This window comes from Suncus etruscus, chromosome 15 (genome assembly GCF_024139225.1).
Source record: "Suncus etruscus isolate mSunEtr1 chromosome 15, mSunEtr1.pri.cur, whole genome shotgun sequence".
NCBI classification, from domain to species: Eukaryota; Metazoa; Chordata; class Mammalia; order Eulipotyphla; family Soricidae; genus Suncus; species Suncus etruscus.
Window position 1 is genome coordinate 74,663,885 of NC_064862.1, and position 56,665 is coordinate 74,720,549.

General features: G+C 47.8%; 3 protein-coding genes and 4 pseudogenes across 3 annotated transcripts; all 7 read left to right on the top strand.

Annotated features, from left to right (window-relative positions):
- Positions 1-1,631: 1,631 nt before the first annotated feature.
- Positions 1,632-4,661, top strand: LOC126029932 (2-acylglycerol O-acyltransferase 3-like). The gene is made up of 7 exons (XM_049788166.1): positions 1,632-1,737; positions 1,863-1,970; positions 2,194-2,264; positions 2,741-2,945; positions 3,017-3,191; positions 4,225-4,427; positions 4,507-4,661. Exons 1-7 carry the CDS (start codon positions 1,632-1,634, stop codon positions 4,659-4,661), a joined length of 1,023 nt encoding a protein of 340 aa, XP_049644123.1.
- Positions 4,662-5,853: 1,192 nt separating this feature from the next.
- Positions 5,854-13,497, top strand: LOC126029933 (2-acylglycerol O-acyltransferase 3-like; annotated as a pseudogene).
- A 2,671-nt stretch (positions 13,498-16,168) lies between these two features.
- Positions 16,169-24,574, top strand: LOC126029934 (2-acylglycerol O-acyltransferase 3-like; annotated as a pseudogene).
- Positions 24,575-25,149: 575 nt separating this feature from the next.
- On the top strand, positions 25,150-26,985 carry LOC126029936 (telomere attrition and p53 response 1 protein-like; annotated as a pseudogene).
- Positions 26,986-29,583: 2,598 nt separating this feature from the next.
- LOC126029937 (2-acylglycerol O-acyltransferase 3-like) lies at positions 29,584-32,555 on the top strand. The gene is made up of 7 exons (XM_049788167.1): positions 29,584-29,689; positions 29,814-29,921; positions 30,110-30,180; positions 30,568-30,772; positions 30,842-31,016; positions 32,121-32,323; positions 32,401-32,555. The coding sequence occupies exons 1-7, from the start codon at positions 29,584-29,586 to the stop codon at positions 32,553-32,555; spliced, it is 1,023 nt and encodes a 340-aa protein (XP_049644124.1).
- An 8,270-nt stretch (positions 32,556-40,825) lies between these two features.
- LOC126029938 (2-acylglycerol O-acyltransferase 3-like) lies at positions 40,826-44,034 on the top strand. Its single transcript, XM_049788168.1, has 7 exons — positions 40,826-40,931; positions 41,056-41,163; positions 41,349-41,419; positions 41,809-42,013; positions 42,085-42,259; positions 43,599-43,801; positions 43,880-44,034. Exons 1-7 carry the CDS (start codon positions 40,826-40,828, stop codon positions 44,032-44,034), a joined length of 1,023 nt encoding a protein of 340 aa, XP_049644125.1.
- A 5,395-nt stretch (positions 44,035-49,429) lies between these two features.
- On the top strand, positions 49,430-53,348 carry LOC126029939 (2-acylglycerol O-acyltransferase 3-like; annotated as a pseudogene).
- Positions 53,349-56,665: the final 3,317 nt, after the last annotated feature.

Genomic DNA, 56,665 nt, shown 5'->3' on the forward strand with positions numbered 1-56,665 from the left:
CTCCCTTCTGGTCACCCCTCCAGAAATCTTATCCCCAAACTCACCTTCACAAGCGCTCCCCAATTCTTTCCCACAGGGGCTGCAGCTGCTCTTAGGGAACAGAGCCTGCAAGTCAAGCCCTTACGGGGTAAGGGGAGCCCATGTACCCAGGAGTCATCCGTCCCCCATGTCTCCCTGCACCCTTGTCTGGCTGCCTTGTCCCTCACTTCTCCCAGCCCATGCACTGCACCCTGACTCCCAGAGGTTTCCACCAATAAGCTTGAGGGTTTTTTGTGTGCAGGCCAGGGAAGAGGCAGGGTAGGGCCCAAGGGGTTTCCCCAGCCCTGTTTGTTCTTTGTAACCTCATACAGAAAGAAGCCTCCATCCATGTCCTAAGAGTCTGTAGGCCAGCCATGGTTTTTGTGAACACCTGTGCCCCTTCCCCAGGCCCTCCACAGGTTGAGCTGGAAAACAGGAAGAAGGGGCAAGAGGAAGGGGTGACAGGGTACCCAGCCCAGGTGGAGGACCAGGTTCCTCCTGCTGGATGCCAGACAAGGCTGAACATTGGAAACATGTCTAGACTCCTTGCCCCAGCCTGAAGACACCCTGGTATCACGCTCCCCACAAAGTCTAGTCTCAAAATATCCAGAGCCTTCATCAGTCGGTCCTGATTCCCAAGCTAGACCATCTGGTCCTGGCTTCTGGAATCTCCACCTCTAGGGACCTTGTTGGTGTCCTTACCTCTGCCCATGCCTCCCTCTCCTGGGTCCTACACCTGGTGGTGACAAGGGAACAGTCTGGCTTTGGGATCCCCAGTTCCCTGCTGCCATCTTCTCCTTGGTCACAGGTCCCTAGAGCACCTAGGCAGGGCCCCCAAGGGTGCCCCATGCTTGTTTGATGTCAGGGCCCTGCCTGGTGCCAGGAGATAGCCGTGACACAGCAAGCCCTTGTGCCGGAGCCACTATGGGGGGTTGGGTGTTGGGGGAGTTTGCCTACTGCTTCAATAATGCCAGGGCCTAGTCCTTGTGCTGCTGGGACCCAAAACCTGCTGAAACTTCAAGAATCCTTTTACTCCAATAATTCCAAAATCTCAGCCCTACTGGGAACCCAATTATGCTGGATCCCCAAAATCTGCTAGGACCCCAATAATGCCGGGACTCTTAACTTTCCCATGACCTTCAATAATTCCGTGACCCTAATAACACTGTGGTCTCCTCTAGGACCAACCCCCGGAATCACAAGTAGGCATTCTCTGGGTCACTGTGGTGTCCACATTGCTGGTCCTTGACCCCTACGTAGATCTGCTGGGGTGTATGGGGCTCAGTGATGTGATGAAAGGAGCTGATAAGTTGCAGGATGGGGGTGTAGGGCCCCCACTGCTGCCATGGAGCTGGGGCACCTCTTCAGAAGACCACAGGGCCACCCCCGATCACACAGTCAGTGGAGCTCCCCTGTTCACAGCTGGATGGCCCCAACAACCACTGGAGTCTCCTCCCCTTGTCAATCTTTGGGTGCCCCCACCTCCTGCAGCCACACCCTGCACTAGCTGATAGAGCGAGTTCAAAGATCAGGCTAAGGAGAAAGGTGGCATGCAGGGCACCTGTCCACACCTCCACAAGACTGAGCACCCCAAGTGTGTCTCGACTGCCAGGATGGAAGACGCCAAGGCCCCCTTCGCCTCCTCCCCGAAAACCTCCTGGAAGCGGTGTTTGAACATTTTGGGTGCCTACCAGTATGTGATAACCTTCCTCTTCATGGGTAAGAGTGGCTCAGGGTATTTCCTGGGGGATGGAACTTGAGTTCCCCAGCAGAATGCTGGGTCAGAAGTCAGATATCGCCACCAACATGCTGACTTTATAGCAATTCCCTACACTGCTCTGCAGGACCATTCTTCACTTTCCTCACCATCTTCCTCCTCTTCACACCACTCTGGTCGCTGTCTGTGCTCTATGGGGTCTGGCTGATCATTGACTGGGACACACCCCAGCGAGGTGAGCTGATATGGGGCAGGGAGTCCCCCCCCCCCATCTGCCCCTATCTCTCTGAGGTTTTGTTTGGTTGTTCGGGGGTCACACTCAAACAATGCTGGAGGCTGCTCCCTTGCTGGGGGTGGGGATGTGGTGCAGTGAATCGCCTGCACGCCTCTGCCCCCCCCCCACTTCCAGGCATTCAGAAATTGAGTTGTTCTTTCCCTCCACTACACTCCCTTTTCAGGTGGCCGGAGCTTCAAATGGATTAGGAAATGTGTCATTTGGAACTACATGAGGGATTATTACCCCGTCAAGGTGACATGTTGCCTTCCTGCTGCAAAGAATTAGTTGGGGGAAGGGGTGTAGACAGCGGTCCCTGACAAAATCCACTCTCCCAGCATGCTCTTTTTTTTTTTTTGGTGCAGGGGAGGTTGGGGCCATATCCAGTGGGTGATGCTCAGTATTTACTCACTCCTGACTCTGCTCAGAGATTAACACTAGCAGTATGTATGTGTGTGTATATATATACACATATATATATACATATATATACATATATACTGTATATATACATATATACTGTATATATATGTATATATGTACATAAATACATGGTTAGATGACCCTACATATAGGATGATTGGAGCACATCCAGGTTAGCCTGCATACAAAGCAAATGCCCTCCCCATTGTGCTATTGCTCTGACCCTCACACATTGACCCCCTTGTAAGAATGGGTTCTCAGGCCACTGTTTTCTTCCTTCTGCTGTATCTCCCCTCTACTCCCAACAGCTGATCAAGACAGCCGAGCTGCCTCCTGACCGGAACTATGTGCTGGGCGCTCATCCTCATGGCATCATGTGCATGGGACCCGGCTGCAACTTCGCCATTGGGGGCACAAACACCTTTGAGATCTTCCCGGGGTTGCGTTTGAATGTAGGTACCCTGGTCAACCTCTTCAACCTGCCAGTCTATCGAGATTACATCATGGCCCTAGGTGAGTGCCAGGGTCCCCCAGTGCCGCCCTTGTGCTTCCAGGCCGAGGGTCACAGTCTACCTCCCCTATAGGCCTGTGCCCCGTGAGCCGCCAGAGCCTGGATTACCTGCTGTCAAGTCGCCCCTCGGGGCAGGCCGTGATCATCATGGTGGGGGGCGCCCAGGAGGCATTGAACGCCATCCCTGGGGTGCACCGTCTGACCCTGCGCAACCGCAAAGGCTTTGTGCGCCTGGCACTGAGGCATGGGTGAGTGTGAGTGAGCTGGTGTTGCCAAATGTAGAGCTAGCACCCTCCTTGCCCTCTGACCTCTGAGCCCTATCACTAATATAGTGTGTGCCCTGCATGCTGAAGCCTAGGGAGCCCGGTGATAACCACGGGGACTGGGAGTAGCCAGCAGAAGGCAGTACAGAGTAGATGCCGGGGCCCTCCCTGTTGGATTCCTGGCACCGCTGGGGGAATCCAGTGTGCCCAGGACTGCACCCTGGGGTTCTTGGGTTGTATCTCAGACTGAGTACACCGCTTGGGACACACAACTTAAAAAATGGCCTACACGGGGCCGGAGTGATAGATCAGTAGGTAGGGCATTTTCTTGCAATTCTTTCTTGCAATTGCCGGTTCAATCCCCAGCATCACATAGGATTTTATGAGCCTGCCAGGATTGATTTCTGAGAGTAGAGCCAGCAGGAACCCCTGAGAAAAACTCTTGTGACACCCCCAACCCAAAAAAAAAAAGTTACACCACTAGTGGTCCTTTTTCTTTTAAAGGCAAAGGCTGTGGAGTTTAGGCCTCCAGAGAGTGGGGCAAGGGCAGAGACACACACAGCTCCAGGTGTCAGGCTGCTTCCTGCTCTCCCATAACCCCCTCCCCTTTAAGTTTCAACAAGGCTTGGATCCCTGTAGGCAAGGTCCCACCTGGCCTCTATAGGATACCCCATATCAGGGGTTCTCACCCCATCAATCATGCCCTGGTTGGTGACTCATGAGCTTTTCTGGGTTGAGCGTGCAGAGGAAAGTAAATCCTGAAAACTCCCCCTACATGGATTTGGTGGAGTTCGTCCTGCACCACAGTGATTTTACACAGTGACCAGTGACCTCAACACAGTGACATCACTGAGGTCAAGCCTTCCTGCAGAGCTAGGAAGAAGTTGTCTGGGCTTCCTGGATATCCAGCATCAGGCACTTTCTTCCAGAACCTTCTTTGCAACTGGAATTTGCTTGCCATGGTACTGAAACTCTCTGGGTGCCCTTTCGTGGGGTGCCCCATCTCTCGCCCCCGCAGGGCCTCCCTGGTGCCTGTGTACTCGTTCGGGGAGAACGATATCTTCAGGGTCAAGAGCTTCGAGGAGGGCACCTGGCAGTATGTAGTGCAGGTCACCTTCAAGAAGATTGCAGGCTTCTCCCCATGCATCTTCTGGGGGCGCAGCCTCTTCTCCCAGAATTTTTGGGGCCTGCTGCCCCTGCCCAAGCCCATCACCACTGTGGGTAAGTCTCAATGGCTTCCTAGGGAAGGAACAAGGAGGGGTAGCCCACTGCGTATGCCGACTGGCCCTATCTCCCACAGTGGGCCGCCCTATCCCGGTCCCCCAAGTGTTCCAGCCCTCCGAGGACCAGGTGAACCACTACCACCAGCTCTACATGCAGGAGCTGCAGCAGCTGTTTGAGGGGCACAAGGCCAGATGTGGGGTGCCTGCCTCTGTACATCTCACCTTAGTCTAGGAACCCCTTCATTGCACCCTCCTACTCCCCTCAGCATGTTGGTTCCCCCCCAACATAGGATACCCCCTTCTATAGGATAGAAGGATACCCTTTTCTATCTTCTCCTAATAAAGCTGGTAGAAGAAGGGTCAAGAATTCTTGCTCTGAGGTGAAGGCTAGTTTGCAGGAGTTTGATCAGGCAATGGAGAGTTTCTGCCACCTGGTATAAACAGTGGCTCAATATCACCCTGAAAAACCTCCCTGATTAAGATGCTTGTGCTACGGTCCCAGTATGTGCCCCCAAGTAGGACAAGGATCAGGAACTTCAAGGAGAGTCAAATTTTGATTCAGGTCCATAAGAAGAGGAGGGAATTTTGGGACCTGAATTCTGAACAAGGAGGGATGCCATTTTGTAAAAGCCAAATGGCAAACTTTTCTTAGGTTCTGAGCAGAAAGTGATACCATTTTCTAAGAACCATATGGTGTAAGGCACATGTTAGGTCTTCACAAGCCTATTTCTACAGACTAGCCCCCAAGCTATACCAGGTAGCCTATCAGGGAAGAACAAGGGAGTAGTAGGAAGGTTTCCCTAGACAAGACCCAATCATTTTAAAGATCATCAGAAAGTTGGAATCTCCCTATATCCCTTCCCTATATAATCTTCATCATAACCTTGTGCAGGGTTTATCTCCTTTGGGGAATGGCCCTGGCTGGCCAGGCTGGGGGGTTCTTGTTGGTAGATGGATTCAAGTATTAAACTTTAAAAAAAAAAAACACAAGAGTTCTTGCTCATGGGGCCTAAAATGATGATGTATTGGGAGACACTGACCTTGCATGTGTAGGGTTTGGGTTCAATAACCAGCATTCTATAGAGCCCCCTCCCAAGTCAGCCAGGAGTGATCCCTGAGCACAGGTGCCAGAAACAAACCACCAAACACCAAGTGGGGAAGGAAAGGAAGGAAGGAAGGAAGGAAGGAAGGAAGGAAGGAAGGAAGGAAGGAAGGAAGGAAGGAAGGAAGGAAGGAAGGAAGGAAGGAAGAGAGTCAGGTCCTGGATCAGGTTCTCTTTTGAGGAGGGCTGTTTCCAGTGTAGACTGGGTTACATTCTGTAGGGCCACCTTTTTCACAAAGGTGGACTTCCTAGGGGTCACCCCAGCAATGCTTGGGCTGTAGGCACCACTTCTATCACTACTGCCCCTGCCATTTTGAGGGGCATGGGGAGTGGGCATGCTGCAGACAAGCCCAGAAGAGCCTTCCAGAAGGGAATGAGGCAGCCCTGGGTGCTGAGACTGAGATTTCACACATACACACACATTCACACAGTCACACATACACAATCACACACACTCATGTACACGTATTCACACTCATACTCATCACACACTCACACAATCTTCAAACATGCATGTGCACTCACATACACACATACAACCACACAGATGTGTATTATCACACAGATGCACACATATTCATACACATACAAATACTTCCTCATTTACATACATACACACATCATCCAAAACATACAGACACACACAAACACTCTTTTGCACACAGTCACACACTCATATACTGTTACATACACTCAATATACACACTCCACAAGCTCACACTCTCATCACTCACACATTTAAACACGGTCACACACACTCATACACACAGACACACAAACATGTATGGTATAGAGGGTGCTTGTCTTGCACACCACTGACTCAGGTTTGATTCCTGGCACTCCATATGGTTCCCTGAGCCCCAGGAGTGATTCCTGAGTACTGAGCCTGAAGTAATCCCTGAGCACTGCAGGATGTGGCCCCCAAACTAAGTTTTTATAAGTAATTGATTAAAATATTTAAAGCAGCAATAATTTGCTTTACATCTTTACATATCTAAAGCTCTGGATTCAGAACCTGGCACTGCAGATGCTCCTGTCCTGGTACCTGCATTATTGTAAAGGGAAAACAACCAGTTGGTGCTCTGGTCTGGAGAGGGAATGGAGACAGGGATTGGGTTGCATTGGGTCTTTGAACCATCTTGAACAGGCCACACTCATGAGTTGAGACTGGCGCCTAAAAGGGTCCCTGATTCCAGCCTAAAAATGTGCCAAACTGACTGGTTAGTCTTAATATTGGCCCAGGGAAAATGTCAACTATTTTACTCAACCTTTGTTTAATAGAAGAAAGGAAGAAAAGAAAAAGAAAGAACAAAAATAGAAAGAAGGGAAGAAAGGAAGGAAGGAGGGAGGGAAGAAGGGAGGTAGGAAAGGAAGCAAGGAAGGAGGTAAGGAAGGAGAAACAAAGAGAAAAAGAGATAATATCACCATTTTAGCCAACTTGTGTCCCTTAATAACTAGCCATGAATTAGTCTTGAACATCAAGGTCAGATAAAATTCTAATAAGATGATCAGATGTGTGGCCAGAAAGATAACACAGTGGGGAGGGTGTTTGCCTTTCACATGGCCAACCAGGGTTCAATCTCTGCATCGCATAGGGTCTCCCAAGCCCATAGGAGTTATTTCTGACCACAGAGCTAAGAGTAACCCCTGACTACCACTAGGTGAGGTCCCCAAACGAACAAACAAACAAACAAAAATGTTGATCTGGGGCCGGAGAGATAGCACAGATGTAGGGCATTTGCCTTGTACGTAGCCAACCAAGGATGAATGGTGGTTCAAATCCCAGCATTCCATATGGTCTCTAGTGCCTGCCAGGGACGATTTCTGAGTACAGAGCCAGGAGTATCCCCTGAAGTCTCCAGGTGTGACCCAAATACCAATAAAAACAAAACAAAATTGATCTGATGTGAACTGGGATGGAAGAATAGAACAGCACCTACGAAACAGCCCAGAGAGATAGGACAACAGTTCAGAACTTGCCTTGCCCTCTGCTCTGCCTGGTTTGAATACCTGGCACTGAAGTTGGGCCCCCAAGCACATCCAGGGGTGACTTTGAATGCAGAGCCAGGAAGAGGCCCTGAGAGTCATTGGGTATAGCCACACGACAAAAAATAACAAACAAAAATATATAGCTTTCCTGAAGAATGAAACCTGAGTCTTCACAAGAAAGTGACTGTAGGGGCCAGAGAGATAGCACAGCGGTAGAGCATTTGCCTTGGATGCGGCCAACCCAGGATGGACCCAGTTCAACTCCAGGCATCCCATATGGTCCCTGAGCTTGCCAAGAGGGATTTCTGAGCAGAGATCCAGGAGTAATCCCTAAGCATCACCAGGTGTGGCCCAAAAACCAATAAAATAAATAAATAAAATGGTTTAAAAAATAAAGAAAGTGACTGTGAATTACAGATTGCTGACACTTTTCTGGGAATAACCACTTTGAGAGAGAAAAGCAGGTGGCCCAGAAGCTCAGGGAATGAGCACAGGTTCTGCTTCAGGAGACCCAGAGTTAAGCTCCAGAAAGGCATGACCTGCTGGGGACCACCCAGAGACCCCAGATCACAGAGCCTGAAGAAGCCCTGAGCACCACTATGTGTGGCCCCAAAGTGGAGAAAATTACAGAAAGCAAAAGAGGGGGACGAAGCAATAGCACCATGGGGAGGGCAATGCCTTGCAAGCTGCTGATCTGAGTTCAATACCAGGCATCCCCAAGGGTCCCCTGAGCCTGCCAGGAGCGATTTCTGAACACAGAGCCAGAAGGAACTCCTGAACACTTCTGGCTGTGACCCCAAAACAAAGCAATTGAAAAAAGAATAGTAAGAATAATGAACTTGGGGTACAGAAAGCAGGTTCATCCTGGGCTCCCACTGTGGGCTCCTGGGGACCCATGTTTCATCTCAGAGATGCCTCTCATGTACTCCCACAGCTATAATGCAAAGTTAAGGCCTCTTCAGTGCCTGTCATTGGTGGGGTTTCAGCCTCCTTCCTGTTCTTACCTCTAGAATCTATATCTCCAAACTCACTTTTATAAGCCCAGAAACCCAGAGGCTCTCCTCTCCCTTCCACAGGGGATGCAGCTGCTCCATAGGGAACAAAGCCTACAGGTCAAGCCCTCAGGGGTTAGTGATGCCCTGTATACCAGACTCACCCCTCTTCCAGCTCTCCTTCTATCCTGGCCAAGCCACCTTGTTCCATACTTCCTCCCCAGTCCTGCCCTGCAGCCTGATCCCCAGAAGCCTCCACAGGTAAACTCAGGGGTTCTTTGTGTGCAGGCCAGGGTAGGGCCCAAGGGATTTCCGGAGCCCTATTGATACTCTGCAACCTCATACAGAGCAAAGCCTCCATCCATGCCCCAGGAGTTTGCTGATCAGCCATGAGCTTTGTAAAGTCCTTTGCCCCCCCCCCCCACAGGTTGAGCTGGGGGACAGGATAAAGAGACAGGAGAAAGGTGTGACTGGGCCCCCAGACCAGCTGCAAAACCAAGCTCCTTCAGTGGGTGTCAGACAAAGCTGGATCTTGAAACATGGTGAGACCCCTGACTGCAGCCCACAGGCACCCTGATATTACTCTGTCCCCAAAGTTCATTTTCAGCATCTGAGAGCCTTCACTGGTCCTGATTCCCAAGCTAGATCCTCCAGCCCCTGCCTCTGGGGTCTCCAACTCCAGGGACCCTGTGGAAGAGCCTTGGTGTCCCCACATCTGCCCATATCTCCCTCCCCTGTGTCCTCTACCTGATGGTGACAAGGGCAAGTCTGGCCTTGGAATCCCCAGTCCCTGCTGCCACCTTCCCCTGGGGTCACATTTCCCTAGAGCACTTATGGAGGGTCTTCCAAGGGCTCCCCCTGCCTATTTGATGTCTGGGCTCTGCTCGGTGCCAGGAGACATCCCTAACCCAGCAGGCCCTGGTGCTAGAGGCAGAACCTGGAGTCACAGGGGGAGGGGAGAACTAGGATTTGGTGGCTTTTGATCTTCCATCACCAATTCCAGGGATCCAGTCCCTGTACTGCTGGGACCTAAATCCTACCAAAACCCCAAGAATGCTGGGATTGCAATAATTTTGTAATCCTTGCTGAGCCCCACTAAATTTTGGGACTCAAATAATGTTGTGATCTCAATCCTGCTGGTATCACAATAATACTGGATCCCCAAATCCTGCTAGAAACCCAATAATGCTGGCACTCCTAACTTGGCATGACCCCAAATAATTCTGTGATCCCCTCAAATGCTATGGTCTCAATAATACTTACTTCAGCTCTTCTGGGACCCAGCCCTGAATCACAGGTGGGTACTTTCTGGGGCACTGTGGTGTCCACATCGCTGGTCCTCAACACCCACCTATGCTTGCTGGAATGTATGGAGCTCAGTGATATGATGAAAGAAGCTGATGAGTTGCAGGATGGGGGGGTGCAGGGTCCCCACTGCTACCACAGAACTTGCGGTGCCTCTTTAGGAGACTACCAGGTCCAGGGTGACTTCTGAGAGCTACCCCAGGTCACACAGTCAATGGCGCTCCCCTGCCCACAGCTGGACTGCCCCAACAGCCACTGGAGTCCCCTCCCCATGTCAATCTTTGGGTGGCCCCACCCCCTGCAGCCACACCCTGCACCAGCTGATAAGAGCAATTACAAATATCAGACTGAAGAGAAAGGTAGTGTGCAGGACACCTATCCACACCCCACACAGCTGAGCACCCCAAGTGAGGCTTGCCTGCCTGGATGGAAGACTCCAAGGCCCCCCCGTCCAACCCTTCCCCAAAACCTCTTGGAAGCAGTGCCTGGAAATCCTGGGTGCTTACCAGCACATAATGAACTTTCTCATCATAGGTGAGTGTGGCTCAGGATCCCTCCTTGGGGACGAGGCTGGGGCCTCCCAGTAGAACGCAAGGTCAGAGGTCTGATAATGTGCCACCAATGAGCTGAGTTTGCCGCAATTCCCTCTCTGCTGTGCAGGACCGTTCTTCTCCTTCCTTCTCTTCACGCCACTCTGGTGGCTGTCTGTGCTCTATGGGTCTGGCTGATCATCCACTGGGACACCCCAGAAAGGTGAACCCAAATGAGGCAGGGAGCCTCCCAGTCTCCAACTTCTCTCTGAGGTTTTGTTTGGTTATTTGGGGGTCAAATACCAGCAATGCTGGAGGTTGCTCCCTTGCAGGGTTTGGGAGTGTGGTGCATAATATAGCTTGGGGGGTCTTATGGCTTACCCCCCCCCCCGTGCATTCAGAAACTTTGTAGTCTTTTCCTTCCACTGCATTTCATTTACAGGTGGCCGGATCTCCACATGGATTAGAAAATGTATCATTTGGAATGACATGAGGGATTATTACCCCATCAAGGTAACAGGTTGCCTTCCTGCTGCAAAAATTTAGCTGAGGGATGGGATGTCCCTGGAAGAATTTATTGTCCCATCATGCTCCTTTTGGGGTTGGCAGTTGGGGCCAAATCCAGTAGGTGATGATTCTCATATTTACTCACTCCTGACTTTGCTCAGAGATTACCCCTAGCTCTATCTATCTATCTATCTATCTATCTATCTATCTATCTATCTATCTATCTATCTATCTATCTATCTATCTCTATATATGTATATATATGTGTGTGTATACATGGGTCAGGGGACCCTATATATATAGGGCTCTGGGGAGCAAACCCACATTTGCCTACATGCAAATGTCCTCCCCACTGTGCTATGGTTTTGGCCCCCACATCTTGACACCCTTGTAAATATGGGGCTCTCAAGTTTGCTGTGCTCTTCATCCGAATGTCTTTCTTTCTTACCCCCGCCCCAAGCTGGTCAAGACAGCTGAGCTGCCCCTCGACTGAAACTACATGCTGGGCGCACACCCTCATGGCATCATATGCGCAGGGCCCACCTGCAATTTCCTCACCAGGAGCACTGGCTTCTTCGAGCTATTCCCTGGGCTGCACTTGAGTTTAGCCACTCTGGTCTACTTTTTCTTCCTGCCACTCCTTCGGGATTACATCATGGCCCTAGGTGAGTGTCAGGGTCCCCCAGTGCCACCCCTGTGCCTCCAAGCCTAGGTTCACAGTTACCCTCCCCCCAGGCCTGTGCCCAGTGAGCCGCCAGAGCCTGGATTTCCTGCTGTCGAATCGCCCCTCAGGGCAGGCCATGGTCATCGTGGTGGGGAGCGCCAGGAGGCGCTGGATGCCATCCCTGGGGTGCACCCTCTGACACTGCGCAACTGCAAAGGATTCTTGCGCCTGGCGCTTAGGCATGGGTGAGTGAGGGACGCCCCCGAATGTGGGGCAAGCACTCACCTGGCCTGCAGTTGGTATGGTTTGTGCCCGGAGAGCTGAAGCCCAGTGTGCATGAAGTCTGCTGATGACCATGCGGGACTGTGAGAAGCCAGCAGGAGGCAGCACAGAGGTCGGGGTGCTCCACAGGCACAGGTGCCAAACTCCTGTTGGGTACTTGGTGCTGCAGGGGAATCCCTGAGTGCCCAGAACTGAATCTTTGAGTTCTTGGGTTGTTGCATCTTGGGTGAAGAATCACAGCTTGTTGCACCTCACTTAAAAAGTGTGTTACATGGGACCGAGAGATAGCACAGCAGTAGGGCGTTTACCTTGCAAGCAGCCAATCCAGGACAGACGGTGGTTCTAATCCAGGCATCCCATATGCTTCCCTGAGTCTGCCAGGACCGATACCTGAGTGCAGAGCCAGGAGTAACCCCTGATCGTTGCCAGGTGTGACTCAAAAACAAAAACAAAACAAATAAAAAAAAACTGGGTAATATTGTGCTGGAGCAATAGCACAGTGGTTGGGGAGTTTGCCTTGCACACTGCTGACCAGGGTTTGATTCCTAGCATCACATAATATCCTATGAGTCTGCCAGGAGTGATTTCTGTGCACACAATCAGCAGAACCCCCTGAGAACTCCCTGGTACAATCTAAAAATTAGAAGGAAAAAAAAAGGGTAATATCATTGGGGACCCTTCCCCCCTTAAACAAAAGTCCGTGACATGTTTCTTTACCTGCTCAATGGAACTTAGGCCTTCAGAGAGGGTTGTGGGGTCACAGACACAGCACCAGGTTTCAGGGATTCCTCCTGCTCTTCTAGAACCCCTACCCATGTAAGTAAGTCCCAATAAGGTGGCAGATCCCTGTTGGCCGAGCCCCACCTGGCCACTCCAATACACCATATTGGTGTATTCCATCCCCATTAATTATGCCTGGGCTGGTGACTAATGGGCTTCTCTGGGCTGAGGCTTCAGAGGGAAGAGAAAGCCTGGGAATCCCTTACACGGATTCCGTGGAGCCTGTCCTGCACTGCAGTGACATTATTCAGCAACCAGTGATGTCAACACAGTGCCCAGTCAACGCAGATCACACACTGACCAGTGACATCAGCTGAGGCCACACATTCACTGCAGAACTAGGAAGAGGCCACCTGGGGCTTCCAGGAAATCCAACATCAGGCAGTTTCTTCCAGAACATTCTTAGCAGCTGGAATTTGCCAGCCTAGGGATTGCAATCACTGGGCGCTCATTATGAGAGTACCCTGTCTCTCCCCCACAGGGCCTCCCTGGTGCCAGTGTACTCATTTGGGGAGAACGATATCTTCAGGATCAAGAGCTTCGAGGTGGGCACCTGGCAGTATGCTGCACAGGTCACCTTCAAAAAGATTGCAGGCTTCCCCCCTAATGTCTTCTGGGGGCACAGCCCCTGCTCCCCAAGTTTCTGGGGGTGGCTGCCCCTGCCCAAGTCCATCACCACTGTGGGTAAGTCCCATTGACTCCCTAGATAAGCCACAGGGTGGGGTACCCCACAGTGCATGCCCAAGGCCCTGTCTCCCATAGTGGGCCACCCGATCCCAGTGCCCCAGGTGCTTCAGCCCTCCGAGGACCAGGTGAACCACTACCACCAGCTCTACATGCGTGAGCTGCAGCAGCTGTTTGAGGAGCACAAGGCCAGCTGTGGGGTGCCTGCCTCTGTGCAGCTCACCTTAGTCTAGGGCCTTTACTGCATCCTCCCACTCCACGCAGTTTCCTTGCCCCTATCTGCTGTCTTCTCCCAATAAAGCTGGTAGAACAAGAGGGGCCTAGAAATGTTGCTCTGGAGACTGAAGTGATGGTGCATCCTGGAAAGTGCTGGATTTCAACGTGTCATATTTGGGTTCAGTAACCAGCTTCCCATAGAGTCCTCCAAGACTGCCAGGAGTGATTACTGAGTATAGAAACCAGAAATAAGGGGCCGGGCAGTGGCGCTAGAGGTAAGGTGCCTGCCTTGCCTGCGCTAGCCTAGGACAGACCGTGGTTCGATCCCCCGGTGTCCCATATGGTCCCCCAAGCCAGGAGCGACTTCTGAGTGCATAGCCAGAAGTAACCCCTGAGCGTCAAACAGGTGTGGCCCAAAAACCAAAAAAAAAAAAGAAACCAGAAATAAACCACCAAGTAGGGACAAAATGAGAAAGGAAGAAAGAAAGAAAGAAAGAAAGAAAAAAGAAAGAAAGAAAGAAAGAGAAAGAAAGAAAGAAAGAAAAAGAAAAGAAAGAAAGAAAGAAAGAAAGAAAGAAAGAAAGAAAGAAAGAAAGAAAAAGAAAAAGAAAGAAAGAAAGAAAGAAAGAAAGAAAGAAAGAAAGAAAGAAAGAAAGAAAGAAAGAAAGAAAGAAAGAAGGAAAGAAAGAAGGAAAGAAGGAAAGAAGGAAAGAAGGAAGAAGGAAGGAAGAAGGAGGAAGGAAGGAAGGAAGGAAGGAAAGAAAGAAGAAAGGAAGGAAGGAAGGAAGGAAGGAAGAAGAAAGAAGAAAGAAAGAAAGAAAGAAAGAAAGAAAGAAAGAAAGAAGAAAGAAAGAAAGAAAGAAAAAAGAAAGAAAGAAAGAAAGAAAGAAAGAAAGAAGAAAGAAAGAAAGAAAGAAAGAAAGAAAGAAAGAAAGAAAGAAAGAAGAAAGAAAAAAGAAAGAAAGAAAGAAAAAAAGAATATCAACATTTTGCCAACTTTTGGCTCCTCATAACTGGCCACAATTAAGTCTTAAATATCAAGGTCTGGTAAAATTTCAATTAGATGATCAGCTGTGGAACAGAGAGATAGCAAGTGGGGAAGGCATTTGCCTTTCACATGGCCTACCTGGGTTCAATCTCTACAATCCCATAGGGTCTCCTGAGCCCATCAGGAGGACTTTCTGAGTGCAGAGCTGGGAGTAACCCCTGAGCACCACTGGGAATGGCCCCAAAACAAACAAGCAAACAAACAAAAATGTTGATCTGATGTGAACTGGGATGGAAGAATAGAACAGCACCTACAAAACAGTCTCTTTCCAGAGATATTGGACAAGGGATCAGGCACCTGCCTTGCCCTTTGCTCTGCCTGGTTTGAATCTCAGGTACTGAATTTGAGCCCCCAACCACTTCCAGAGGTGACTTCAGAGTGCTGAGCCAGGAAGAGGACCGAGAGTCCTTGGGTATAGCTGCAAGACAAAACCAACCAACAAAAAATATATAACCAAGTTGAGAAAGAAAGGCAAGCAGCCCAGAGCTTAAGGACAAAGCACAGGTTTTGCTTCTAGAGACCCAGGGTTAAGTTACAGAACAGCATGTTTTGCTGGGGATGGCCGAGAGACCCCAGATCACAGAGCCTGATGGAGCCCTGAGCACCACTGTGTGTGGACCCAAACTGAAAAGAGAGAGATAGCACAGATAGAGGGTGTTGCCTTGCATGACGCCTACCCAGGAGAAACCCACTTTGATCCCCAGCATCCCATATGGTCCTCCAGGCTGCCAGTGGTGATTTCTGAGTGCCGAGCCAGGAGTTATCCATGAGCGCCTCTAGGTGTGGCCCACCCAGAAACCAATCACACCATGAATTAATAAATAAATATTGTTTAAATAAAGAAGGGGACTAAGCAATAGCACAGCAGGGAAGGAATTTTCCTTGCACACTGCAATCTGTTTTTGATCCCCAGCTCCCCTAAGGTGTCCTGAGCCTGCCATATGTGATTTCTGAGTGCAGAGTCAGGAGTAACCCCTGAACACTGCTGGGTGTGACCCCAAAACAAAACAATGAAACAAAACAAAAATATAGTAATAATAATGAGTTTGGGGTACAGAAAGCAGGTTCATCCTGGCTCCCACTGTGGGCTCCTGGGGACCCATGTTCCATCTCAGCGACCCCTCTAAGGTGTGAGGCAGCAGGTAGGCCCTCTTCAGTGTTGTCCCTCGTGGGGTTCCAGCCTCCCTTCTGGTCATCCCTTCAGAAACCACAACCTGAAACCCAATTTGCAAGCCCCTAAAAGCTAGGGGCTCCCCAATCCCAATCTATCCACAGGGGCTGCAGCTGTTCCTTAGGAACAAAGCCTGCAGGTCAAGCCCTCAGAGGGTAAGGGGTGTAGGGTTCCTACTGCTGTGATGGAGCTTGCGATGCCTCTTTAGGAGACAACAGGGTCTGGGGTGCCTTCCTGGTTTCACCCAAGGTCACGAAGTCAGTGGGGCGACCCTGCCACAGCTGGATGGCCCAAGTGCACTGGAGTCCCCTCCCTTTGTCAATCTTTGGGTGCCGCACCCCCTGAAGCAGCACCCTGCACCAACTAATAGAGCAAGTGCAAATATCAAACTGAGGAGAAAGGTAGCGTGCAGGGCACCCATCCACACCCCCATACAATTGAGTACCCCAAGTGAAGCTTGCCCTCTGCGATGGAAGACTCCAAGGCCCCCTTCTTCACCTCCCCCCAAACCTCCTGGAAACAGTGTCTGGACATGTTGGGTGCCTACCAGTATGTGCTAACCTTCCTGTTAATGGGTAAGAGTGTCTCAGGATTTCTCCTTGGGGACAGAGCTGGAGTCTCCCAGCAGAATGTGGGGTCAGTGGTCAGAAAATGGCACCAAAGAGCTGAGTTTGTGGCAATTCCCTCTCTGTTGTGCAGGACCGTACTTCACCTTCCTCACCATCTTCCTCCTCTTCAAGCCACTCTGGTTGCTGTCTGTGCTCTATGGGGTCTGGCTGATCATCGACTGGGACACACCCCACCAAGGTGAACCTAGGTGGGGTACACAGTACCTCTTCTCTCTGAGGTTTTATTTGGTGTTTGGGGTCATATCCCAACAATGCTGAGGCTGTTCTCTTGCAGGCTTTTGGGAGTGTGGCACCTAATACGGTTTGAAAACACCACCCCACTCCAAAACTGAGTTACTTCTTCCCTCCACTGCACTCTGTTTCCAGGTTGTTGGAGCTCTAAATGGATTAGGAGTTTTATCATTTGGAAGTACTTCAGGGATTATTACCCCATCAAGGTGACAGGTTGCCTTTCAGTTGCAGACTCTGCTGGGGGAGGAGTTGTAGTCAGGTGTCCCTGGTAGAAACCACTCTCTCATCATGCTCCTTTGGGAGGGGCAGTTGGGGCCATACCCAGTGGGTGATAGTACTTAACCCTCTCCTGGGGTAAATGCTTAGAGATTTTCCATACCTATTAAATATATATATTACACATTATATATATACACATTATATATACACATATATATGTATACACACATCCATATATAAGACCCTGGGGAGCAAATCCAGGTTGGCTTATGTGTAAATGCACTCCCACTATGCTAATCCCTCTGGCCCCCACATCTTGACCCTTTTTATGAGAATGGGGATCTCAAGGCTTCTCTGTTCTTTTTTCCGCTGTCTCTCCCTCTACCCACAACAAGCTGGTCAAGACAGCCGAGCTGCCCCCCTACAGGAATTACGTATTGCTTGCGAACCCTCATGACATCATGTGCATGGGACCTGCCTGCAACTTCCTCTCTGGGAGCACAGGCTCGTTCAAGATCTTCCCGGGACTGAGGTTGAAGTTAAGCACCATGGCCTTCCTCTTCAACCTGCCAGTCTATCGGGATTACCTGATGACCCTAGGTGAGTGACAGGTTCCCCCAGTGCCACGCATGCGCCCCTGTTAGGGTTCGAGATGACACCAGGCACTGAGAGTACAAAAGTGAGTTTATTTGGTTAACCAAGGCCCAAGCCTCATCCCACTAGGGAAGTCTTGGCAAAGACCTGAGTCAAATCTTTAAGCAGTTTATATTGCAATTACAAGCATTAACAGAACAATTATTTCATTGTATGAGGTCTTAACTTATCACTGATTTTTCTGACTCAATCTTGATTATCTAGGGATGCTATAATTCAAAGCCTGGTTTTTGAGGAGGTATCTCTGATTCAAACCTTGGTTATCAAGGGATATTTCTGGTTGTCGGGGGCTACTCTGATACATAACCTGGTTGTTGGAGATACTTTGATTCAAACCTTGGCTGTAAAAGGTTACTCTGATTCAAACTTTTGGTTGTTAAAGGAGCCTTTTTCCAAGATCAGTCAACCCTAGTTCCTTATTCCTGGAGTGCACCAACTTTGGTTTTATTTCTGAGTTAACACTCTCTCTCTCTCTTTTTTTTTTTTTTTTTTTTTTGGTTTTTGGGCCACACCCGGTGACGCTCAGGGGTTACTCCTGGCTATGCGCTCAGAAGTCGCTCCTGGCTTGGGGAACCATATGGGACGCCGGGGGATCGAACCTCGGGTCCGTCCTAGGCTAGTGCAGGTAAGGCAGGCACCTTACCTTTAGCGCCACCGCCCGGCCCCAACTCTCTCTCTCTCTCTCTCTCTCTCTCTCTCTCTCTCTCTCTCTCTCTCTCTCACTCTTTGCCTTCAGCTAGGAGTGAAAAAGTACACTTTACTAGGGTTTGGGCTTGCTTAGTGTAGTGTTCCTTATCATAGAGTTAGAGGGGGAAATTTTAGTTCTTGCATTCCCCTTTTTCTATGCCATAAGGAGGAATCATCCTTCCTTTTACAAGGGTTTGGGAGTTCTAATTAAGATAGTCTTTTCCACCTCAAAACTTCAGAACTTCCTTAAGCAAGCAGAGTACAGAAGCTAAAGCAATGTTAACTGTTAGCCCTCCACCAAATTCCTGCCTAGCTCACCTGGAGAGGCAGATCAGCCCACTTCTGGGAGGGGTCTATGGAAGGTAACAAAAAGGTTGCTTCAGGGGCAGAGGGGATTGACAGGGAGATTCTGAAAGAGAGGCTGGGGAGGAAGGAGCATGGAGAGATAAGAGACAGGTTTAGATGCAGGATGGCTGCAGAGAGGCTGCTTAGAAGATTAGCTTAGAAGCCACACATGGTGGTGAGAACCTAATAAAAAAGCTTCATGTCTCCTGAAATCTGACTGCTTGTGGATCATATCCTCACAGCTACCCTGAATCGCCAGGCCAAAGAAGCTGATGGTGTCTTCCCTGGCCCAGAAAGGATCCACCATCATCCACCACCATCCAGGACTCATTAATTTAATTAATTCTACAGTCAAGCAATGTGTTCTTGTGCTTATTGGGTAGGAATGGGGTAATGATAAGATGTTATGATCTCCTAAAGATAAAGGTATTGAAAAGAATAATCAAGAGTTTAATAAAGTTCATTGAAGATCCATTTAAAGATATTTGAAAAATTAGTTATAGTCAACTTTTGACTGAACAGGAAGAAGCCACATTTGGCTACAGTTTTAAAAGCCTGCCAAAATTAGCGAGTTCTCTTTCTGGTATTCAAATATCATTTTATTTAAATGCCATGTATAACTTATTAGTGGAATTGCTGGTGTCCAGTATGCCTTCTGCTTGTAAGCCCATAGACAGAGGCCAATAGAATAATAAACCTCTACTTTCTTTTTTTTTTTTTTAGTCCATCTCTAACCATGAGATTAAGTTCTTAGTACTCAAATTCTTTATTTGAAAATTATCGGTTGAGATTAATGTCTCTGAAAAAATCTGAGGCACAATGGCTAGACCTCTACTTTCTATATGATATGTAAGAGTAGACATACTTAAATGCTTTTTTTGGTATGTGCTGCAATACTGCTTACCAGATTTACTGTTACTTTCTGCCAAAAATACTGATAAGTGTATCACAAAAAGCTTTATGAATATGGTCATGATTTAGAAAATTGGATCTATAAAAATATGGGAAATCTTTTTTTTTTTTTTTTTTTTTTTGGTTTTTGGGCCACACCCGGTGATGCTCAGGGGTTACTCCTGGCTGTCTGCTCAGAAATAGCTCCTGGCAGGCACGGGGGACCATATGGGACACCGGGATTCGTACCAACCACCTTTGGTCCTGAATCGGCTGCTTGCAAGGCAAACGCTGCTGTGCTATCTCTCCGGGCCCAAAATATGGGAAATCTTATTGTGAGAAGCTCCCCAGACATTAATCAAATAGTTTCAAGATTTTCTGTGTGTTCTGTAATTTTGAGAAAACATTGGCTTTTTCCCTCTCCTTAGCGCCTTCAGTATTTTGGATGTTTTATTGCACTGTGTTGTTTTGCATAAACACAAGATTGTAATAGAAAATCTGGGATCCCAGAACCCTCTTTAGAGAAAGAGAGTTGAAAGGAATAAAGGTTGAATGATAGGAGCAGGTCCAATAATAAGTGGTACTGTTACAAGTACTCAGCTTACTCAGGACGACTGTAAAGGCCTAGGAAATCAGTGATCGGCTAGATCTCTGCCAGCTGGCCAAGCTCAGGTCCTGCTCTCAACAAAGTTTAGAGGACAGAACCTCTCCCAACCATGGAAGGGGTGGGGATAGGATCCCTCCAGAACCCCGAGGTCAGAATCTCTCTCAAATCTGAAGGAGGGTGGGACAGGCTCAGGACACTCAAACAGAAAATGGGAGGACCAAGGCCATTTCCCAGCTTACTGTGTTGATCTGAATGCTGCCCCCTAGACCTCATCTTTATCCTGTTGTGGCATGGAAGTAGTATTAATGCCTTTAGGGGTAAATCACCTGCTCTGTCTTTCACCAATCCCAGGAAACTCTTTAAGTAATGGGATGCCCCAAAATAAAGATTTCTTTAGTATGACTGTGTTTGTGCAAAGAAACAAGACAAATTAGATTATTCATCTATCTTTCAAGGTTTAAGGTGATTGTGGAGAATAAAAAACTATTCTTTTATTTCTGTAAGTGAATTACATGCATTTTAGTAGGTCTATCTGAAAGCCCACTCCTCTGGGGGTAACCAATATGAAAGTGTGCTTACTGGTTGAAATAGATCAGGTTATAAAGAACTGAAAGCTATAAATACAATCACCAGTCTGAATAAGGAAAACCCAACCTGAATAGGAGAAGTAACTCAGAGCTGTGTTTATTGCCTTCTCCTCCAGGCAACCTCTGTAACACTAGGGAGCATATTCTGAGGAAGGCTGGTAGAGTGACTGCACAGATATCAAAAGTCATTAGGGAAATTATATCACCCTAATTTTTTTTTGTTTTTTTTTTTGGGTCACACCCAGCGATGCTCAGGGGTTACTCATGGCTGTCTGCTCAGAAATAGCTCCCGGCAGGCACGGGGGACCATATGGGACACCGGGATTCGAACCAACCACCTTTGGTCCTGAATCGGCTGCTTGCAAGGCAAACGCCGCTGTGCTATCTCTCCGGGCCCTGTCTAATTGATTTAATTATTTTCAGGTGTTAAAAATGCAGAACCCTCGGGGGCCGGGCGGTGGCGCTGGAGGTAAGGTTCCTGCCTTGCCTGCGCTAACCTAGGACGGACCGCGGTTCGAACCCCCGGCGTCCCATATGGTCCCCCAAGAAGCCAGGAGCAACTTCTGAGCGCATAGCCAGGAGTAACCCCTGAGCGTCACAGGGTGTGGCCCAAAAACCAAAAAAAAAAAAAAAAAAAAAAAATGCAGAACCCAGCCTGTCAATTGCCTCTTTAACAACTAAGGAGAATGAGGTAGGGACTATAGTCCCTTGTCTGCTTTAATTCAATGATCTAAGGCCACTGACACCCACTGGAAATTATATTATGTCTATCTATCCCAGAGGTTGGGACAAGTAGCAATAATTAAATGGACACTGACATTTAAAGAGGATGGGAGGTATAAGGAAAGAAGGAGCAAAGATTGTGGTTTCTCTAGAAATGTTAAGGGTAAAAAAACTAAACACCAGTGGAGGAGGCAGTTCTCTTGGATCAGGAGCAAAAAAAAAAAAAAAAAAAAAAAAAAGCCCCGGAATAACAGCTAATTAAGCTACAAAAACCTTTCCAAAGGAACCTCCCCTATCCTTGCTGAGCAGATTTATAAGGATTCCTGTATATTCATCTGACTCAACTTCCAGAACCAGGGCAGAATGAAGATCATCCTGATGTACCAGCCAATAGCAGTGGCTGTGGGAATGCTGACAAGAATGAACATCTGATTTATTTGTGGACTGTACTGGGACTATTTTCCAGCTATAGTTGTAGAGTTTGTGGGTCAAATTGTCACACTGGGGACCCTCCACAAGTGTTTTCACTATTGAGGTGTCCTACCTGAGGTGAAACAACCATAAATATTGATGTTGGAATATAATGTGTCTTGACATGAAGATGACATTGCTTTGCCTCTGTACTCTGCTTAAGGAAGTTCTGCAGTTTTGAGTTGGAAAAGACTACCTAAAGTAGAACCCCTAAACCCTTGTACAAGGGAGGATGATTCCTCCCTGTGGCAAAGACAGAGGGGGGAATGCAAGAACCAAGATTCCCCCTCTAACTCTAGACTAAAAGAAGCCCAAACCCTAGCTGAAGGTAGAGAGAGAGTTAACTTAGAAATGAAACCAAAGTTGATGCCCTCTAGAACTAGGAGTTGACGGAGCTTGAAAAAAGTCTCCCTTAAAAAAAACCCAAAAGTTTGAATCAGAGTAATTCTTGAGAGAAAGGGTCTGAATCAGTTTCTCCTGACAACCACGTTCTGTATCAGAGTATCTTCCTGACAAACAGGAATATCCCTAGACAACCAAAGAAATCACCAATTAAGACATTTAAGAAATAAAATGAGGGGCCGGGCGGTGGCGCAAGAGGTAAGGTGCCTGCCTTGCCTGCGCTAGCCTTGGACGGACCGCGGTTCGATCCCCCGGTGTCCCATATGGTCCCCCAAGCCAGGAGCAACTTCTGAGCGCATAGCCAGGAGTAACCCCTGAGCGTCAAAGGGTGTGGCCCAAAAACCAAAAAAAAAAAAAAAAAAAGAAATAAAATGATTATACTGTTACTGCTTGTGATTTACTACTTGAAGATTTCACTTGGGGTTCTTGAAGTTCAGTTAACCAATTAAACTCCATTTTGCATTTGGCATTATCTGAGACGGTCTTTGACTCTCAGAACCGGGTGTCAATTTGAAACCTAACACCCCCAGACTGAAAGTCATGGTCTACCTCCCATATAGGTTTGTGCTCAGTGAGCCGCCAGGGCCTGGATTTCCTGATGTCCAGTCGCCCCTTGGGACAGGTCGTGGTGATCATGGTGGGGGGGGGTGCCCAGGAGGCATTGGACGCCATCCCCAGTAAGCACTGTCTGACACTGCACGACTGCAAAGGACTTGTGCACCTGGAGCTGAGGCATGGGTGAGTGTGAGTGGGGGGGGGGTACCACTGGGTGTAGGGTGAGCACCCTCCTAGCCCTCTGACCTCCTGAGTCCTATAAAGGTATGGTGTGTGCCTTGCACACTGAAATTCAGTAGGCCTGGAGATAAAGAAAAATAGAGCTTAGTCCTGCAGAGAGGGCTTCGAGGGCAGAGACACAGAGCCAGGTGTTGTGGCTACTTCCTGCTCTCCCAGAAACCCCAGGCTTGTAAGTGCAAACAAGACAGCTGATCCCAGAGGGCAGAGCTCTACCTGGCTCCCTGTCCTGATACAGGACACCCCGTATCAGAGGATGCTTCCTACCCCATCAATTATGCTTGGCTGGTGACTCATAAGATTCTGTGGGTTGGGAGTGCAGAGGCAAGTAAAAACCTTGGAACCCATTACACTGATTAAGTGGAGCCCATACTGCACCCCAGTGATGTCACACAGTGAACAGTGATGTCAACACAGTGGTTGTCAGCTGAGTCAAAGCCTTCTCTGCAGAGCTAGGAAGAGGCCGCCTGGGGCTTGTGGGAAACCCAGTATCAGGCACTTTCTTCCAGAAGCTTCTTTGCAGCTAGAATTTGCCTGTCCAGGGACTGCAACCTTCTGGGTGCTCTTTCATGGGGTACCCTGTCTATCCCCACAGGGCCTCCCTGGTGCCCGTGTACTCGTTCGGGGAGAACGGTATCTTCAGGGTCAAGAGCTTCGAGGAGGGCAGTGGCAGTATGCTGCATAGATCATCTTCAAGAAGATTACAGGCATCTCTTCATGCATCTTCTGGGGGCACAGCCTCTTCTCCCCGAATTCCTGAGGGCTTCTGCCCCTGCCCAAGCCCATCACCACTGTGAGTAAATCCTGCCAGCTCCCCAGGGAAACACGGGGCAGGGTACCCCACTGCACATGCCCACTGGCCTTGTCTTTCACAGTGGGCGGCCCCATCCCAGTGCCCCAGGTGCTCCAGCCCTCCAAGGACCAGGTGAACCACTACCACCAGCTCTACATGCGCGAGCTGCAGCAGCTGTTCGAGGAGCATAAGGCCAGCTATGGGGGTGCCTGTCTCTGTGCAGCTCACCTTAGTCTAGGAACCTTCTTCATCACACCCTCCCATTCCCAAACTTCCTGGCCTTGCATTCTGTGAAAACCCCATTTTCTATCTTCTCCCAATAAAGCTGGTAGAACAAGAGGAGCCAAGAATTCTTGCTCTGGGGGCTGAAGTGATGGTGTAGTGGGGGTACGCAAGGGAGGCCTTGCATAAGTTGAATTTGGCTTCATAACCAGTATTCCAGGAGTGATCTCTGAGCTCAGAAACCAGAAATAAACCTCCAAGTGCTGACAAGAAAAAAGAGAGAGAGAGAAAGAAAGAAAAATGTTCAGGCTCTGGCTCTAGAGGGAGCTAGCCCAGGCAATGCACCCCATTTGGGCGTTTGTGCCTAGAGACACTTCTGATGCCAGAGTTGGGTCCTGGCTCAGATTCTCTTTTTTTGGGGGGGAGGGGTGTTGTTTCCAGTGTGGCCAGGGCTACATCCTGTTGGGGCCTCCTCATTCACAAAGATGGATTTTCTAGGGGTCACCCCAGCAATGCTTGGCCTGTAGGCACTACTCCCATCACAGCTGCCCCTGTCATGTTGGGGACACGGGTAGTGGGTATGCAGCAGATTGAGCCTAGCAGGGCCTTCCAGAGGGAATGAGGCGGCCCTAGTAGCTGAGACTGAGAATTCTCTCTCTCTCTCCACACACACACACACACTCATACAGTCACACAATCACACTCATGTACACACAACACAATCACACAATACTCATCATGCATTCACACAATCCTCAAACATGCATGTATACTCACATACACACATATAACTATAAACATAGTCTCACATATATTGATGACCACAAGTTATCACACACATACACACATTCATACACTCACACATTCACACTGTATTGCCTTGTATGCAACTGACCCAAGTTTGATTCCTGGCACCCCATATGTCTCCTGAGACCCAGGAGTGATCCCTGAGCAGTTAGAAAGCCCAGAGCACCACAGGTTGTGGCCCCAAGCATATTTTTTAAATAATAGAATAAAAAATTTAAAGTAACAATAATTTAGGACTAGTGATATAGCTAAAGAGAAGAGCACATGGTTTACATATATACTAAGACTTTGGGTTCTGTACCAGGCTCTACAGATGCTCCTGTACTGGCACCTGTCCTTCACCTGAAGTGAAGAAAAAAAATTAAGTTGGTCCTCATATCTGGAGAGGGTATGGAAATAGGGTGGGTTGGGTTGGGTCTTTGGACCATATTGTTAGGCCACAAACATGACTTGATACTAGCGCATGAAGGGGCCCTGATCCCAGCCTAAAAAATGTGCCTGGCGGCGGCTGCAGGGGCGAACAGGACGCACTTCGTGGGCCTGAGCGTTGGGGCCGGGCCGGGCTCGGCGGGCGGCGGCGGGAGGAGGGCGGCGCGGCGGCGGCGGCGGCCATCCAGGAGCACGGGCCGGAGCACTGGTTCTCGCAGTGGGAGCGCCAGTGCCTGGCCGAGGCGGAGGCAAAGCAGGACGAGCTGCTGCGGCCCGAGCTGCGCGACGAGGCGGCGGGCGTGGCGCACCCCGAGCACAAGCAGCAGAAGCTCGTGCTGGCACCTCTTCCAGAACTCGGCCAGGGCCGCCTTGCAGCTCTACAAAGACCGAGTGTGTCAGCAACCTGGACTTTCTCTCTGGGTCCCTTTCCAAAACGCAGCCACCGCAGTCACCAATCTCTACAAAGAAAGCGTGGATACCCATCAGCGAAGCTTTGATATTGGAATTCAGATTGGCTACCAGCGGCGCAATAAGGATGTGTTGCCTTGGGTAAAAAAAGCGCAGAAGAACTATGCGCAGAGAAGATTTGATCAGCTTCCTGTGTGGAAAAGTTCCTCCACCACGAAACTCTAGAGCTACCCAAGACTGACTGTAGTGTCCCCTAACAGAGCTGCTTCAACAGAAACTAGTTCATCTGTAGAGACTGATTTGCAACCCTTCCGGGAAGCATGGTAAAGCCGTTTAAACCTCTTTCTTTGGAAAAAATGGTTAAGGGTGTGCCTGTGGACCCATTGTCACACGTAGGGTTAGGTCCAGCTATATATTATTATTTTTTTTTAAATCTTGTCTACTACAGTAATCACTTGCTCTAGACATGTTTAAATAGAATATAAGCTTAGAACTAGCGGGCAGTGTTTGGATGTTAGCTAGCTGGTTCTAAGAGGAGTTTTTAAAAGAGTCAATCTGAGCTTATTTATTGGTGTTGCTGCATAACACAACCTTATGCAACATTCGCATTTGTATACACTTTAATCGTCTGTGTTTTCTTCGTTTTCTTAGTCAAGGAGGAGGATCTGTCTTAATTCTGTTACACTCACATTTCTGGGAGTGTCTAGTCCGTGACCAGTAATTAAGATCAGTGCGTTACTGGGCTAGATCTTATGTAGGAACTCACGCAGTGTTCCTGAGTTAACTTGAAAATGCCCGTAGAGGACAGAGGTGACCTAAGTAGGAGTGTACAGATGAAAGAATAATCACCTTTCTTGTGTCAGTTGTCTTTTAGTTAGATGCTTGCATTGCTAGTCAGGACTGCCAGAGACCTGGATCACTACCATATCCAGGCTAGAACTGCCGTAAAAAGGCTTTCATGACACGGAGTTAGTTGAGTAGTTGGAGTGTTTGGGGTAGTTAGTGAATATGAGTGTGGTTGGTTGATCCCTAATACAGACTTCCAAGTAGAACTGGGAGAGGTGCATCCATGCGACAATGTTCAGTGTTGTCATTCAGTTAAAAACAACAGAAGCCCTGGCTGAAGATAAGATTTTATTGAGGTTCTCTGACTGCAGATGACAAATGACAGTGCAGATAGAAGTAACTTGGACTAGTGAGTTAGGCCATAGTTTTGTCGAAAATCAACCTTTTGGGGCTATAGTGTAGGCTGTTTAAAACTAGCCTGTACAAAAAATGGCTATATGTATAAAAGCTCCTGTATCATTGTAATGAATGCATTATAGGTTGTTTTCTGTCAGACCCATACTGAAAACTACTGTGAAAACAAGCTGACAAAACTTTTGTTTGTTTTTGGACCACACACAGCGATACTCAGGGGTTACTCCTGGCTATGCACTCAGAAATCGCTCCTAGCTTGGGGGACCATATGGGATACCAGCCTAGGTTCGTCCTAGGCTAGCATGGGGCTAGGCAGACCTCTTACCGCTAGATCGCTCTGGCCCAAAGTTTTGTCTTTTAAAGTTATTTTAAGAGGTAGGATCGAAAGTGGACTTACAGTCACTTATTTCATTTATTATCATTTTTGGGTTGGGGCACACCCGGCATTGCGCAGAGGTTACTCCTAGCTATCTGCTCAGAAATAGCTCCTGGCAGGCACGGGGGACCATATGGGACGCTGGGATTCGAACCAACCACCTTAGGTCCTGGATCGGCTGCTTGCAAGGCAAACACCGCTGTGCTATCTCTCCGGCCCTTATTTTTATTTTATTTTATTTTATTTTATTTTATTGGATTTTGGGTCACACTGGGCTGTGCTTAGGGGTTCCTCCTGGCTCTATGCTCAGAAATCGCCCCTGGCAGGCACCGGGGATCCTATGGGATGCCAGGATTCGAACCACCATCCTTCTGCATGAAAGGCAAACGCCTTACCTCCATGCTCTCTCTCCTACCCCCATTTTGTTTTATCTTTGTGTGTCACACCTGGTGGTGCTCAGGGCTTACTCCTAGTTCTGAGCACAGGGATTGTTCCTTGTGTGGCTTGTGGGACCATGTGTCATGACAGGGATTGAACCCAGACCAGTAAGTACTGTGCAAGGCAAGGAGGGCCTGTCTCTCAGGCTCCAAAGTGGGTCATATCCCTTCACTCAAACCCCCATTCTGAGTTTATTTATGATAGGTATGGACACAAAAATATTTTGCTGTGGGAGTGTCCGTGATGAAATTGATAGATACAGTACTTTGAACTTATGGAATTAAAGAGGTTCAAATCTTTTGGGAAATAGAAGTGTACATAGTTTGTCAGGCTATGTTAGCACATGGTAGTTGGTATAGCTGCCTCCTCTCAAAATCCTCTTTATTCTGAAATTATGATTCATTCCGTACTGCTGGTATGTTTTCTATATCATGTTCTGCCATAAATTAAAATATTTAAGAAACATAAATGCCACTCTTATTAATGTAGTTATATACATTGTAAAAAAGTTAAGCCAGCTTCCCTAACAGCTTTTATATGCTCTAATTTTCATTGCATTTCCCTAAATTGAATTTATTTAATGTGGTTTTTTTCATACCTTGGGAGTTCTTAGGAAGACTATTTGTAATTTTGACTGAGTATAAAAAAGAGTTTGAAAAGTTTTAATTATAAAACTATTGTTAGCAAAGTAATCCTTTCCTTCAATAAACTTAAGTAGCATTAATTCAAAATAAAAAAAAATGTGCCTAATGGTTGTTAGAGCAATGGCCCTGGAGAAATATCAAGCATTTATGCAATTTTTTGCTACACAACAGAATGAAACAGATAAAGAGGAAGAGAGAAAGAGATGAGAGAAAGAAAGAAAGAAAGAAAGAAAGAAAGAAAGAAAGAATAAGAAAGAAATAAAGAAAGAAAAAAGAAAGAAAAAAAGAAAGAAAGAAAGGAAGAAAGAAAGAAGAATGAAAGAAAAAAGATAGAAGAAAGAAAGAGAGCGAAAAAGAAAGAGAGAAGGAGGGAGGGAGAGGAAGGAAGGGAAGGGAAGGAAGGAAGGAAGGAAGGAAGGAAGGAAGGAAGGAAGGAAGGAAGGAAGGAAGAAGGAAGGAAGGAAGGAAGGAAGGAAGAGAGAAAGAAAGAAAGAAAGAGAGAGAAAAAGGAATAAAGAAAGAGAGAAAAAGAAAGAAAGAAAGAAACAGAAATAGAAAGAAACAGAGAAAGAAAGAAAAAAAGAAAGAAAGAAGGAATGAAGGAAGGAAGGAAGGAAGGAAGGAAAGAAAGAAAGAAAGAAAGAAAGAAAAGAAAAAAGAAAGAAAGAAAAAAAAGAAAGAAAGAAAGAAAGAAAGAAAGAAAGAAAAAGAAAGAGGAGGGAGGGACGAAAGGGAAGGAAGGAAAGAAAAGGAAGGAAGGAAGGAAGGAAGGAAGAGAAAGAAGAAAGAAAGAAAGAAAGAAGAAAGAAAGAAAGAAAGAAAGAAAGAAAGAAAAAAGAAAGAAAGAAAGAAAGAAAGAAAAAGAAAAAAGAAAAAAGAAAAAGAAAGAAAGAAAGAAAGAAAGAAAGAAAGAAAGAAGAAAGAAAGAAGAAAGAAAGAAAAAAGAAAGAAAGAAAGAAAGAAAGAAAGAAAGAAAGAAAATACCACCATTTTTGCCAACTTGTGGCCCCTCATAACTGGCCAAGATTAAATCTTGAACATCAAGGTCTAATAAAATTCCAATAAGATGATCAGATGTGTGGCTGGAGGACTTTTCCTTTCACATGGCCAACCTGGGTTCAATCTCAGGCACTCAGAGTATCTCCTGAGCCCATTAGGTCCCAAGAGCCACTGGAGTCCCCTCCCCATGTCAATCTTTGGGTGTCCCCGCCCAGTGTAGCCACACCCTGCAGCAACTTATAGAGCCAGTGCAAATATCAGACTAAGGAGAAAAGTAGCAAGTAGGGCACCCACACAGCTGAGCATCCCAAGTAAAGTTTGCCTGCCAGGATGGAAGACTGCAAGGCCCCCGTCTCTACCTCCCCCCAAACCTCCTGGAAACAGTGTCTGAACATCCTAGGTGCCTACCAACATGTGATGACCTTTCTCTTCATCGGTGAGTCAGGATCAGGGTACTTCCTATGTTATGGGCTGGAGCCTCCCTGTAGGATATAGGTTCAGAGGTCTCATATGTGCCACTGATGAGGTGAGTTTGCTGCAATTCTCTCACTGCTCTGCAGGACCGTCCCTCACCTTGCTCACCATCTTTCTCCTCTTCACGAAGCTCTGGTGGCTGTCTGTGCTCTATGGAGTCTGGCTGATCATCGACTGGGACACACCCCAGAAAGGTGAAGCCAGATGAGGCAGGGAATTCCCATTCTCTCTGAGGTTTTGTTTGGTGTTCGGGATGATATCCCAACAATGCTGGAGGCTGTTCTCTTGCAGGGGCTGGGGAGTGTGGCACCTCATAAGATCTGACACCGCCACCCCTTCTGAAAATGAGTTGCTTCTTCCTTCCACTGCACTTCTTTTTCAGGTGGCCGGAGCTCCAAATGGTTTAGGCGTTGTATGTTTTGGAACTACGTCAGGGATTATTTCCCCATCAAGGTGACAGATTGCCTTCTTGCTGCAGACTCAGCTGGAGGAAGGGGTGTAGGCTGGTGTCCCTGGCCAAATCCACTCTCCCATCATGTTCCTTTGGGGGAGGTGTTTGGGGCCATACCCCAACCAGTACTTATTCATCCAGTACTTATTCGGTCCTGACTCTACTTAGAGATTACCCTAGCAAAATATAGATATAATATATACATATATAGGTTTAGGGGACCCTATATATAGGGTGCTAGAGAGAAAACCCAGGTTGGCCTGTGTGCAAATGCCCTCCCCATTGTGCTATGGCTCTGGTCCCCACATCTTGACCTCCTTATGAGAATGGGACTCTCAAGGCCTCTGTGCTCTTCCTCCCGCTGTCTTTCCCCCTTTACCTCCCACAAGCTGATCAAGACAGCTGAGCTGCCCCCTGACCGGAACTACATACTATGCGGCCACCCTCATGGCATCATGAATACAGGCCCCCTCGGTAACCTCGCCACTGGGAGCACCGGCTTTTTTGACCTCTTCCCAGGGTTGCACTTGAATTTAGCTGCCCTGTCAACACTCTTATACCTGCCAATCTATCGGGATTACCTCATGGCCCTAGGTGAGTACCTGGGTTCCCCAATGCCGCCCCTGTGCCCCCAAACTGAGGATCAAGGTCGCCTTCCCGCAGGCCTGTGCTCCGTGAGCCGCCAGAGCCTGGATTTCTTGCTGTCCAGTCGCCCCTCGGGGCAGGCCGTGTTCATCGTAGTGGGAGGAGCCCATGAAGCTCTGGATGCCATCCCCGGGGTGCACCGTCTGACCCTGCGCAACCGCAAAGGCTTTGTCCGCCTGGCTCTGAGGCATGGGTGAGTGTGAGTGAAGGGCACTGCCAAGTATAGGGCGAGTACCTTCCTAGCCCTCTAACCTCTGAGCCCTGCAGGAGGGGGACATGTGACCCTGCCACTGAAGCCCTGTGGGCACAGAGCCTGTTGATGAGCTCAGGAGTTGGGAGGAGCCAATAGGAGGTAGCACAGAGGTCAGTGTGCACCTTAGGCACCAAAGTCCTCCCTGTTGTTCCTGGAACTAATAGGGGAGCCCAGGAGTGCCCAGCACCAATTCCTGGGCTTCTCGGATTGCATCTGTGGCTCATAATCACTGCTTGGAACACACCACTTTAAAGTATTTTAACACCGAGGCTGAGCAATGGCACCGTGGGTAGGCATTTACGTTGGACATGCTGACCCAGCTTCAATCCCCAGCGTCACTTAAAATCCTCTGAGCCTCCCAGGAGTGATGTGTGAGTGAGAGTCAGCAGGTACTCCTCAGAACAACCTGGTGCGTCCCAAAACCAATAAATAAATAAATAAATAAATAAATAAATAAATAAATAAATAAATAAATAAAAGAATGGGTAACATTGGGGGCCCTTCCCCTCATACAGGCAAAGCCTGTGGAGTGTTTCTTTATATGACATGAAGATTAGGCCTGCAGAGTGGGCTGCTGGTGGGCACAGACACAGCGCCAGGTTTCAGGGCTCTTTCCCGCTCTGCTAGAATCTCCATCCCTGGAAGTCCCAATGAGACAGTGGGTCCCAGTGGGTAGAGCCCTGCCTAGCCTCTACAGCCCACTCTGTATCTGGGGGCGCCCCTTCCCCCATCAATAACACTTGGGCTGGTGACTCATGAGAATCTCTGAGTTGAGAATGCAGAGGGAAATGGAAGCCTGGGATCGAGTCCTCCACGGATTTGGTGGAGTTCGTCTTGCACCACAATGACTAGTGAGGTCGATGCAGTGACATCAGCTGAGGCCAAGCCTTGAAGCAGAGCTAGGACGAGGCAGCCGGGGGCTTTCTGGAAACCCAGCATCAGGCACTTTCCTCCAGAAACTCCTTAGCAGCTGGAATTTGCCGGCCCAAGGACTGCAACCCTCTGGGCACCATTTCGTGCAGTGCCTCATCTCTTGCTCTGCAGGGCCTCCTTGGTTCCTGTGTACTCTTTCGGGGAGAATGATATCTTCAGGGTCAAGAGCTTCAAGGAGGGCACCTGGCAGTATGCAGCACAGGTCACCTTCAAGAAGATTACAGGCTTCTCTCCCTGCATCTTCTGGGGGCGCAGCCTCTTCTCCCCAAATTCCTGGGGGCTGCTACCCCTGCCCAAGCCCATCACCACTGTGGGTAAGTCCCGCTGGCTCCCTAGGGAAGGCAAGGGCAGGTACCCCATGGTGCATGCCCACTGGCCCTGTCTCCCGCAGTGGGCCGCCCCATCCCAGTGCCCCAGGTGCTCCAGCCCTCCGAGGACCAGGTGAACCACTACCACCAGCTCTACATGCGTGAGCTGCAGCAGCTGTTCGAGGAGCACAAGGCCAGCTGTGGGGTGCCTGCTTCTGAGCAGCTTACCTTTGTCTAGAAACCCCCTTTATCACACCCTCCCACTTCCCCAGCATCCTGGCCCCACCCCCATGCTGGGAAACCCCCATCTTCTATTTTATCCCAATAAATCTGGTAGAACAAAAGGAGCCAAGAATTCTTGTGCTGGGGGCTGAAGTGATGGTGCGTTGGGGAAGGTGCGGCCTTGCATGTGTCACATTTGGTTTTGATAACCAGCATCCCCATAGAGTCCCCCAAGACTGCCAGGAATGATCCCTGAGCACAGAATCCAGAAATAACCACAGGGCAGAAGTGATAGTTCAGCAGTAGGTCATTTACTTGCACACAGCTGACCCAGGTCAGCCCCAGTTTCGATTCCTGGTATCTCATATGGTTCCCCGAGCCTACTAGGAGTGACTACTGAGTGCAGAGCCAGAAGTAACCCCTGAGTGCCACGTGGGGTGGCCCCCAAACCAAAACCTAAACAAATCATAAAAGAAAGAAACTACCAAATGGAACCAAAAAAAAAAAAAAAAGGAAGAAAAAGAATAAAAGAAAGAAACTAGGGGCCAGAGAGATAGCATGGAGATAAAGTGTTTGCCTTGTATGCAGAAGGACGAAGGTTCAAATCCTGGCATCCCATATGGTCCCACATGCCTGCCAGGGGTGATTTCTGAGCCTAGAGCCAGAAGTAACTCCTGAGTGCTGCCGAGTGTGACCCGAGAGAGAGAGAGAGAGAGAGAGAGAGAGAGAGAGAGAGAGAGAGAGAGAGAGAGAGTGAGAGAGAAGGAAGGAAGGAAGGAAGGAAGGAAGGAAGGAAGGAAGAAAGAAAGAAAGAAAGAAAGAAAGAAAGAAAGAAAGAAAGAAAGAAAGAAAGAAAGAAAGAAAGAAAGAAAGAAAGAAAGAAAGAAAGAAAGAAAGAAAGAAAGAAAGAAGAAAGAAAGAAAGAAAAAGAAAGAGAGAGAGAGAAGGAAGGAAGGAAGGAAGGAAGGAAGGAAGGAAGGAAGGAAGAAGAAAAGAAAGAAAGAAAGAAAAAGAAAGAAAGAAAGAAAGAAAGAAAGAAAGAAAGAAAGAAAGAAAGAAAGAAAAAGAAAGAAAGAAAAAAAGAAAGAAAGAAAAAGAGAGAGAGAGAGAGAGAGAAGGAAGGAAGGAAGGAAGGAAGAAGGAAAAAGGAAGGAAGGAAGAAGGAAAGGAAGGAAGGAAGGAAGGAAGGAAGGAAGGAAGGAAGGAAGGAAGGAAGGAAGAGAAAGAAAGAAGGGATGGAGGGATGAATGAAGGGAGGGAAGGAGGGAGGGAAAGAAGGAAGGAAGGAAGGAAGGAAGGAAGGAAGGAAGGAAGGAAGGAAGGAAGGAAGGAAGGAAGGAAGGAAGGAAGGAAGGAAGGAAGGAAGGAAGGAAGGAAGGAAGGAAGACACTAAAAAACAGAAGCTCTGGCTCTAGAGGGAGTTCAGGCAATTCATCTTATTTGGGGATTCATGCCTAGAGACACTTCTCATGCCAGAACTGGTTCCTAGGTCAGGTCATTCTTCAGGGGATGGTCTGTTTCCAGTGTTGCCTGAATCAGGGGTCGGCAACCTGCGGCTCGGGAGCCACATGTGGCTCTTTCCACTTTTAACGTGGATCTTCTGTGTGCCAGGCAGCCGCTCCAAGAGTCAGGACTCTGCTCCTAGCCTCTTTCAGTGCGCACCCTGTGGCTCTCAAAATGAATTTCAATCGTGGTTTTGGCGAGATTTGGCTCCTTGGCTCTCAAAATGAATTTCAATCGTGGTTTTGGCGAGATTTGGTTCCGCTGAAAAAAAAGGTTGCCGACCATGGCCTGAACTATATCCACTTGGGGCCACCTCCTCCACAAAGGTGGATGTACTAGGGGTCACCCTAGCAGTGCTTGAGCTGTAGACACCACTCCCATCACTACTGTTGGGTTACACCTTATTTTACTCAAAACAAAGATCATCCAGGGTTTCTTTGTATGTTTGTTTACAACTTGGATTTACCCCCAAAGAGAGATTGTCTTATTTGGTAACCTGGGTGGGTTTACAGCCCCACCCAGGGATGGTCCCTGTACTCAATAAAAATGGTAGTTCTCGCAAACAGCAGGGGCTTCATACTAGGTAAAACATAGCCAGACTATATGTGTTTCACTCTCAGCCTGCTCTGGATAATTTCTTGCGTGACTCTGATTCACCTGGGTTTGGAGATCAGGTGTATGGAGTAATTTTACAACTGCCCCTTGCCTTGTTAGCGGACACGAGGAGAGGGCATGTAGCAGATTAAGCCCAGAGAGCCTTTGAAAAGGGAGTGAAGCAGCCATGGTTGCTGAGGCTGAGAATTCACACACACACACACACACACACACACACACACACACACACTCACACTTTCACACACACAAACATTTATGTACACACATTCACTGTCAGACTTATTATGCGCTCACACAATGTTCAAACACTTCAAACATGCATATGCACTCACACACATACAACCACACACATAGTTTCACACACATCAACGATTACAAGTTGTCATACACTCGTATTTATGCAGTCACACATGCTACATCATATGAAATACAGAACCTCAAATTTCAGATATTCACTTGTTCCCATCAGAATATAAATATGTATATGTCACCCCTTATTCAGATTCAATTCATATTCATTCCATTTCAATGTTGAAATAAGGCAAAGACCATTTGCTAGACCTATGGCAACACAATATGTCTTTTTGTTTTGTTTTGTTTTGTTTTTTGTTTTTGGGTCACACCCGGCAGGGTTCAGGGGTTACTCCTGGCTCTCCACTCAGAAATCACTCCTGGCAGGCTCGAGGGACCATATGGGATGCCAGGATTTGAACCATCGACCTTCTGTGTGCAACGTGAAAGCCCTACCTCCACGCTATCTCTCCAGCCCAACACAATATATCTTTAAACATAAAAATCCTTGCAGCAAGAAATAGCTATTTTAAGCAAATCTAAATTAGATATTACAAAGATTGATAAATTATTTACAGATTTATGGTTAATGTTAAAACTTTAAACGAGGGGTCTCAAACTCAATTTACCTGGGGGCCACAGTAGGCAAAGTCGGGGTGATCCTTGAGTGCAAAGTCAGTAGTAAGCCTTGAACATTGGGGGGTGTGATCCAAACAACTAAAACAAAACAAAACAAAAAAAGATTTCTCTAGGGCAGAGCCACAAAATGTTGTACGGAGGGCCCCAAAGGGCCCGCGGGCCGCGAGTTTGAGACCCCTGCTTTAAGCCCTTTGATTTGGAATCACTGGGTGGCAACTGCCTGAATTGGTCTTTTGATTTTAGTGATTGGCATTATACTGGCTCACTTATTACTGTTTTCCATTGAAGATGTATATGTGGAATTAGCCATCATTTGTTTCAAACATTAAAAAAGATAAATGCTTCAAAATCTCCCATGTAAACAGACCCTGAGAACCCAAGAAGGCCTTAACTACCTGAGAAAGGGTCTTTTAAAAAAGTTGTCTACTATTGTAGAAACTTTTCACTGCCTATACTTGCAGAGAGGGCATTTGAAAAAGTAGCACCTGTAAGAAAGGAAGCTTGGAGAATAACCTGTACTGACAGGTATTAGAGCCCTGAAAAACCTTTGTTCTCTGTCCAAGAGGCATTCAGGAACAAAGGGGATGTAGCATAAATATTATTTGAGACATAACTTCATCTGACATCCTAAAGATTACTCAGATCTAACATTGCATAAATTTAAGTATTCTTTACCTACTCTTACATAATAATTATTACTCATTTTTCTTAGAGCCTATCTAAATGATTACTCAAATATATAAACACATCTTATTAGGAACATTTGCATAGATTTAAGTATTCTTCCTTTATTCTTACAGAATAATTCTGACTCTCAAATCTAGCTTCGCTGTTAGCCTACATGCATTCATATTAAGGGTTAACATTTTAAGTCCTAGTCAGCATGCAGGAACTAGAATTAGGCCATAACAATTAATAACACCAGTCTCTGGGAATTGACCTTCCTAGTTAAAAATCCTCAGATAGCAAAAGTAGCTCATGAGTGAAACTGCCCTTGTCCGAATATGCCTTGAACAATTTGCCCCTGTGCCATTTGGTAAATAAGTTTTGTCTGATAATTTGTCTTGCCAAGAAACTGAGTATGAGTCTTCCACCTTTTGCTTTGAATAAACAGAAGAGAACTTGAACCCAACTTGTGTCTTTGGCATCTGTCTCCCAAGTCAATTCTGTGTACCCACCTTCAAGGCACCGCAAAAGATTCCATAATTAAGGACTCATCAGTCTGTGACACCCATAGTCACACTGTCATTTACACAGATATATACATGTAATCACACATAGAGTCACACACACAAACACACTTATACACACAATCACACACTCACATAATCACAGACATACATACTCGTCACACACATAAACACACAAGTCACACACTCACATACATCACACACACTCAAACTTACACACTACAAACTTACACTCTCATTACTCACACATTTACACGTGGTCACACACATTCATACACACAGACAAATAAGCATGCATGGTGCAGAGGGGGCTTTTCTTGTACATACATGGCAGGCCCAAGTGTGATTCCTGATACCCCATATGGTCTCCTGAGCCCCAAGAGTGATCCCTGAGCACAGAGCCAGGAGTAAACCCTGAGCACTGCAGTATATGGCCCCAAGTATATTTTTCTAAAATTAATTGATTAAAAGAATTTAAAGCAAAATAATTTAGTACCAGAGAGATAGTTGAAGGGAAGAGCACGTGGTTTAGATATCTAAGATTCAGGGTTCAGTGCCTGGCTCTGCAGGTGCTCCTGTCCTGGCAACTACATAAAAGTAAAGAGAAAACAATCAGTTGGTCCTAAAATCTGGAGAGGGCATGGAAACAGGGAATGGGTTAGATTGGGTCTTTGCACCATCTTGAAAAAGCCACAACCATGAGTTTGTACTGACTCAAAAAAGGGATACCTGAAGCAGCCGTAAAAATGTGCTGAATTGGGCCCGGAGAGATAGCACAGTGGCGTTTGCCTTGCAAGCAGCCGACCCAGGACCAAAGGTGGTTGGTTCGAATCCCGGTGTCCCATATGGTCCCCCGTGCCTGCCAGGAGCTATTTCTGAGCAGACAGCCAGGAGTATCCCCTGAGCACCGCCGGGTGTGGCCCAAAAACAAAAAAAAACAAAAAACAAAAAAAAAATGTGCTGAATTAACTGATTATTCTTAATAACCTAGGGGAAATATCAAGTATTTACCCAACATTCGCTTCACAGAAGAAAGGAAAGAAGAAAGAAAGAAAGAAAGAAAGAAAGAAAGAAAGAAAGAAAGAAAGAAAGAAAGAAAGAAAGAAAGAAAGAAAGAAAGAAAGAAAGAAAGAAAGAAAGAAAGAAAGAAAGAAAGAAAGAAAGAAAGAAAGAAAGAAAGAAAGAAAGAAAGAAAGAAAGAAAGAAAGAAAGAAAGAAAGAAAGAAAGAAAGAAAGAAAGAAAGAAAGAAGAGAAAGTCACCATTTTTGCCAATGTGTGGCCTCTCATAACTGAACATCATATCCTGAACATCAAGGTCTGATAAAATTCCAATTAAATGATCAGATGTGGGGACGGAGAAATAGTAAGTGGGGAGGGTATTTGCCTTTCACATGGCCAACCTGAGTTCAATCTCTGGCATCCCGCAGGATGCCAAGCGCATCAGGAGTACTTTCTGAGCACAGAGCTGGGAGTAACCCCTGAACACTGATGGGTGAGGCCCCAAATAAACAAACAAAAATAATTGATCTGATGTGAACTGAGGTGGAAGAATAGAACAGCACCTACGAAATATCTCTCTTGCCCTGAGAGATAGGACAAGGGTTCAGGCACCTGCCTTGCCCTCTGCTCTGCCTGGTTTGAATCCCTGGCACTGAAGATGAGCCCTCAAGCACTTCCAGGCATGCTTCTGAATGCAGAGCCAGGAAGAGGCCCAAGAGTCATTGGGCCAAAAGACAAAAACCAACAAACAAAAATAAATAGCTTTCCAGAGGAAGGAAACCTGACTCTTAATAAGAAAGTGACTGCGATTCACAGATAGTTGACACTTTTCTGGGAATAACCACTTAGAGAGAGAAAGGCAGGAGGCCCAGCAGCTCAGGAAATGAGCACAGGCTCTGCTCTAGGAGACCCAGGGTTAAGCTCCAGAAAGGGATGGCCCATGGGACCACCAACAGAGTCTGAAGAAGTCTGATCGCCATTGTGTGTGGCCCCAAAGCAGAGAAAATTACGAAAAGCAAAAGAGGGGGCTGAAGCAATAGCACAGAAGGAAGGGAATTTACTTTGCATGCTGTGATCTGGTTTTGATCCCCAGTATCCTAGACCCTAGGGTCTAGGGTCTCCTGAGCCTGCCAGAAATGATTTCTGAACACAGAGCCAGGAGTAACCCCTGAACACTGCTGGGTGTGACCCCAAAACAAAACAAATAGTAATAATAATGAGTTTGGGGTACAGAAAGCAGGTTCATCCTGGGCTCCCACTGTGGGCTCCTGGAGACCCATGTTTCATCTCAGAGACCCCTCTCAGGTGTGATGCAGCAGGCCTCTTCAGTGCTGTCCCCTGGTGAGGTTTCAGCCTCCATCCTGGTCATCCTTTCAGAAACCACATCCCCAATTTTGCAAGCCCCTGAAAGCCAGGGGCTCTGCAATCCCTTCCCACACTGGTTACAGCTGCTCCTTAGGGAACAAAGCCTTCGGATCAATTCCTCAGAGGCTAAGAGGCAGTACCCTGTGTACCAAGGACTCACCCCTTCCCAGCTCTCCCTCTACCCTGGTCTGGCCCCCTTGTTCCATACTTCCTACCGAACCCTCACCCTGCACTCTGACCCAAGAAGCCTCTACCAGCAAGCTTCAGGGCACTTTGTGTGAGACCAAAGTGGTGAGGGGCAGTTAAGGCCCAGGTGGTTTCCCCTGGCCCTGTTGGCTCTTGGCACCCCGACACAGAATGCAGCTTTCATCCATGCCCCAGGAGTTTTCAGACTAGCCATAGGGATTTGTGAATCCCTGTGTGCCCTCCCCAGGCCCCCCACTGCTTGAGCTGGAGGACAGGAAGAAGGGGCAAGAGGGTGGGATGACTGGGTGCCCAGCCCAGGTGCAGGAGTAGGTTCTTCCTGCTGGGTACAGACAGGGTTGAACCTTGGAAACATATCAAGACCAGAGGCATCCAGGAACCACACACCCAAAATGTTCTATCTCAGTATCTGAAGAGCCTTCACCAGTCCTGATTCCCAAGTTAGACCATCTTGTCCTGGCCTCTGGGATCTCCACCTCCATTGCTCCTGCTGGGAGTCTGAGGTGTCCATGCCCCATGCCTTCCTCTCATGTGTCCTCTACCTTGTGGTGACATGGGCACAGTCTAGCCTTAGGATCTCCAGTCCCTGCTTCCACCTTCTCTTGGGTCACATGTCTCTAGAGCACCGAGGCAGGGCCCCCCAAGGGTGCCCAATGCCTTGTCTGGTGCCATGTCTAGTGCTGTGACATGTCTTGTCATGTTTAATGTCTGGGCCCTGTCAGGTGCCAGGAGACAGCCTTGACCCAATAGACCCTGATGCTGGAGGCAAAACCTGGAGCCACTGTGAAGGACTGGGAGCTTTGCAGTCTTTGCTTCCTGCTTCACCAATGCCAAAGACCCCATCCCTGTACTGCTGGGATCCAAACCCTATTGCAATCCTAATAAGTCTAGGGCTCCAATAATTTTGTGATCTCAGTCCTGGTGCAAATATATACTGCATCCCCAAACCCTCATGGAACCCCAAAATGCCAGGAATCCTAGCTTTGCTAAGACCTCCAATAATACTGTGTCCTCAATATCTTAGCTCTTCTGAGACACAGCCCAGGGATCACAGGTGGGCACACTCTGGGGCATGTGACGTCCACATTTCTGGTCCTCAATGCCCATCTAAGCCTGCTGGGTATGGGGCTCAGGATGTGATGAAAGGAGAGGGTGAGCTGCCAGGTGGGTGTAGGGTCCCCAGTGCTGCCATAGAGCCTGTGGCATCTCTTCAGGAGACATCAGGGTCTGAAGTGCTTTTCTGGGCCACCCCGGTTCATGTAGTCAGTGTGGCTCCCCTGTCCTCACCTGGATGGCCCCAACAGCCACTGGAGTCCCCTCCCCTATGTCAATCTTTGGGTGTCCCCGCCCCATGCAACCACACCTGCACCAGCTAATAGATCAAGTGCAAATATCAGACTGAGGAGAAAGGTAGTGTGCAGGGCACCCATCCACACCCCACACACAGCTGAGCACCCCAATTGAAGCTTGCTTGCTGGAATGGAAGACTCCAAGGCCCCCTCCCCGACCTTCCACAAAACCTCCTGGAAGCAGTGTCTGGACATTCTGGGTGCCTACCAGTTTGTGATCAGCTTCCTCTTCATGGGTAAGAGTGGCTCAGGGTCACTCCTTGGGGATGAGCCAGAGCCCCCCCACCAGAATGCAGGGTTAGAGGTCAGAAAATGGCACCAAAGAGCTGAGTTTGCTGCAATTCCCTCTCTGTTGTGCAGCACCGTTCTTTACCATGCTTACCATCTTCCTCCTCTTCACGCCACTCTGGTGGCTGTCTGTGCTCTATGGGGTCTGGCTGATCATCGACTGGGACACACCCCAGCGAGGTGAGCCAAGATAGGGGAGGGAGTACCCCTCATCTCTCTGAGGTTTTGTTTGGTTGTTCAAGGGTCACATCCCAAACATGCTGGAGGCTGCTCCCTGGTTGGGTGTGGGGATAGTGGTGCTGAGCATTGCACCCCTGCATTCTGAAACTGCATTAACTCTTCCCTCCACTGCGCTCCATTTTTAGGTGGCCGGAGCTCCAAATGGATTCGGAAATGTATCATTTGGAAGCACATGAGGGATTATTACCCCATCAAGGTGACATGTTGCCTCCTGCTACAAAGACTTAGCTGGGGGAGGGGGTGTATATAGGTGTCCTGAGTGAATCCAACTCTCCCATCATGCTCCTTTGGGAGGGACAGTTGGGGCCATACCCAGTGGGTGATGCTCAGTACTTACTCACTCCTGAGTCTGCTCAGAGATTACTACTAGCAATATATATATACATATATATATACATATACATATACATATACATATACATATGGTATACTGGGGTGCAAACCTAGATTGGCCTGCATGCAAATGCCCTCCCCATTGTGCTACTGCTCTGGCCCCCACACCTTGACCCCCCCCCTCGTGAGAATAAGGCTCTCAACACTGCTGTCCTCTTCCTACTGCTGTCTCTCCCCTCTACACCCAACAAGCTGGTCAAAACAGCCGAGCTGCCCCCTGACCGGAACTATGTGCTGGGCTCACACCCTCATGGCATCATGTGCACAGGAATAGCTAACAACTTCATCACTGCAAGCACTGGCTTGTTAGAGATCTTCCCAGGGCTGCGCTTGACCTTAGTCACACTGGCCAACCTCTTCAACCTGCCAGTCTATCGAGATTACGTCATGGCCCTAGGTGAGTGCCAGGGTTCCCCAGTGCCACCCCTGTGCCCCCAGGCTGAGGGTCACAGTCTACCTCCCCTACAGGCCTGTGCCCAGTGAGCCGCCAAAGCCTGGATTTCCTGCTGTCGAGTCGCCCCTCAGGACAGGCCGTAGTCATCGTGGTGGGGGGCGCCCAGGAGGCGCTGGATGCCATCTCTGGGGTGCACCGTCTGACCCTGCGCAACCGCAAAGGCTTTGTGCGCCTGGCACTGAGGCATGGGTGAGTGTGAGTAAAGAGGCACCACCGAGTGTAAGACGAACACCCACCTAGCCCTCTGACCTCAGAGCCCTATAGGTGGTATGCTGTGTGCCCTGCACGCTAAAGTCCTTTGGGCAGATAGCCTGGTGATGCCCGCGAGTGCTGGAGGTGCCAGCAGGAGGCAGCACAGAGATCAGAGTGCACCATAGGCACAGGTGCTTGAGTCCTTTTGGATTTCTGGTACTTCTGGGGGAGCCCAGGTGTACCCAGCACTGCATCCTGGGTTCTTGGTTTGCATTTCTGGCTGAGAATCACAGCTTGGGCTGGAGAGATAGCACAGAGGTAGAGTGTTTACCTTACATCCAGCCAACCTGGGACAGACCCAGGTTTGATCCCGAGAATCACAGCTTGGAACACCCATTTAAAATATGGCCAACAGGGGTCGGAGAGATAGCATGGAGGTGGGGCTTTTGCCTTCCATGCAGAAGGACGGTGGTTCGAATCTGGCATCCCATATGGTTCCCCGAGCGTGCCAGGAGTTATTTCTGAGTGTAGAACCAGGAGGAACCCCTGAGCGCTATGGGGTGTGACCCAAAAACCAAAAACCAAAACAAAACAAAACCAACACAGGGGCTGAAGTGATAACATGTGGGTAGCGCATTTGCAATGCACACCGCTGACCCGGGTTTGATTCTCGGTGCTCGCATCACATAGGATTCTCTGATAGTGCCAGGAGTAATCTATGAGCAGAGAGCCAGCAGGAACCCCTGAGAAAAGCTGGGTGTGTACCAAAAAAATGGGTAACACCATTGGGGGCCCTTCCCCTCTTAAGGCAAAGCTTGTGGAGTTTCCCTTTACCTAAAAAAATAAAGCTTAGGCCTCCAGAGAGGCTGCAAGGGCAGAGACAAAGAGCCAAGTTTCAAGGCTGCTTGCCTGCTCTCTAGCAACACCACCTTTGTTGTCCCAATGGTACCTGGTGGGCAGAGTCCTGCTTGGCCACTCCAGGACACCCCATATCAAGGGTGCTTCCTACCCAATCAATTTTGCCTGGACTGGTGACTCATAAGCTTCTGTGGGTTGGGAGTGCAGAGGGAAGTGAAATACTAAGAACTCCTTACACTGACTTGGTGGAGCCATTCTGCAAAACAGTGATATCACACATTGATCAGTGATGTCAACACAGTGATGTCAGGTAAGGGCAAGTTTTCTCTACAGAGCTATGAAGAAGCCATGTGGAGCTTCAAGGAATACCAGCATCAGGCACTTTCTTCCAGAACCTTCTTTGCAGCAGAAATTTGCCAGCCATGAGACTGCAACCTTCGGAGGGCCGATCATGGGGGTATCCTGTCTCTCCATGCAGGGCCTCCCTGGTGCCTGTGTACTCATTCGGGGAGAATGATATCTTCAGGATCAAGAGCTTCAAGGAGGGCACCTGGCAATATGTGGCACAGGTCACCTTCAAGAAGATTGCAGGCTTCTCCCCATGCATCTTCTGGGGGCGCAGTCTCTTCTCCCCAAATTCCTGGGGGCTTCTACCCCTGCCCAAGCCCATCACTACTGTGGGTAAGTCCCGTTCGCTCCCTAGGGAAGGCACAGGGTGGATAGTCCATTGCACATGCCCATCGTCCCTGTCTCCCACAGTGGGCCGGCCCATCCCAGTGCCCCAGGTGCACCAGCCTTCCGAGGATCAGGTGAACCACTACCACCAGCTCTACATGTGTGAACTGCAGCAGCTGTTTGAGGAGCACAAGGCCAGCTATGGGGTGCCTGCCTCTGTGCAGCTCACCTTAGTTTAGGAATCCCCTTCATTGCACGCTTCCATTCCCCCAGCTTCCTGGCTCCCCATACTAGGGAAACCCCTATCTTCTGTCTGCTCCCAATAAATCTGGTAGAACAAGAGGGGCCTAGAATTCTTGCTCTGGGGCCTAAAGTGATGGTGCAGTGTGGGAGGACTCTGACCTTGCACATATCAGATTTGGAATCCCCCCAAGGCTGCCAGGATTGATCCCTGGGCACAGAAACCAGAATAAACCACCAAATGGAGACAAAAAAAAAAAAAAAAGAGAGAGAGAGAAAAAGAGAGAAAGAAAAATGTACAGGCTCTGACCTCTGGAGGGAGCTAGCCCAGGCAATGCACCCCATTTGGGCATCCATGCCTGAAGACACTCTGATGCCAGAGCTGGATCCTGAGTCAGGATCTCTTTTGTGGCGGGCTATTTTCAGTGTGGCAGAGCTATATCCTGTTGGAGCCATCTCCCTCACAAAAGTAGATTCCTAGGGGGTCACCCTACAGTGCTTGGGCTGCAGACCACTCCCATCACTACTTCCCCTGTCATGTTGGGGACACGGGTGGTTGGCATGCAGCAGATTGAGCCCAGAAGGGCCTTCTAGAGGAGATTGTTGCATAAAAGCCCTTTGGATGGGCTGGATGGTGGTGGATGGTGATGGAGGGATGGACGATGGAAGGATGAGAGACCCTTCTCTTCCAGCCCAGGACCATGTGTTTCCAACCCCCTTCAGCTGGTGGGGTCTGCAGTTTCAGATAGCGATAAGGAAATCATCCACAGACAGGTTTCAGGAGATATCAGCTCTATTCATGCCCTAGCCACGACATGTGTGGCTTACAAACCTTTTACGCTGGATCCCTATTCAGCCCTGCATTGTACCTTGTCCCTCAGCCATCTCCTCTCCATCCATCTTCCTTGTTGAATCTCTCTCCCAACTCCTCCTCTAAATCTCCTCTCATCAATCCTCCTCTGGCCTTCAGGTCAAAACCTTTTGTAAACTACCAAAGACCCCTCCCAGAAATGGGCAGGTCTTACTCTAAGGTAAAGTTATGTAGAAGATGGGGTGCAGTGACAATCTCCCCTTCCCTGAATATAAATGAAGGGTAGTAAGCTTTTGTAATCCTAACTCTGTCTTTAGCCAAAGGCGGGTAATATTCCCATAGCAAAGTGAAAATTAACATATATTAATTAAAATTAACATATAACAAATATTTCCCATAGCAAAGTGAAAATGAACATATCAGCCCTTTCCATAAACATAACTTTTTCTGCAAAATATACCTGTAACTTAAAATTTTCCTAATACTGATTTAACCAAGCACTATCCTGGAACTTCCTTGTTCCTATTTCTCTTAATGCTATTTTAACCAAGCATTTTATCCTGGAACTTTCATGTTCTTATTTAACCTTTCTCTACACACAAAGTACAAGAACGTTTATACAAAACATACATTTTGAAAACAGGCTACTACATCAAAATACACAGTAAAACATTATGCAATTGAGAACATTAACTATGGAAAACAATAAAGCACATTTAAATCAGCAAGAAAATGACTTATATCAAGAGATACACCTGAAGCAAAGTCAGATGCAGGCGGTTTTAAATCAGATCTTTCAGTTGGGCTTCACTGTTATTCTCCACCCTCTTTTTTTAAAATTTTTATGCCATCACCAAGTTGTCCAAACATGAATACACTGTGGGTTTTTATCCCATCACCAACACCAATTGTCCAGACACTGGGCTTCTCTTCCAGGAAGTCCCAGGCTCTGCAGAAGGGTCTGGGCAGGGAGCCATGCACACCTGCAACCTTTGGCCTGATCGGGAGCTTTCCACTGCTTTTTTTGCCCCGCCAGATGTCAGGACCAGGACCAAAGCAGCCGCATCAGGAGAGGAAGAGCAGTCTCTGAAGCTTTTCGCTGAGAGTGATCCACTGCAGCTTATCCCCTCTGGGCAGTTTTTCGGAAGCAGGTTTTGGCTTATCCACCGGGTGCTTCTGTGTGCATTCAAAGTTCAAAGTGGTCCAAGATGAAAGTCTGAAATTTCCAAAGTCGAAATCCAAATTCAGGCTGAAAGTCATACTCAGTAAATCAGTCAGCACTTAATAAAGTCTTTTTTTTTTTTCGTTCTTTTCTAATCAAGGTTCTTCATCAGTCTTTGAGTAGGCTGAGGTCTTTGGAAAACAAACATTTTGCAGCAAAGTCTCAGTTCTGAGCCTATGATGGGATAATTCAAATTTTCACCTCCCCTATTTCATTGGCCCTTCTGCCCCCAGAAGGGGTCTTGGCCATCTTTAAAAATGGCTCCATGTGGCCCAAGGTTTTGGGCTCACTCCAGCTAAAAAGAGACAAAATCAAACACAAAAACAGAAATCTCACCATGATTGCTGTCCTCTTAGGTCCAGGGTTCAAATCAAATTTCTGGCTCCAGGGCCCGGAGAGATAGCACAGCGTGTTTGCCTTGCAAGCAGCCGATCCAGGACCTAGGGTGGTTGGTTCGAATCCCGGTGTCCCATATGGTCCCCTGTGCCTGCCAGGAGCTATTTCTGAGTAGACAGCCAGGAGTAACCCCTGAGCACCACCGGGAGTGGCCCAAAAACCAAAAAAAAAAAAAAAAATTCTGGCTCCATATTGTTGTATAAAAACCCTTTGGAATGGCCTGGATGGTGGATGGTGATGGAGCGATTAGAGGCCTTTCTCCTCCAGCCTGGGTCACGTGTGTCTGCAAACCCCCCCCTCCAGCGGCGGGTCAGCAGTGTTCAAGGTAGCGGTGGGGAGAAAACTCACAGACAGGCTTCTTCAGAAGATATCATCTATTCAGCCCTGATCAACATGTCTGGCCTATCAAAAACCTTTTACACCGGATTCCTATTTAGCCCTGCATTGTACCATGTGTCTCAGCCATCTCTCTTCCTGCTCCCTCTATCCTCCATAATCTTCTCTCCTCAATCCCCTCCTGGCCTTCCGGCCAAACCTTTTGAGACCTCCCCAAGAACCCTCCCAGAAATGGGCAGGACTTACCCTAAGGTAAAGTTATGTAGAAAATGGCAGTGGGGTGGTAGAAATGAAGCAGCCCTAGGTGCTGAGACTGAGAATTCACACACACACACACACACACACACACACACACACACGAACACTGATACAGTTACACATACATAATCACACTCATGTACACACAGTCATACTCATACTCATCATGCTCTTTCACAATCTTCAAACATGCATATGCACTCACATACACACATACAACCACACATATAGTTTCACACACATCAATGATCACAATTTATCACACATATATTCACATTCATACACTCACTGTCTTGCCTTGTAAGCAACTGAGCCAAGTTTGATTCCTGGCACCCCCATATGTCTCCTGAGCCTCAGGAGTGAAAGAAAGGAAAGAAAGGAAAGAAAGGAAAGAAAGAAAGAAAGAAAGAAAGAAAGAAAGAAAGAAAGAAAGAAAGAAAGAAAGAAAGAAAGAAAGAAAGAAAGAAAGAAAGAAAGAAAGAAAGAAAGAAAGAAAGAGAGAGAGAGAGATGGAGAGAGAGAGAGAAAGAAAGAAAGAAAGAAAGAAAGAAAGAAAGAGAAAAGAAAGAAAGAAAGAAAGAAAGAAAGAAAGAAAGAAAGAAAGAAAAAAGAAAGAAAGAAAGAAAGAAGAAAGAAAGAAAGAAAGAGAAAGAAGAAAGAAAGAAAGAGAGAGAATGAAAGAAAGACAGAAAGAAAGAAAGAAAGAAACAAAGAAAGAAAGAAAGAAAGAAAGAAAGAAAGAAAGAAAGAAAGAAAGACAGAAAGAAAGAAAGAAAGAAAGAAAGAAAGAAAGAAAGAGTCTCAATAAGGGCCCAGAGAGATAGCACAGTGATGTTTGCCTTGCAAGCAGCCGATCCAGGACCAAAGGTGGTTGGTTCGAATCCCGGTGTCCCATATAACGGTCCCCCGTGCCTGCCAGGAGCTATTTCTGAGCAGACAGCCAGGAGTAAACCCCTGAGCAACGCCGGATGTGGCCCAAAAACCAAAAAAAAAAAAAAGTCTCAATAAGATGATCAGATGTGGGGCCATATCGATAGCACTGTGAGGAGGATGTTTGCCATTCACATGGTTAACCTGGGTTTGACCTCTGCCACCCCCATAGTGTCTCCAGAGCCCATTAGGAATAATTTCTGAGCACAGAAATGGAAGTAACCCCTGAGCACCACTAAGTGTGGCCCCCAAACAAACAAACAAAAATAAAAATTGACCTGATGTGAACTGGGATGGAAGAATAGAACAGCACCTTCTTGCACAAAGAGATAAGACAAGGGTACATGACATGCCTTGCCCTCTGCTTTTCCTGATTTTATTCTCTGGCACTGAATTTGGGCCCCCAAGCACTTCCTGGATGACATCTAAATGCCTAGCCAGGAAGAGGCCCTAAGAGTCATTGTGTATAGCAAAAGACAAAAACCAAGAAAGAAAAATATATAGCTTTATAAAGAAGGAAACCTGACTCTTCACAAGAAATTGACTATGATTGACAGATCGTTGACACTTTTCTGGGAATAACCATTTTAAGAGAGAAAGGCAGGTGGCCCAGAAGCTCAGGGACTGAGCACAGTTTCTGTTCCAGGAGACCCAGGTTTAAGCTCCCTGGGTTAGCCATGACCTGCTGTGGACAACCAGAGACCCCAGATCACAGAGCCTAAAGAAGCCCTGACCACCACTGTGTGTGGCCCCGAAGCAGAGAAAATTACAAAAAGCAAAAGAGGAGACCAAAGCAGTAACACCATGGGAAAGCATTTGCCTTACCCAATGATGGTCTGGTTTCAAACCGGGCATCCCCTAGTGTCCCCTGAGCCTGCCAGGAATGATTTCTGAGGGCAGAACCAGGAATAATTCATTAAAACTTCTGAGTGTGACCCCCAAACAAAGCAGTAAAACAAAACAAAAAGATTAGTCAAAATAATGTGGTGTTCACATTGCTGGTAGTAAAGATTAGTAAAAATAATCACTGTGGTGTTCAGATTGTTGGTCCTTGACCCCCTATGTAGGCCTGCTGGGGGGTATGGTGCTCAGTGATGTGATTAAAGGAACTGATGAGTTGCAGGATGGGAGTGTAGTATCCCCACTACTGCCACATAGCTTGCTGTGCCTTTTCAGGAGACCACAGGGTCCGGGTTGCCTTCTGGGGGCCACCCAGGTCACACAGTCAGTGGAGCTCCCCTGCCCACAGCTAGATGGTCCCAACAACCACTGGAGTCTCCTCCCCGTGTCAATCTTTGGGTGCCCACATCTCCTGCAGCCACACCCTGTGCCAGCTGATAAAGCGAGTTCAAAGATCAGGGTTTGAGAGAAAGATGGCATGCAGGGCACCTGTCCACACTTCCACATGACTGAGCACCCCAAGTGTGTCTTGACTGCTGGGATGGAAGACTCCAAGGCTCCCTTCCCCTCCTCCCCAAAAACCTCCTGGAAACAATGTCTGAACATCCTGGGTGCCTACCAGTATGTGATGACCTTCCTCTTTATGGGTAAGAGTGGCTCAGGATACTTCCTTGAGTTCCTCAACAGAATGCTAGGTCAGAAATCAGATATGGTCCACCAATGTGCTGAGTTTGTTGCAATTCCCTCACTGCTCTGCAGGACCGTTCTTCATCTTCCTCATCATCTTCCTCCTCTTCACACCGCTCTGGTCACTGCTCTATTGGTTCTGGCTGATCATTGACTGGGACACACTTTAGTAAGATGAGCCTATATGGAGTACCCCAATATGTTCTTATCTCTCTGAGGTTTTGTTTGGTTGTTCGGGGGTCACACCCAAACAAGGCTGGAGGCTGCTTCCTTGGGTGGGTATGTGATGCCGGGGATCGCCTGCATGCCCCCCCCCACTCCAGCATTCAGAAACGGAGCTGTTCCTTTTCTCCACTGCGCACCATTTCCAGGTTGTCTGAGTTCCAAATGATTGAGGAAATTAATCATTTGGAACGATATGAGGGATTATTACCCCATCAAGGTGACAGGTTGCCTTTTGCTGCAAAGAATAACTTGGGGAAGGGGTATAGACAGGTGTCCCTGGCTGAATCCACTCTCCCATCATGCTTTTTATGGGGGGGGGTCGGAGCCATACCCAGTGGGTGATGTTCAGTACTTACTCATTCCTGATTGCTCAGACATTAACTTTAGCAGTATGTATGTGTATATATATATATATATATATATATATATATATATACATGTGTATATGTATACATCTATATATGGTCAAAGGACCCTATATGTTTGATGGTGGGGAGCAAATCCAAAAACTGGAAATCGAGCTCCCATACGATCCAGCTATACCACTCCTAGGAATATACCCTAGGAACATAAATATACAATACAAAAACCCCTTTCTTATACCTATATTCATTGCAGCACTATTTACCATAGCAAGACTCTGGAAACAACCAAGATGCCTTTCAACAGACGAATGGCTAAAGAAACTGTGGTACATATACACAATAGAATATTATGCAGCTGTCAGGAGAGATGAAGTCATGAAATTTTCCTATACATGGATGTACATGGAATCTATTATGCTGAGTGAAATAAGTCAGAGAGAGAGAGAGAGAGAAACGCAGAATGGTCTCACTCATCTATGGGTTTTAAGAAAAATGAAAGACATTCTTGCAATAATAATTTTTAGACACAAAAGAGAAAAGAGCTGGAAGTTCCAGCTCACCTCAGGAAGCTCACCACAAAGAGTGATGAGTTTAGTTAGAGAAATAACTACATTTTGAACTGTCCTAATAATGAGAATGTATGAGGGAAATGGAGAGCCTGTTTAGAGTACAGGCAGGGGTCGGGTGGGGAGGAGGGAAACTTGGGACATTGGTGATGGGAATGTTGCACTGGTGATGGGGGGTGTTCTTTACATGACTGAAACCCAAACACAATCATGTATGTAATCAAGGTGTTTAAATAAAAAAAATTATTTACGAAGTATTTTATTGTATGCTACTGTATATAAAATAATTATACTTGTGAAACAGAAATTAGTGAAAATTCAGAGAGGTAGATTAAGAAAAAAAATCCAGGTTAGCCTGCATGCAAAGCGAATGCCCTCCGATAGTGCTATGGCTCTGACCCTCACATTTTGACCCCCTTGTAAGAATGGGGTTCTCAGGCCACTGTGTTCTTCCTCCCTCTGTCTCTCCCCTCGTCCCCAACAAGCTGATCAAGTCAGCCGAGCTGCCTCCCAACCGAAACTATGTGCTCCGCTCGCACCCTCATGGCATTATGTACATGGGATCCTGCTGTAACTTCGCCACTTGGGGAACAGATTTCTTAGAGATCTTCCCGCGGTTGTGTTTGAATGTCGGCACCCTGGCCAACCTCTTTAACCTGCCAGTCTATCGAGATTACCTCATGGCCCTAGGTGAGTGCCAGGGTCCCCCAGTGCTGCCCCTGCGCCCCCAGGCCGAGGGTCACAGTCTACCTCCCCTACAGACATGTGCCCCGTGAGTCGCCAGAGCCTGGATTTCCTGCTGTCAAGTCGCCGCTTGGGGAAGGCTGTGGTCATCATGGTGGGGGGCGCTCTGGAGGCGCTGGACGCCATTCCTGGGGTGCACCGTCTGAGACTGTGCAACCGTAAAGGCTTTGTGCGCCTGGTACTGAGGCATGGGTGAGTGTGAGTGAGGGGGCATAGCTGAATGTAGGGGTAGAACCTTCCTAGCCCTCTGACCTCTGAGCCTTATGGCTGGTATGCTGTGTGCCCTGCATGCTAAAGCCTAGCCTGTTGATGACCTCGGGGACTGGGAGGAGCCAGCAGGAGGCAGCACAGAGTATGGTGTGCACCATAGTCATTCATTGTTGAGTTCTCCCTGCTGGGTTCCTGGCACTCCTGGGGGGAAACAGTGTGCCCAGCACTGCATTCTGGGTGTCTTGGGTTGTATCTCAGGCTGAGGATCAGCGCTTGGGACACACCACTTTAAAAAAATGGCCAACTCAGGGGTCGGAGTGATAGCACACTTAGTTTTCTTGCACATTGCTGACCCGGGTTCAATCCCTAGCATCACATAGGATTCTCTGAGCCTGCCAGGATTGATTTCTGAGAGTAGAGCCAGCAGGAACCCCTGAGAAAAGGTCTTGTGACCCCCCAAAATGAGTAACATCATTAATGGCCCTTTCCCTCTTAAAGGCAAAGGCTGTAAAACTTAGGCCAGTGGTCTGCAAGCCGTGCCTCGCGAGCCACATGCGGCTCTTTACACTTTTTAATGCGGCTCTTCTGTGCACTGGGCAGCCGCTCCAGGAGTCAGGACTTTGCTCCTAGCCTCTGTCAGTGCACGCCCAGTGTGGCTCTCAAAATAAATTTCAATCGTGGTTTTGGTGAGATTTGGCTCAGTTGGAAAAATTTAAAATAAAGGTTGCCCACCACTGGCTTAGGCCACCGGAGAGTGCTGCAGGGGCAGAAACACACACAGCTCCAGGTATCAGGCTGCTTCCTGCTCTCCCATAACTCCCACCCCTTTAAGTTTCAACAACAGATCCCTGTAGGAAGAGCCCCACCTCGATGCTACAGGATATCCCATATCAGAGGTTCTTCTCACCCCATCAATCACGCCCTGGTTGGTGACTCATGAGCTTCTCTGGATTGAGGGTGCAGAGGGAAGGGAAAGCCTGGGAACTCCCACTACATGGATTCAGTTCTGCACCACAGTGACTTTACACAGTGACCGGTGACCTCAATACAGTGACATCCCTGAGGCCAAGCCTTCCTGCGGAGCTAGGAAGAGGCTGCCTGGGACTTCCTGGAAACCCAGCATCAGACACATTCTTCCAGAACCATCTTTGCAGCTGGAATTTGCCAGCCATGGTACTGAATCCCTCTGGGTGCCCTTTCATGGGGTGTCCCATCTCTTGCCCGGCAGGGCCTCCCTGGTGCCTGTGTACTCGTTCAGGAGAATGATATATTCAGGGTCAAGACCTTCAAGGAGGGCACCTGGCAGTATGCGGCACAGGTCACCTTCAAAAAGATTGCAGGCTTCTCCCCATGCATCTTCTGGGGCCGCAGCCTCTTTTCCCCGAATTCCTGGGGGCTGCTGCCCCTGTCCAAGCCCATCACCACTGTGAGTAAGTCCTGATGGTTTCCCAGGGAAGACACGGGATGGGGTACCCCACTGCGATGCCCACCGGCCCTGTCTCCCACAGTGGGCTACCCCATCCCGGTGCCCCAAGTGCTCCAGCCCTCTGAGGACCAGGTGAACCACTACCACCAGCTCTACATGTGAGAGCTGCAGCAGCTGTTCGAGGAGCACAAGGCCAGCTATGGGGTGCCTGCCTCTGTGCACCTCACCTTAGTCTAGAAATCCACTTCATTGCACCCTCTCACTCCCCCAAGCATGTTGACCCCCCATGTTGGGAACGCCCATCTTCTATCTTCTCCTAATAAAATTGATAGATCAAGAAGGGCCAAGAACTATTGTTCTGAGGTGAAAGCTAGTTTGCAAAAGTTTGAAAAGGCAATGGAGAGTTTCTGCCACCTGGTATAAACAGTGGCTCAATATCACCCAAGAAAACCTCCCTGATTAAGATGCTTGTGCTAAGGTTCCAGTATGTGCCCACAAGTAGGGACAAGAATGAGGAATTTCAACGAGAGTCCAAGATTTGACTCAGGTCCATAAGAAGAGGAGGGAATGTTAGGACCTGAATTCTGAACAAGGAAGGATGCCATTTTGTAAAAGCCACATGGCAGACTTCTTCTTAGATTCTGAGCAGGGAGTGTCACCATTTTGTAAGAAGCACATGGTGTAAGGCACATGTTAGGTCTTCACAAGCCTATTTCCATAGACCCCGCCCCAAGCTACCTGGCCATACCAGGTATCCTATCAGGAAAGAACAAGAGAGCAGTAAGAAGGTACCCCTAGACAAGAGCCAATCATTTTAAAGATCATCAGAAAGCTGGAACCTTCCGATATCCCTTCCCTATATAATCTTCATTATGACCTTGGGCAGGGCTTATCTCCTTTGGGGGATGGCCCTGGCTGGTCAGGCTGGAGGGTTAAAGTATTAAACATTAAAAAAAAATTTTTTTTCCTCTGGGGCCTAAAGAGATGATGCGTTGGAAATCGCACTGGCCTTGCACATGTTGGGTATGGGTTCAATAACTAGCATTCCATAGAGCCCCCAAGCCTACCAGAAGTGGTCCCTAAACAAGGAAGCCAGAAATAAACCAAAAAGTAGGAACAAAAAGAGAAAAGAAAAAAAGAAAGAAAGAAAGAAAGAAAGAAAGAAAGAAAGAAAGAAAGAAAGAAAGAAAGAAAGAAAGAAAGAAAGAAAGAAAGAAAGAAAGAAAGAAAGAAAGAAAGAAAGAAAGAAAGAAAGAAAGAAAGAAAGAAAAGAAGGAAGGAAGGAAGAAGGAAGAGAGAGAGAGAGAAAGAAAGAAAGAAAGAAAGAAAGAAAGAAAGAAAGAAAGAAAGAAAGAAAGAAAGAAAGAAAGAAAGAAAGAAAGAAAGAAAGAAAGAAAGAAAGAAAGAAAGAAAGAAAGAAAGAAGAAAGAAAGAAAGAAAGAAAGAAAGAAAGAAAGAAAGAAAGAAAGAAAGAAAGAAAGAAAGAAAGAAAGAAAGAAAGAAAGAAAGAAAGAAAGAAAGAAAGAAAGAAAGAAAGAAAGAAAGAAAGAAAGAAAGAAAGAAAAGAAAGAATATCACATTTTGCCTACTGTGGCCTCTCATAACTGGCCATGTTTATGTCTTGAATACCAAGGTCTGATAAAATTCCAATTAGATGATCAGATGTGGTGTAGAGAGATAGCACAGTGAGGAGGGCATTTGCCTTTCACATGACCTACCTGGGTTCAATCTCTAGAATCTCATAGGGTCTTCTGAGCCTGTCAGGAGGACTTTCTGAGTGTAGAGCTGGGAGTTACCCCTGAGCACCACTGGGAGTGGCACCTACAAAACAAGGATCAGGCACCTTCCTTGCCCTCTGCTCGGCATGGTACTGAAGATGGGCCCCCAAGCACTTCCAGAGGTGACTTTGAGTGCCAACCCAAGAAGAGGAGGAGAGTCATTGGGTATAGCTGCAAGACAAAAACAAACAAACAAAAATATATATAACCACTTTGACAGAGAAAGGCAAGCAGCCCAGAAGCTCAGGGACTAAGCACAGGTTCTGCTTCTGGAGACCCAGAACAGTTGGTTTGCTGGGGATGGCCCAGAGACTCCAGATCACAGAGCCTGAGCACCATTGTGTGTGGCCCCCAAACTGAGAAAATTTACAAAAAAAGCTCAGCTAGGGAGATAGCACAGATGGAGGGCTTTTGCCTTGCATACCGCCTACCCAGGAGAGACCCGGTTTGATTCTCACATCCTATATGGTCCCCCTACCCATCAGTGGCGATTTCTGAGTACAGAACCAGGAGTGATCCCTGAGCGACTTTAGGTGTGGCCCAGAAACCAATCAATCAATGAATAAATAAATAAATAAATATTGTTTTAAAAAATGAGGGGAATGAAGCAATAGCACAGCAGGGAGGGAATTTGCCTTGCATGCTGCAATTTGTTTTTGATCCCCAGCTTCCCTAGGGTATCCTGAGCCTGCCATGTGTGATTTCTGAGCACAGAGTCAGAAGTAACCCCTGAACACTGCTGGGTGTGACCCAAATTAAACAATGTAACAGGGGCCAGGCGGTGGCGCTAAAGGTAAGGTGCCTGCCTTGCCTGCGCTAGCCTTGGACGGACCGCGGTTCGATCCCCCGTTGTCCCATATGGTCCCCCAAGCCAGGAGCAACTTCTGAGCAGACAGCCAGGAGTAACCCCTGAGCATTACCAGGTGCGGCCCAAAAACCAAAAAAAAAAAAATAATAATAATAATAATAATAATAAATAAAACAATGTAACAAAACAAAAATATAGTAAAATGGGGCCAGAGAGATAGCATGGAGGTAGCGCGTTTGCCTTGTATGCAGAAGGACTGTGGTTTGAGTACTGGCATTCCATATGGTCCCCCGAGCCTGCCAGGAGCGATTTCTGAGCCAGGAGTAACCCCTGAGCACTGCAGAGTGTGACCCAAAAACCAACAACAACAACAACAACAACAACAATAATAATAATATATGTAGTAATAATAATGAGTTTGGGGTACAGAAAGAAGATTCACCCTGACTCCCATTGTAGGCTCCTGGGGACCCATGTTCTATCTCAGGGACCCCTCTAAGGTGTGAGACAGCAGGTAGGCCCTCTTCAGTGATGTCCCTGGTGGGGTTTTAGCCTCTCTCTTGGTCATCCCTTCAGAAACCACATCCCCAAACTGAATTTTGCAAGCCCCTGAAAGTTAAGGGCTCCCCAATCCCTTCCCACAGGGGCTGCAGCTGTTCCTTAGGAACAAAGCCTGCAGGTCAAGCCCTCAGAGGGTAAGGGGTGTAGGGTTCCCACTACTGCCACAGAGCTTGCGATGCCTCTTTAAGGGACAATAGGGTCTCAGGTGCCTTCCTGGTTTCACCCAAGGTCACGAAGTCAGTGGGGCTATCCTGCCACAGCTGGATGGCCCAAGAGCACTGGAGTCCCCTCCCAATGTCAATCTTTGAGTGCCACACCCCCATAGCCACAACCTGCACCAGCTAATAGAGCAAGTGCAAATATCAGACTAATGAGAAAGGTAGTGTGCAGGGCACCCATCCACACCC

What these genes read in the sequence shown, in the direction of transcription:
- LOC126029932 (XM_049788166.1), top strand. Translation starts at nt 1,632, where the DNA reads ATGGAAGACGCCAAGGCCCCCTTCGCCTCCTCCCCGAAAACCTCCTGG. An exon ending in GATAACCTTCCTCTTCATGG is followed by an intron (nt 1,738 to 1,862) that starts GTAAGAGTGGCT and finishes ACTGCTCTGCAG; the next exon opens with GACCATTCTTCACTTTCCTC. An exon ending in GGGATTATTACCCCGTCAAG is followed by an intron (nt 2,265 to 2,740) that starts GTGACATGTTGC and finishes TACTCCCAACAG; the next exon opens with CTGATCAAGACAGCCGAGCT.
- LOC126029937 (XM_049788167.1), top strand. Translation starts at nt 29,584, where the DNA reads ATGGAAGACTGCAAGGCCCCCGTCTCTACCTCCCCCCAAACCTCCTGG. An exon ending in GATGACCTTTCTCTTCATCG is followed by an intron (nt 29,690 to 29,813) that starts GTGAGTCAGGAT and finishes ACTGCTCTGCAG; the next exon opens with GACCGTCCCTCACCTTGCTC. An exon ending in CTGGGACACACCCCAGAAAG is followed by an intron (nt 29,922 to 30,109) that starts GTGAAGCCAGAT and finishes CTTCTTTTTCAG; the next exon opens with GTGGCCGGAGCTCCAAATGG.
- LOC126029938 (XM_049788168.1), top strand. Translation starts at nt 40,826, where the DNA reads ATGGAAGACTCCAAGGCCCCCTCCCCGACCTTCCACAAAACCTCCTGG. An exon ending in AGATTACGTCATGGCCCTAG is followed by an intron (nt 42,014 to 42,084) that starts GTGAGTGCCAGG and finishes CCTCCCCTACAG; the next exon opens with GCCTGTGCCCAGTGAGCCGC. An exon ending in CGCCTGGCACTGAGGCATGG is followed by an intron (nt 42,260 to 43,598) that starts GTGAGTGTGAGT and finishes CTCTCCATGCAG; the next exon opens with GGCCTCCCTGGTGCCTGTGT.